Source organism: Zingiber officinale, chromosome 9B (assembly GCF_018446385.1).
Source record: "Zingiber officinale cultivar Zhangliang chromosome 9B, Zo_v1.1, whole genome shotgun sequence".
In the NCBI taxonomy this organism is placed as follows: domain Eukaryota; kingdom Viridiplantae; phylum Streptophyta; class Magnoliopsida; order Zingiberales; family Zingiberaceae; genus Zingiber; species Zingiber officinale.
Window position 1 is genome coordinate 115,748,438 of NC_056003.1, and position 70,821 is coordinate 115,819,258.

The window sequence follows — 70,821 nt, forward strand, 5'->3', positions numbered from 1 at the left end:
CAGGAAAACTAGACTTACTTGGTTGGACAAGCCCATCAAGTGATCTATCTTTCTGGGATATTCCTACTGATCTACTTCTCCCTAAACAATTGCTTTAGACTATCAATACTCATCAGCCAGATATCTACTCTTTCATCTCCCGTCTAGAAAAACTAGAAATCATTGGTGACAACCCAACTAAATATTGGGAGCGAGATAAAATTTATTGTAAATTAGCAATCATTAACCCTGACCTAACTATTAAGGCTCAAGACTTAAGATACACAAACTGGGAAACCGAAGAATGTAAAACACATATTCAACAATTATTACACTTAGGAGTTATTCAAAGATCTACCTCTCGACATAGAAGCCCAGCTTTTATAGTAAATAAAGGAGCTGAGCAAAAACGAGGTCAATCTAGAATGGTATTTAATTACAAACGGTTAAATGATAACTGCCAAGAGGATGGCTACAATATACCAGATAAAGACCAACTTCTGAACAAAATACAACATTCTAAATGGTACTCAAAGTTTGACATGAAATCAGGTTTCTGGCAGGTAAAGATGCACCCAGACTCTATAGAATGGACGACTTTTTCCTGCCCTGAAGGACATTTTGAATGACTTGTTATGACTTTTGGTCTTAAAGTAGCCCCTCAAATATTTCAAAAAAAAAATGGATGATATTTTTAGGAATGTTTCTCACTTCACATGTGTCTATATAGATGACATTTTAGTCTTTTCCAAAACTAAACAAGAATACTATGCTCATTTACATACAATCTTTAATCTCTTTGAAAAACATGGTTTAATTATTTCACGAAAGAAAATAAAACTAGCTGTTACACATGTTGAATTCTTAGGGGCTGAAATAGGTTAAGGACAAATTACTTTACAACCTCATATTTCAGCTAAAATTTTAGCCTTTCCAGACAAAATGGAAGATACTAAGACTTTAAGAGCATTTCTAGGTCTTCTAAATTATGCAAGACTCTATCTAAAAGATATAGGAAAAATTAGTGGACCTTAATATAATAAGACATCCTTGACTGGACAAAAATATTTTAACCAACTAGATATTGCGTTAGTTCAACAAATCAAACAATTGGTTAAAACTATACCTAAGTTAACTTTACCTCTTGACTCTGATTATTTAATTATTGAAACAGATGGCTGTGAGACTGGTTGGGGCGGTATCTTATATCGCAAAACATCCAAATATGAACCTAAATCAACAGAAGCCTTATGCCGTTATGCCTCTGGAAAATACCATGAAAAAGGGCACTTAACATCATTAGATTATAAAATTTTAGCTGTTATTTACTGCTTAGAAGCTTTTAGATTATTTATTTGTAACAAACCAGAAATCATTATTAGGACAGACTGTGAAGCTATAGTCAAATATGGTCAACAAACTCAAACAGTCAGAAAAAGCCTCAGTATAAAGCGTTGGTTAAAATTTACAGATACCATAATCAATAAAGGACTTAAAATACAATGGGAACATATAAAAGGGATTAATAATTCTTTAGCAGATACATTATCAAGATTGCTACATTAACAATACATTTTACTTTTTGAGTCATTACTGGATGGACAGGCCAAGGAAAGTTCGTACTTTTTCCACCAAAATCATGCGTTTTGGTACCCAAGATTTACAACTATTTACACAACCAGAAGATCATTTTCGATTGTTGGCAGAGAAAAACTTGACCACATCCAAAACTGTCTTATAGACAATATTTGGCATATCCCTACTCTTCCAGGAAGCTCTGGACATAAAATTACAGTTATAAATGCTCTTTCCAACTATTTTCTTACTACTATCCAAAAACCAGCAGGAAATAAATTTTCCTGTTACGTGGTCTTTTCAGGACCTCAGGCAGGAGTATATTCTACATGGGAAGAAACTAACTTAGCCATTCAAAACCTGGAACATCCTTACTTTAAAGGCTATTATTCACTTGAAGAGGCTTTTACAGCAGCCAGAGCCCATCTAGGGCCACATTTCTTTGTCAGTACAACTCTGCAAACAACACCAATACAAGCTACTAGCCCGGATACAAATACTTTTACTTATGCTCAAGCTGTACAGCATACTCCTGAGAATAATCTGACAGAGACTTTAACAGAACACACTACTACTCCTATCAGACCAGAATATCTAACTTTGGCCCAACTTAAAGAACAAAATAAGGCTACAACCTTACAAAGAGCATCTGAAATGCGCCTGGCAGGATTCTCAAATACTATTCCTGAGGACATTCATACTTATGTTCGCAGTCTGGCTGAGAAATCTACTTTACAAATATTTATAGAATTATGTGAGGCCTTAAAAGCATTTCACAAAACACCTCCTGAAGGAATGACTATTGTATATGAAGCTGAGTTCAGCCCGAAACTTAAATGCCAAAAGAAAGGACCACCCTGAATAGAATCAGACAAATACAAATGTCAATGCCAGCTTCTCTATGCTTTTAGAAGAGCTAACATGAATTATGAATCCTACATTACTACGGCTTACAAAGGGGGACAAATTACCCCTTTTACTCTCCTTGACTATGGCCTCTTGCATAAATTGTGGGTTTATGACCCAGATTCAGTTAAAGATTTCCCTAAGAAACTGGGAACTGTTATTTCTATTGCCCTAGAAGAAGAAGAGACATTTGTAGTATGCACATTTGACAGTACTCCTCCAGAATGGTTGGACCTCAAAATTGAGTCAGCCCGACATTTAGTTAAAATTGATGTAAATGAAGTCGGTAGTTACCAAGCTGAGCTACATGACTATCCTACAGATCCAGACTATGATTGGGAGGCTCCTCTCTCCTTTTCAGACCAACTCAAACACTGGTGAGTTTCAGTCCAAGGAACTCATTGGGGATGTGACCGCCTTAAAGACCCAGATACTTATCTCCTGGTTGGAGAATCATTTATTGAAAAAATTTACTGGCCAAAAGATATGGGTACCAGGTTTTTCCCTTTTCACTTTACTACACAACATACTACCCTGTTTCAACATTACCAGAAGAAAACAGAAAGAATGAGTAATAAGAGGTTAGCAAGCTACGCCCTTTCAGCTAGAGCCTACAGAGCTGCCTTAGCCATACACAGAGCACCAATCCAAGCTTCCAGCTCACAAGCACCTTCTTTAGACTCAGCCGGAGAGGACAATATTGATAATATGATGGGCAGCTAAGAATGACCACAACCAATAGTACCGCGGACACTACAGTACTCAATAATGTCACTACCGACACTATAGTACTCAATAATGTTACTACTACTCACCAGTACCACCACTAAAGCTAAAACTACTTTCCACCTGTCTCTTTTTCAGATGCCCTCCTTTCACACAAAACAACATCTTCATTCCACCTGTCCTACTTTTCCAAAATGCTTTCCTTCACCCTGAAGCAAATGTTTCCTTCCTCCAGAAGACATCTCTCCTCTCTTGCTTATAAAAAGCCATCATCCTCTTCTTCCCAAGGCATCCTCCACGCATAGCCTTCTCTCACTCTTTGCCTCCTCAAGCTCTTGCAATTTCCCTTTCCAACTCCCTTTCAACGCCCTTCTTTTCTCTCTATAAGTATGTAAAATATTTCAATTTCCGTATGTAAATTTAAGTGGCAGTATGTAAAATATGTAATTAGTACTTTTCAGTTTGTTGATTGTAATCTCCTGTAAAATTTCTTCAGTACATAAATCTATGCTTGTTTTATAATGATGAAATGAGTTTCAACAAAAATATTCTATCTTGATTCTAATCTTGTTTATTTTCCTCAGTCCTTATCTTAGTAGCCAACAGGTGAACAGTAACTGTATCAGGAATAACTAAAATCGTATAAGACATGTGCAGGCTAAGTAAGAAGGGTATATATCCAAAGTCTTACGCATAAGCCGGGGCACTGATTGAAGGTTTGGTCCTGAACAGGTGAGGCTCCCTGGAAAACAATCAAGAAAAGAAAACAGACTAAAAAAAAAAGAGTAAAAATTCCAACATCATTATATTTTCCTGCACTATTACTTTACTGTGGTTATCTAGTTAACTTCTTTTATATATATATACTTAACGAGCATGCTCGTGATTTTTTTAATAAACACGTTCATGAGCCTTTAATGAATATGTTCATGAGCTCATGAACCAAATGTTGTTAAACTCAAATTCGACTGAATAATATTTTTGAGCTCAAAATCATACTCGAACTCGAGTCGTTAATTTAATTGAATGAACTCAAAAGGATTTTTTTTCGAATCGTGACCCAAATAATTCGTCAGTGATTTGACTCGTTTACACCTTTAAATAAAAATAAAAAAAATTATAAGAAAAAATTAAGTAAATAAAAGTCATTTTTATTAAGTTATTCGAATTACTCAAGTTGATCGGATTATTTGAGTCCGCATTATGTTGAGGGTCAATTCAGATATGAATTGGATTTTTTTTTGTAAAATCTTTATTTCAACCCGATATGAACTCATTCAATCGAAATCGAATTCTCTATCCCGAAATTCTCATGTCCTCATATTTCCTCGCCGATCAGACAGGTTAGATCATATCTTAAGGATGCAATGCACATCACGAGACTATCATAACCGTCCGATCGACAAAGGGACATGGGGACACAAGGAATCTTAAGACAGAAGATCGGATCTCCATTCAACCTATCCAAATTGATCCTCCCACTAATTACTAAATGGTCCGCTGACTATGAATATTTCCTAATTTATACTAATAATTGATGATAAATTTTTATAAGATTAATCGAATCATCCTAGAATTAATCAGGATGCTAAGTAAAAAAATATAAAAGATGCATAAAGGTCAATAAGCTTGATTACACACGGAAGAACGCGACTGTGGCATTGCTACGAATAACGAATAGTTGAATTAGTTCCTCGAGTCCACGTCGAATTTTTTTGATAAATTTTTTTTTATGTATTAGTCCTTTCTCGTTTAAATTTTACCTTTTATCGATTTCATCGTAATTGTTTGACGGCTCGATAATATTACCAGACTGAATACCGTCCCTAAATTTTGTTTTCAGAAACAATGCGGGTGTGGAGCTTCAGTGAAAACCTAGTTAACTCAGTGCAGTAGTTCCTTAGTTTGGATGGCGTGAAGGTTGCAGATTTTCTTCATGAGAAAGAGTGTTGCTTCGTAGAATAGATTTCTAGATAAATCTTAAGATATTATTTTATGTTCCCAAATTTTCAGAATGCTATCAAATACCCAGGAACAGGTATCGTAGAAAAAGTAGAAAGGAAAGAGCAAAATTGTTAGACTTAATCGAGAAAAAGAAGAGACAGAGCCATTTTTGGATAAATCGAAATCAAAGAAAGCTGTGAAACATAGAACAATGACGGAGGAGGAAACCAAAGCTTGAAATCTGCTAAGCTTCTACACCACAACGCAAATCTAGGAAACAACAAAGCAAATCTCAGTTACGAGCTGGTGAATTTGGTCACGGCTTTGGTGCCTTCGGAGACAGCGTGCTTGGCGAGCTCCCCGGGGAGGACAAGGCGGACGGAGGTCTGGATCTCGCGGGAGGTGATGGTGGGCTTCTTGTTGTAGCGAGCGAGCCTGGAGGCCTCCTGGGCGAGCTTCTCGAAGATGTCGCTGATGAAGGAGTTCATGATGGACATGGCCTTGCTGGAGACGCCGATGTCGGGGTGCACCTGCTTGAGCACCTTGAAGATGTAGATCTTGTAGGTCTCCGTCCCCTTTTTGACCTTCTTCTTCTTCTTCCTATCACCACCGGCGGCGGCATCCTTGGAGGGGATGCGCTTCTCGGCCTTGGGCTTCTTACCGGCGGGGGTCTTCTCGGCCTTCTTCTCCTTGTCCTCCGCTGGCTTCTCGGCCGCGGGCTTCTTCTCCGCCGGCTTCTTCTCGGCCTTCGGCGCCATCGCAATCCCTAACGAGCGATTTAGAACGACAATCGAAGGGGTAGGTGGGAATTTTGAAACCCGAAGCGATGGACCAAGTAGGGTTCGATGCATTGATATTTATAGGCCAAGGATCTGTGATCTGATTGGTTGTTGATCGGGGGACGGAGATTGATGCGTTGGCAGTATGCTGTACGTCGATTTGCATTTAACTTTAACAGTTGGGATCGATTGAAATCCAAGTAAAACTAGCTATATAACATAATAAAAAATTCATTAAATTTTTTTTAAAAAAAAACTACATCGTCTATATAATGGAATTATTACTTTGTAGATGACAGAAAAATAACTTTATAACAAATTAATTTAAGTATATTTCAATTATACAAAAATCATGAAAATACTTTTTAAAAATAAAATAAAATGCTTTTATTTATATCTAAAGGGAAAAAAACATTACTTTTTTTTAATAAACTCCTTCAGCATTTTAAAATTCCTAAATGTTTCGGAGTTTTAAATTATTATCATTTTACACTTAATTATAATAATATTTTCCTTTGGTGTAGGTTTTACAACTGGCCAAAAATTAAGAAGTCTGTTTTTTTCCCTCTAAATAGTAAAATGCCACCCAGTATAATTTAAAGTGTAAATGAACGAAATCATTCTTGAACTGATCAATTCGATAAAAACTCATTTAATAAAACTCGTTAAAATAAATAAATTAAATTTATATTTCAAAATACTCAACTTATTAGCTCATGAATATATTCATTAAGCTCATAAATCAATTTTTAAATAAAAAAATAATAATTTTGATATTAAATTTATAAATTTTATACTCTACTTATAAAAAATATAGACAAATATATTAAATTTATTTATTAAAATAAATTTATAATTTTAATAAAAATATTATATTTTTCTTTAAATATATAATTTAATTATTAATGAATATTTAAATTTATAATTTATATTTATTAAACTTGTTTAGATTCGATAAAAGTTTGAATAACTTCATGAACCATGAATATATTCGTTAAATAAAGCTCGAACTTAGTTTGATTATCAATGAGCCAAACTCAAAATTCAAAAGTTCGACTCAGCTTGACTCGATTACACCCCTAGCATATTTTTTTTTTATCATAACAGCACTCCAAACATTCCAAGTTGTAAAATAACATAACTATCATTAAATACTCTTCTTATTATTATCCTATCTATATTTTTGACCTAAATCCTTATCCTATCTATATTTTTGACCTAAATCCTAAACAGATCAGGCGTATTGTAGCAGCTACAAAATTATAATGATTCTAGAATTACAAATTACAACTATTATAATTTGAAATTGAAACAACTACGAAATCATAATTAATACAATATGAAATATAATCTTAATAAAAATAACTAAAATTATTTTAAATCTCCGAAAGATTTTAAATGACAATTTTGACTAAAAATAGGATCGTTACATGTTACATCCACATCAGGTGAAAAATGTAGACAAGGAGCTTGGATTTATATTAAAATTAAGTTTACATATAAATTTGCCAAAATTCATTTAGGTTTCAGCGTAAATCAGTCGATACCATTGAATCATAGGAAAGAACTATGGCTAAATACTTCAAAGTTTCCGAGAAAGAATAAATAGGTCATTTGTAAATTCAACTGAGGCATGAGTTTGTACCTCCATCGAATCCGCAGTTGAAACAATCGGGGCTTGAAATTCTTGAATTGACCGGAATCATTCATTCATCCCGTGCATCGCCCGACTTTGGTTTCTTTGGACAAATGAAAATAAAACAAATAGTCGTCATGATTGTATGTTCTCCTTCTTCAGGATAAAATCGACAGCCTCTTCGACAGTATCCACCACCTAGAGTAGCATCAAAGAAAGAAAGAAAGTCCGGCTATCTTGCGTTAGTTTACATTCGTATCAGAACTTGGTAGGCAAACAAATCGATAGCTAATATTAGAGACAGTAATAGCATACAGTTTAGTACGAAACTTAAATCCTCGCTAATGAATGTGCCTTAGCATATCGAAAGTCGAAAGATTTTAAAGTAAGATAAGTAAATTGACCTACCAGGTCTGCTGGAAACTGTTCGTCATTGTCTTTACCCTTGAACACCCCAGTCCTAGTCAGAATAGGAAACCAAGGATGTCCTGCCTGCAATGGAGAATAGTAAAACAAAACAATTAAAGCACATTCAGATAATAAACCATGTCTTAAGAAGATTTTGAATCTTCTCAAGAAGAAACAATGTCAAAGTTCGATAGGAAAGTAAGGAAGTTGCGACGATTATGCCACGGACCTAGCAGTTCCAGCCCTAAACAAATGTTTTCTCAAAACACACTTTTTGTGGGACTTCTTTGAACTGAGTCACAATCAGTTGTTGAGTGACCAAAGTTAAATAGAATACATTTTTCTGAAATGGTAGAGATCATTGGTAAAGAACAGTCAAGGAAGCTCGATTGATATATATACCAAACGGCGGTCGAGTAGTTCAAAGAGAACAGAGGGAGAAACAGATCAGAGCGAGCCTTGTGGATATGCTGACAGTAATCGAGAATTTCATCATGATAATGTCAAGATTGTAAGCAAAGCAGCAAGACATCACAGCCAACATCAGTAAATTTGACCACAAAAAACTAGTCAAATGGTCTACGTTTTGAAAGGGTGAACAACAATCTAAGATTACACATCACTTGATGACAACCTGGAAATGATCCTGTATAAGTTTATTCTGAATTCATAACCACATACCTTCTTGGCACCGTTGACATCGACTTTAGGATTATCTCCAATCATATAGATAATATTGAATGCAAAGTTCTTGCCGACCCTCGTCTCCTTAGCCGGGTAAGTAGCCAGTGCTAGTTTAGTCAGAGTAGATTCAGCATTCTTGAACACAGATGGATTGGGTTTGCCATAAGATGTATACTCCAGTGGGCTGCTATGAATTCTGCATTTGATGTAAAGAGTTTAAGGAATATGTAAAATTACATTACCTTCTAACGAAATTACCAAAGCTAAATCTAGTACCTGTTATATATGCTTTCCAGTGCTATCCTGAAAGCACCCATCCCGAGACGCTCGCAGGGAAATGCAGCCTACTAAGGTTGGAGTATGTCAAAATTTCAGAAAAATGCATAGTCGCAAATTACAATCGGCATTCTCCGTCATCCAAAACTACATGAAAAGTGAACAATAGCCTAAATTTTATCACACCTGGTATTCAAGATCATCCGCTGCAAAATATAAAGGTGGTTGATGTCCATTTCCCTTACCAGGAAGCCCACCATATCTTAAGATATCACACAGCACCTACAATTTAACAACATAAATAATGAAAAAATCATTTATATAACCAAAGGAACAAATGGCCAAACACAACAACAAGAAGACATGAGTCTTAACTAGTTGGGATCTGATACATGAATCTTATGGCGACAATGAACTCTGTACAAAGCATGATCTGAGTTTTTTACGTTATGATGAAACATAAATACAGGGCCTCAGGGATGCAAGAAATAAAAATGATGATACATATTCTCAAGACATCACCATAGGTAAATATTTTGCAAATAAGTTGCACAGGAAGAAAGTGAAGAAAAAGAGTACCTGAATATCCCTTCCCCAATCAATAGGATCACTGACAACAAATGCTCCTTTAACCCTCTCAGAGTGCACATTAAATTTTGATTGGAAACTTAATTTACAATTTTTATCAAATGATTGTTTGAGACTCCAGGTTTTGTACTGAGAAAGGGGATCAATGTCATTAAAGTATGAAGCATAGTCATTGATAGAAAGAACTTTCCTGCACACAAAATAGAAGGCTGCTAGGAATAACACACTTCCAGAAACTGGAGGGGGAAAAACAAAAACAAAGAAAACGAATACTGATGTTTTTTTTCTTACTTGAATCCATACTCTGCCATCACTAGGGAAGGTTCTCCTTTTCCAACTGCAACTATAAGCTCATTCTCAAATCTGCATATTATAAGTAACAAATTTCATTATACAATATTCTGTCCTTGATAATGAATTATGACAACCTGCTTCTATGAGACAATCTTGATTGTTATTGTACACAAACATTGTGTTAAGAACAAAAATGGAACATCTTTAGATAAACCTCCTTGCATATTTCATAAACTACAAACCACATCAATATATTAGGTAAATTCCCTTTTATTATAGTTATTATTTTTTGTTAAAGCTTTAATTTTTTCCAATTTCAGCACCTGCTGACCAATTGTCGGAAAGGTGAATGGCCGAGCACTACCTGCATCACAATCCAATCAGTTGACAGTCTTGAGAGATCATATGCTAAATACCAATTTAGAAAGCTTAAAAAAGATTCAGTTACTAGTCGGAAAAGTGAAACTAAATATTTTAGGTGCATTTCTTTTTCCCTGCAGGAAAGGAACTGTCTGATAACAAGATGGAAGACCTTTAATACTAACATCAGCCTACTGATATAAACACAACAATGTTAAATTCACAATTTTGTTTCAATGACAATTTAAACATAAATATTAAGAAAAAAAATCTTGTGTGTTTTCTTTTACAATCTTCAGTTTTCACATGATTGTCATTTGCAAAGACTACTTAGCATACAAGAAACAAAAACAACAAGTCAGTCCTGACTATTTTTGGTCAGTTATATATAACTTCCCCTCCATTTGTTTGACCATGTCATAAAGAAAGCAAAGGTTGATTGGGTTTCTCTTAATAATTAATATATTTTCCCTCTATGTACTCTTCACATTCTAAATTAAATGACTTAAACTTTTCTACTTATAAAATCTAAAGGTTGTTTTGAATCTTCCTATTATAACTAACCTAACTCATTCTGCTCTTTTTAACACAAACTTGTTAATCCATAAGGGTTTTTTTCAGTATGAAAATGTGGTTACATATGATCCTAAATCAATAGTTAAACTTCGTCGATATGATCCTAAATATGGAGGAATATATGAAGGATATAACTTACCTGTAGAGGTGAAATGGGAACTCCCAAAAGCTCGCTCAACTCCAAAGATCGTTTAGTTTCAGGGACGCCACCTCCTGTACATTTATACAGTTAAAGTTTCAGGTAACTTTTCTTACCATCACTTAGGTAGGTTCCACTTCATATTGAACAAGCATGACAGGCTTAGCGTAAACATAATGAAAATGGTAACAATTAACCTATTCAGTACAGAGGCATCTATCAAGTATAGAGGCTATCTGTCATGTAGACATATGTAACAATGTGTGTGTTGGCAGAAAGAAAATGGCATCAATTAGCCTATTCAGTAAAAAGATTATCTATCATCTACGTATATGGAAACTGTGTGTACTTGTGCATGTGAGAGAGAGAAATGTCATTGAAACCCCCTCAAGTAAAACGGTAAAGGTTCTACTATGTTTGCTAAGTGAAGGATTAAAAGAGACTAAGGAGTGTGTGTTGGAGAGAGAAGAGAGATGTACTAAAATTATCCCTCCAGTAAAGATTTACTGTGTTTGTCAAGTGAATAATATAAGATTAAAAAGACTACAGAGTGACAAACATCAACTATTGTTGCAAAACAAGTAGAGAGAAGATTTAACTGAGTAGTAAAAATTCAATCTAACAAAGTTGAAGTCCGCTTTATTGAAATCGAACACATTGTATCAGATTAAACTAAAACACAACCATAGACAAGGCTCACCGTTTGTTAAGAACAAAAAAGGAACCTTGAGAGTGCCTGCCAAGAAGAAATTTGCGCTCTCATCAGATGCAGAAGCAAGATACACAGCCCAAAACTTAAAAAAAAAAACAAAAATAAAAAGAAAACATGAACTGGAGCAAAAGAAGCTAACTTCCTTACTTCACCAACATGAAGTCATTCTAACAGTTATCTTAATTATGGACGCCAGTATGATACAACGTAAATTCAAAAAACCTCCTAGGAAACCTTCCCTTTTTGTATATTACATTTTTTTTCACACATAAAACTGTAAATTTAATCATATGCTTAAATCAAGTAATAGAACGACTGGATGCGGGGTAGAAGAGTAAAGCCAAAATATGTATGGCGATACCGTCGGCGTGATAGAGCCTCCGAAGGGCGTGAGAGGAACCTCCGATGGTGGTTCGGCCTCGAATAATTACACCGTCAATGTCGAACGCAATCCCGAAGGAAGGTCTGCAGAGCCAAATAAGCCGCCTCAATTAAAGCGGAGGGCATGGGAAAGGAGAGGAGAGGAGAGGAAACCTTTCGGGTTCCGAGTGAAGAAGCTGAGAGAAGGACCGCCGGAAGCGCGGGTCCTCCGGCGACGGCGAGGATCTGAGCCTTGCCCGCGATGCCCGGAGGAGAACCGAACGAAACCCCATGACTGATTTGGATGCGAAACCCTTCGCATCAAAAATATTTATTTGTTTTTATTTATAGCAAATGCTACAATTTTACTTTTATTATGCATACATATTGAGAAAAATAACAATTACAAAAGGCAAAAAAAAAATGCGTTTGCCGGGAGTCGAACCCGGGTCTATTGCTTGGAAGGCAATTATCCTAACCGTTGGACTACAAACGCTTGCTATGTTTTGATTTCTCTAATTTATATAATATTTTAATTTATTTGAACAATGTCCCCACATAGTGGACCATGACTATCTATAAAGAGATAAATTAAAAAACTATAAATGATTTCCATGGGAAGGTATATTCTTAATTTTTAACGGATTTGACCCATACTTAATGCGGCAAATCTATCCCATGATTATTGTTGGTGTGATTAGCACTAACGGTTTAACTCAGGTTTTGATGAATAACAAAATAGATTAAGTTAGTTTTGTTATGATCTAATACTTTTACTGAGTGTGCAGGAAAAATCCAACTAGGTCGACGGACCAACCAAATAGCTGGTGCGAAGCCCAACTAGGTCAATGGGTCGACCGGATAGCTGATGCGAAGCCCAACTAGGTCGAGGGGCCGACCGGATAGCGGGTACGAAGCCCAGCTAGGAGACGGGCTGATCAGATAGCTGGCACGAAATTAAGATAAGTCAACGGGCTAACCGGATATCTAATACGAAATCCAATTAGGTCAACGGGCCGATCGGATAGCTGGCACGAAGTTCAGACTGGTCGACGGGAGTTCGTTATGGATAATGCACACCTTAAAATATTTTAATTTAAACTTTACAAATATAAAAGTACTAATTAATAATGTTAGTTCAATTAATTTAATGAAAAATCCTGTGCATCATTCAAGAACTAAACACATTGAAATTAGATACCACTTTATCAGGGATCATATCACTAAATGTGATATTGAACTCAAATATATTGAGTCAAAGTTTAACTTAGCTGACATATTCACTAAACCCCTCCCCGAATGTGAATTTAGTAACTTACGTAGAAAATTAGGAATGTGCTTAATAGAATAGAACCTTTACTTTCAAAATTGTTTTCAAATTTTTCTAGGATAAAAATTTTTATTTCTCAAAATTCCTTATTTTTAGAATTTTCAAACTCAGTTTTAGCCTTAGTATAGATCAAATCCTTATAAAGCATACTCCTATAGGTATAGAACTTGAGCATCTCACCAATACACTATGACTACCTTGTTTGTGCGTTGCTGAACTTAGAAAGGGGTGAGATGCATAGGCAGATTGTCTGGACTTAAAAATGCTTATATCAGTATATTAATACAAGTTTGAGCGTTAAAAACCAGACTAACATAAATCAGGTTAAGTTTTTCAGCTTAGTCAAACATTAACTAAATAAATTAACTTAACCTGACTAACCAAGTAAAAACTGTTATCTTTTGATCGCCAGTAAGTAACTAATGGTTAGACAGTTAAAAACAATTTATAGTTGTTTTATTTTAAAATACTATCATGTTCAGGGGGAGTATTAATATTTTAAATTTTGCAAACCTTTTGCATTTTTCGTTAAATATTTTGCAAAATTATTTTTGAAAACTACTTCCAACATTAAAGGGTTACTAAACTATTATCTTTAAACTTTTCATTTACTTTTTAACCTTAAAAGTTTTAAAGATAGTTTTTAAAAAATCAATTTGACAAACGTCTAAATTTTTGAAAACGTCTTGACATAATTTTCAAAAGGTTTTTTTACTTAAAATATTATCATATTATTTTTTGACCTTAAATTTTTGAAAAAACATTTATTTAAAAATGGCCCTTATATCTTTTTCAAAATTCAATGCTTTTCAAAATATTTTAAAAGTTATATTAAAATGTTTTCAAAATTCAATTTTCAAAATATTTTTTAATTTTTTTTAAATGTCGTTTCTTTAATCTTCTAACTCTGTTCTAGCATTTTCAAATTTCATATCTTTGGAAATTTAATGAAAAGATAGTATATTTTACAAATTATACATACTTTAAAAATTATTTCAACTTTATTTTTAGAAATGCTGCCATGACGATTAAGACACATTTGAAAAAAAAAAAAATTAACTTCTTTATTGGTTTTTTTTTAACTTTGAAAATTTTGCAAACTTTATTTTATTGTAAGGTTAATTTCCCCCAATAAACTTAAAAATTTCCTATTGTTAAATTTTTTTTTCCTTTACTTAACCACTTTTCCCAAACTTATCTATGCTTATTATTTTTGATAAATGACAAAGGGGGAGGATTAGGTGGATTAAGTTAGTAAAATACTAGAAAAAACACCAAACTCAAACTAAATCAAAATCATCTCATTGATTTAGTTATTTTTGCATATTTTTCACTAACTTAACTCAGGTTGTCTTTGCATCAAAAAAGGAAAGATTGTTGGTGTTGTTAACACTAACAGTTTAACTCAGGTTTTGAAGAATGACAAAGTAGGTTAAGTTAGTTTTGTTGTGATCTGACAATTTGACTTAGTGTGCAGGAGAAATCCAGCTAGGTCGACGGGTCGACCAGATAGTTGGTGCGAAGCCCAGCTAAGTTGACGGGCCGATCGCATAGTTGGCACGAAGTCCAGATAGGTCGACGGACTGACCGGATATCTGGTACGAAGTCTAACTAGGTCAACGGGCCGAACGGATAGTTGGCATAAAGTCCAGACTAGTCGACGGGCTAACCGGATGTCTGACAAACGGTGAGTGAAGATAAGTCACTGGAAGAGAGTGACTGTGAGGACACATCCTAGTTGAGAGACAGTAGGCTTCGGTCCAATCTAAGTCCATTTGAGATTCTTAAACTGAGACCTTGACTAGTTTATGGTCCTGGAAGAACAGGAACTAATTACTCTATTTATTATATTTGTACTAACACTTATTTTGCAGGGTATTTGAACTAACACATTTGTTGCAGGGCAATAAAGCAAGCAAGGAAACAAAGTTGTCTTCGGGTGAACAGTACCCGAGGGCACCCTCAATGGCTATGGAAGGCGTCTCAGTACTGTTCATGGAAGGCACCCTTGACGGATAAAATTTGATCGATTAGTAGATAAGGTGCAACAAAGTTAAGATATATTTTATCCCATTGGAGGCGCCTTCCATGCTTATGGGAGGCCCCCTCCAAGGCTTTTATAAGGTAGTCTCGAGGAGGCATTGAAAGAATAACGACATACGAGTTACTGTGCATCCATTTGAGCTTTCGACTGCTCCAGGCTTATGCTATGACTCTGCTGCAAAGCTACTGCGCTCGAGGATTGTTCCGAGAACTTTCGATCGCGGTCAGTAGACCGACACCGACACACGAACACTTCCGCTTAGATCCTTAAGTGTCAGTAACCTTTTTCTTGTAATTAATTATTAAAAAAGAAGAAGTGCAGTGTGTTGCACTTGTTTAATTTTCTTGTACTCGGCTCTCTCTTCTGAGGGTACTGGAAGAGGTTTTTAGTAGATTGCCCATTGATAAGTCTGCGGGACCTGGGCATTCGAGTAGGAGTCGCCGAATGTGCTGAACCTAGCAAAAATCGCCTGTGTTTTTTTGTGTCTTGGTTCTTGCATTCTTACTTTCCGCTGCGTACTCGAGTTTTAAAAATCGAAAAAAAAATTTCAAAACCATGTGATTCACCTCCCCTCTCACGTGCGTCACAATCCAACAGTTACCATCTCAGCTATGCCTAGAACAACTAGGGTTGAGTATTTGATTAAAACTAAGTTGACTGAACCAAAAACAGAACAAATTATTATTTTTTTAATTCGACCGAATCTTCCTTAAAAATTGAACAAATCAAACCAATTAAATATAGATTAATTCGATTTTCAACCTAATTAACTGAAATTTTAAAACTAAATTAATTACATTTAGATTCATTTAATTAATTACATTTTTTTTTAAATTAATTATACTTTTAAATAAAAAATAATCAAATTAATATTCCTATTTAGTTTATTTATTTTAACTGAATTATGAATTTTAAAACAGAAACTGAATCGAATTAAACTAAATCGAACTGAATTTTATCAAAAATAAAGATACACAATCATCAAAAATTAATCTCTACTCTACTATAATAAATCTATCGTCCTTTAATTAATTGGATACCTGGTGAAGATAATAATAACAACTAAAACAAAGACCTACAAGGTACTTGCTAATTGATTATATTATTCGATAATATTCATATTTGGCTTATACTCATGGGCCCGTGACTTTGCCACTCATTTTATGAATATTCATATTTTGCTTATACGCATGGCCTTTATTTTACCACTCATTTTATGATGTTAAGATGGTTTACATGCCTAACTAAATGGATTAAGATCCACGAATAACTTTTAAAATTTGAGTCGATTCGGTCTAACCTAAATCTATCTCATATTTATCACAAAGTTTCTGTTTTAAACGAGTTAGGTGGTCATTGATATCTATCAATCCCCATTCTCCGACCTTTTTCTTCCCCAAGTGATTACTTTTCAAAGAATGCTACTAGATTTTGTCTAAGTTTATATGCATATTTTTCATTCGGTAATTGATAAAAAAACGTATTTAAAATTATGAAATTCTTAAATGGCGAACCTAACTTTTATATTTCTAAAACAATATACTTATTTTTTATTTTATTCTTTCGCTAACCACTGTATCCGCATTTAATTATCTGTTTGGAAGGAGGTGAGAGAAAGGAAAGGAAGAGGAAATAAAGGGAAGGGAAATTTTAAACCTTCTTTGAGAAGGAGTGAGAAAAGGAAATGAAAGGTAAGGAAGGGTAAGTTTTAACCTTTGTTACTCATGGAAAGAGAGATTTTCTTACACCCCGAATTGGGATGTAAAGATGGGGAAAGGAAATAAAAAAAATTTTATTCTAATTTTATCCTTGTTCTTAATAGTTTAAGAAATGTTCTAATTTCTAATTTTGCTATGTCGCCGAAGTTCAATTCCCTCGCCTTCTTCACAGCTCGCTTACTGCCAGATTATTAGAGGAGGGAATCTGACACGTCTTCCAACTGAATTGAAGAGAGAAATCATTTTTATCGTTAAAATTTAAGAGAATATCTATTATTTTTAAAATTTTCCATCAAAATTTAATAAATTTTTAAAGAATATAAATTTTGTTATCTTTCAAATTTTTTTATTTAAGGTTTCTAAAATCATTATTTTTCATTTAATTACTTAATTATCCACAATTCATTATTTTGTTATGAATAGTATAAAAAATTTAATTTTTATTAAAAAATAACTAATTAAAATGATAATATAAAAAAATAATTTTATTATTAAAAATATCTAATTTATATTTATAAAATAAATATTAATATTATAAAAATTTTCTAATTTAAAAAGTAAGGATATTTTTGTAATTTTATCTATTTAACCTTCATTCCCATTCCTTTCCTTCCAAACAAAGTAACACGTTACGTTAATGAACCTTCCCTCCCTCCCAAACAAAGATAAGTTAAAATTTTTTTTACTTTCCTTCACTTCCCCTTCAGTTAATGAACATTCCCTCACTCCATCCAAATAGAGGGTAAAGAGCAACACCACTTTAAGTGCTGCATTAAAAAATAATAATAATAAATACTAGAGATCAATTATATTCTAGTGTCGCATAAATTTAAATTTTAACACCATAATAATATTATTCTTTGAAATCAAATATCACATCCCTGGAATTATAGTACAGCTGTAGGATATCCAAATATTCATGATTTGATCCTCAATTATAGTATATTTATATAAATCTTTTCTCCAAATGAGACATGTAACCAAATGATGCTAAATTTATGAGTTATCCATCGCGGTTCTCTATTATTCTGATGATTTATGAAAAATTTCTATGACACTATTAAATAAGATTAACTAAATTTATCATTATTTATTTATTTATTTATTTTAAAATAAAATATCATAATAATTTGTCCGGAGGCTGAAAAGGATAATAGTAGATTTTTTAAAAATCAAAAAGTTAAGTATGCCATTTAAAACTTTTACAACTTCAAATTCACCCAAGTCGTTTTCCATTTGCTTTTTCGGCCATTTTAATTACAAATAAACAAATACAAAAGGTCATTATAATAATCATGAACCTTAGAGCATCCTACGGTGGGAGGGAGCTTTCGTTGATTTCAAAAAACTGATTCCCAATTTAAGGAGTCATCTTCACATTTTTATTTTAATAAATAATTTTTAATGTATGTTTAAATAAAAAATATATTAAACAAATTAAGTTAGGCAACATTATTTTATTATGAATTTAAATTTTATAAAAATTTAATTATATATAATTTAAAATATGAAAGACATGAAAAATATATATCAACACCTCAGTCGAGAGGAGTTATTAAAAGATTTTTTTATAATAAAAAAATTATGAGATTTTTTATTTTTAACGTGTAATGAATATAGTAATGGAGGGACTCATGAAGAAATTACATGAAATACATTTAGAAATTTCCTTTTAAAATATATTTTAGCACCAAAATAATAAGATGCTCTTTTTCTTTCTTTCCAAAAGGGCTGAAATGATTGATTCAATGGGTGTCTTTTTCTTGTCATATTGCCCCACCAATAAAAATTAATAAATAAACAGATAAATAATAGTAAACATAAAGCACATTTTGATAAAGCTAACTTTTTCTTTTCTAATAAACACTTTATAAATCTTTCCGCATGCACAGAATTACAAAAGACTCGCTCTTTAAAATTTTAAAATTTATACCGGTGACATTTGATTAAATGATGGAAATAATTATAAGTATAAGTTTGATAGTAAGATATAATAAAAATAAATGAAATTCATTTAATTATATGAATTTGGTTGATTTTCATAAATTTAGAAATTATTTTTAAATTATCATTCCCAAACTCACAATCCAAACATCTTTTATTATCATTCCATTATCTCATTTCCAAACCCATAGTCTAAATTAGGATCTTCTTATCTGACTGATTTCACAATTGTCTGTAAGGAGGACCTTCTTAACTCCCAAATATTTAAGAATCAAATTTTAACATTAATAAATTAATGGATATTTTTTTAATAAAAAATTTATCTAAGAACTGAGTTGATCCGAATGATAAATTTTTTTTTATAAAATCAGAGTGTCACCTTAAAATAAGATTTGAGAGAGATATAGTCTAATTGTGATAATATCAAGATCAGCACATATCACCCTAAAAGGTCTTAGGTGATTACTTTAATATTCTTGTCTGTTAATTTATCTTTAAACTAATACAGAGAAAATAAATTATGAATGACTATTAATCATTGATGTATATAACTAAGATATATCTTATAAGAAAACATAATTGAAATATTTTATTTCATCTAAAATTTGACGAAACATTATTTTCTTTCCTCCCAAGCAAATCCTAATATGTTTGTTGTGAACCCAACAAAAACTAAGCCAAGGTGGGACAATGGCGCCGGCTACTTTTCTCCCAATTTTTTAGTACAAAAGAGATGTAGTGGTATGGAAATGGAGGGTGACCGAGTGTCGAATGAGGGACAACGACAAAGCCTCCCCTTTTAACATAAATATGTATCTTTCGCACTTAATATAAAATTTCGGGCTCTATCTGTCTATGATCCTACTTATGAGCTCGCGGTGACTTATTTGTGAGCTCGAAGACCACCTAACAGAACCTGACCACTGATCTAAACTTATCTCCTCGCCATTTTTAGTAAATTAAAAACATCCCTTTCTTTTGTGAAATTACTTAGCATCTTCCTAAAACATTAGAAAAATGAACATGTCAAATCAAAATCAAAATAAAACCACAATCGGGGAGGGCAAAATTAAAATTATGGAAAATTAAATACTAAAATATAAAAAACATATAAAAGGTATAAAGTGGGAACTAAATTGACACAAATTGGTAAAAATATACGCCGACGTAAGCGCCCACGTCACATCAGTGGACCTCCTGTCCAACTTATAATAATAATAATTATATATATATATTAAAAAAACTTTTTAAAAGTATTTTAACTTTTACTCCAAAGCACCCCTCATGTTTTTTGTGGGGCCACTTGGTGGAGAGACCTTTTGTTTCCCATTCCATAAAAATTGAATAAATATTTATATAAAAAATAAAGTTTCCTGTAGTCTTTTTCGTTTGTAGGGTTTCTATATTTGGGTGGGGTTGGTAACTCTGTATATATAGTTCAAGAAGCATTGATAGGGACTTTCTAATTGGCCAAGAAGTAGTAATAGTAGTAGTCGATTATAAACAATCTCCTCACAAATAAAAAGATTATATTCTTAGATTTAGCCAAAGTAATATAACAAGTTCATATTGCTAGTTCATTGTTTGAAAAAGGATAATCTCTGTACTCTGTTGGATTTGGATTGACTGAAAAGTCAAATTGATTTAGTATTAAATCGGTTAAAGTTTAATAGTATTTCCAATGAGGATATTTAAAAGGGATATTTTATTTTAAAATTTAAAATATTTAAAATAGTAGAATATTAAAAAAAATGATGAGAAGTGGCGATCAAAAATATTTAGAGAAATTCCTACCGTATGTAAAGGATACTTTTTTCCTTGCTGACTTGGCAGTGGAGGCGGCGAGTTGAATAACGCACCGCTATTGCGGACATTGTATCGGATCCGAGAGAGTTGCGTTTGGCAATCTAGCAGCCCGTAGCCCCTATTTATACCTTCTCCTTTCCGTCTTCTCAGCACCTTCCGCTTTTCGATTTCTTCGCGTTTTCCTCGAAAGGCGGAAACCCTACACCTCGGACAAATCGCAGCGAAAATCAACGCAAACCCTACTGGTAATCCTTTTTTTCCTCTTCTATGATTGTGTTCTTCATTTGATGTTGAGGTGATTTGATTTGGACGTTATGTTTCACAGATTTGGGCGGAGGAGAAATGGCGACCGTGTGCAGCTTGCACGTCGCCCGAATCCGTTGCTCCGGGGTTCTCTCCGCGAGCTCCGAACCGGAGGGCGGTGCTTCGAGGCAGAGGGAGATTCGAGCGCGGGGGAATAGTTCCGAGGGATTCGGATTTTATGGTAAGAGGAAGTTTCGAGGGTTTCGTTTCGTGTCCGGAAGAGGGAAGAGTGTGGTTGTTGCCGCGAGCCCTCCGACGGAGGATGCCGTGGTCATAACGGAGCCGCTGACAAAGGACGATCTCGTGAGGTATCTCGCTTCGGGTTGCAAGCCCAAGGAGAAATGGAGGTATATACTCTTCATCTGGCTTTTCTGCTATGCCTGCTAGTCCTTCCTGGGATCGTTGGTGGATAAATATGGATTGCCTCTGATCATGCATTTGATGTACAGAAGTTTATGCAGGATCTCTATTGATGTGATTTTGTTTCTCCTTTCCAATTATTATGTTTTATTTGAATGATTAGTATATGGAATTCTGTAGGAACTAAATATATATCCTGTTAATTATCTCAGTCGAGGAAGACTTGGCTGGTTGTATTGGTTACTGTCCTAGTATCCTTGTGAAGTACAGGAACAAAGAAGATTTTTTTCCTTCGTATTAATATTGCCAATTAATCTTGTCCATTTATTGTACCCTGAATAAACTGCTTTATTTCCTTATTTAAGGCTCCTTGTTTATGGATTTGTTTTTTTTCCATTCATCTCCTTACATAGAGGTCAATGTTGAGAAAAGATCCATGGAGCTGGCCTCTAGGAATCAATAGTTTATCGATGTTGTTTCTTATGAAAATTAATTTCCTTGTACTTGTTGAATTGTTTCATTTTTTCTATTCCATATGGAAGGGATGCCTCTTTGTTTATCTTTGAAGTTTAAAGAGACATTTCACTCTCGTTGGTCATATTGTTATGATGACTTGTATGTTTTTTTGCTGAAACAGAATTGGTACTGAACATGAAAAGTTTGGTTTTGAAGTTGAAACTTTGCGCCCAATGAATTATGAGCAGATTGCAGACTTGCTAAATGGTTTGGCAGAGAGGTTTGATTGGGATAAAGTCATGGAAGAGAATTACATTATTGGTCTCAAACAGGTGATAAAATGTTTCTCTTTTAAGTGTTTAAGATTGCATAGTGAATGAAAATCTGCATACAAAATTTGAAATATCTTGTTGTCTTATACAGGGAGTCTAACTAGCTTATCTGACATTTCAATTTAGTCTTTTGATTTCTTTTCAGCAATCAAATTATTGTTCTAATAGAGCTTGAATCTGTCACGTAATCGGAATATTAAGGTTCATGGCCTTGTATTTTCTCCAACATTTTAAGTAAAATGGCTTGGCTTCCATGCAGGACAAACAAAGTATTTCTTTGGAGCCTGGTGGCCAATTTGAGCTTAGTGGTGCTCCACTTGAAACGCTACATCAAACTTGTGCTGAGGTTAATTCACACCTCTATCAGGTTAGTTTCTTGTATAATTAGTTGCTCTTAGCTAGGAATTTTTGAGTTATTTCTGTACTTAAAAGAGTGTTTAGGTTGAGTGCTTAGTTAATAAAAACTTCCTCTTGTACTTTATCCGCCTGAAGGGTTCTGCATTGTGTAAACTTTCTTAAGGAATCTATCTGTCACAAAAGTTTTTACATATAATACTTGATAAAAGATCAAACATTTTGGGAAAAATTTCAGATTTCTTGTTTTATTTTAGAGTAAATCCATAAAGATCTATCATTTTTTGACATCATTTTTGAATTTCCCTCCACTTTGATTCAACTGTTAAGCTTTGATTTTCTATTGCCTTTCTAAGAACAAGATATTCTCCACCAAACATTTGCTTATGTTATTTGCTTGTGTTTAAGAGTATATTTGCTTATGTTATACCCCATGTTCAAAATTTTGTTCCGTGCGTGGGATGGGCGAAATTTACCGTTCCACCCGTGCACCGAAACCGACACTAGATTAGCGACAATTTCGTCCTGCGTCATCACGCGCATCACGTGATAGAAGGAATCGTGTGCGCTCGTCGTCACGCGACAAAAGGAAGGGGAGGGGCAGCGCCGAAGGCATCCAGCAAGCGATCATCGACAAAGGCATCCAGTGAGGCAGTGAGCAAGGCAGCGACCAAGTGGAGGCGGCTCGGAAGCGTCCAGAGGCGTCGCGAGATGCCTTCGGTGTTGCCGGAAGCCTTGGCATCCTAGAGGCGCTTGTCTAACCACGCTTTGCTGTATGTCCCGAGGCGTTCCAGATGTCTCGCACGCTTTGCAAGCGGTGCTGGAGGAGTCACGGGACTCCTCCGGCATCGCTAGACGGTCCCGAGCGCCTTGTAGGCGTTGTTGGAGGAGTTGCGGGACTCATCCGGTGACGCCGGAGGCATCTTGCGACGCTCCGGCGCCGCTGGACGAGCGTGCCATGAAGACGGTATGTTAAAAATTAAATATTTCAATTTAATTAATTCAAACATTTTCTAATTTAAGTGTGATATTTTGAAGAGACTTTTATAAATTATAATTAAATTATCCTAATAAAATATAAGCATATTTAAAATTTAAAAAAAATAATAAATTTTATTAATTAATATTTTGAAAATTAATTTTACTGTTTTAAATTTTATTTAAAAATTCTAAAAAATTAAAAAAATCTAATAAATCGGATTAATAATTTTTTAATATATTTTTTACTGTTTTAGTATTTAATTAATATTCTCATTTTTTTTTATCATTTTAAATATATATTATTTAAAATAATAATGAATTAAATGAATAAATAATTAATTTATATAGTTATTATACATAACGTAGTATTTTTTATTAATTTATATATATATATATATATATATTATCTTAGAATCAATTTAAAATTTAGATCAATGAATATTAAGATATTTAATTGTTTTTTCTAACTTTATTAAGTTGTCCAATAATTGAGAATTTATATAAAATCAATATACAATTTATTTTTAAATTATACATAGTAAACATATTTATCTAATAATTACTATATATAAATAAAAAAATATCGAAACCGTATTGGTATTGCATGATACGATACCGAAGTCGTATTGTTCTGGTCTGAGACCGAAACCTCGGTATGGGTCGAGATTTTAAACTTGGTTACATCTCAAACTTATTATGCATTAATCGTTCTACATATTAGATGCAAGTTCTATTTGTTTTCATTCTTTGCTCTTAGGCATGTGCCTCCACAAGATAGAAAATTTTGAATGTTGTAGAATGACAAGCATTCAACTATTTTGCACATTACCTACTCTTTATTTAATTATTTAATTATTATTATTATTATTATTATTATAATATTTTTTTTATAGGTGAAAGCAGTGGCTGAGGAAATGGGAATTGGATTTTTAGGAATTGGATTTCAGCCAAAGTGGAGGCTCAGTGACATTCCTATAATGCCCAAGGTACTTGTCTTATATTGGTGTATCTTAAATCTGTTTAATATTGGATGTTCATGCCATTTGGCGTGCCTAATTTATGCTCCAATAATTTATCTATACTACAATACTTTGTGATCACACTCAGTGGATTACTAAGTTGTTCTTATTAAAATGCATGTTGGTTACCTTTGAAATATCGATAATTGCTTCTCTTTACCTCTTTACAGTCCAAACAAGCTTTTCCCATACAGATAATTGCTTATTGATGAAGCATGTTTGGATGTTGGTTAACTTTGAAATATCGATATGACATGATTTTCTATTATATGTGGCATGCCATTACTCTCAGTTGCATTTGAAGAATCATTACTCTCCGTTTTTTCTCATATTTATTTATTTGTAAAGAATAAGATTATAAAATTAAGATATGACAACAGTTTCTCTTGCACAATGCATGGGTCAACTTGTGTTTTTTTACTTGCCTATCAGATCTCTATTGTCAATAACAAGTTTTGTTGCAAGTTGGCTGCCATAATTTGCTTCACACTTGGAATCAACTAATGGATCTTGTACTTATTACTTGTGTATTTTTTATCATATTAATACCCTCAAATAATAGTGAAGCATATGCGAGAATGAATCGTTAAATGCTGATTCTTTGTCCTATGATTTACTAGCAACATCTACGGGTCATTATTTAATAAATTCACAACCATGTTTAAAAGCTTCTTGGGTACTTTTAAATAAGAGTATTATTGAGATAAATCCTTCACAGGGAAGGTATGAGATTATGAGGAACTACATGCCAAAAGTTGGTTCTCTTGGACTTGACATGATGTTCCGGACTTGTACAGTTCAGGTACATTACCTTTATGTCACAGAAATATGTTTGCCATCCTTAGATTATTATACTTTTCAATATTCCAAATTTCTTTATTCCCGGGCTTCACACCACAGTATTCTTGCAGTTTATTCAACTTATATTGCTCTGAACTATGAGATATCTGCATGAATTTTGATACAAACAGGTTAATCTTGACTTCAGTTCTGAATCAGACATGATAAGGAAGTTCCGTGCTGGTCTTGCTTTGCAACCTGTGGGTACTATATTCATTCAACTAAAATAATTGTTATTTTTTACTAATCTTTTCTAACTTGTTATTGAACCAGATTGCAACAGCAATATTTGCTAACTCGCCTTTCATTGAAGGAAAGCCCAATGGTTATTTGAGCATGAGAAGGTTGCTATTAACACCATGCATCCCCACATCATGTTTAATCTTATTTGGCTAATGTGAATTCATTTTGAGTAATCATCATTGTTTGTGTATTGCAGCCAAATATGGACTGACACTGACAATAACCGAACTGGAATGTTGCCTTTTGTTTTTGATGATTCTTTTGGGTAATTTTTTTGTTTGCTTCTGTTCTTTTATAAGTGACAGTGGAAATGGTTGTTTGTTTTTGTTGGTAATTAATAAGGCTGGAGTGTAAATATGGTATTTGATATGAAACTATGAAGATAAGCAGGCATGAGAGATCCATGTACAATAAAGTGATACAAAACAATGAAAAATAGATCTAACAGTGTTTCAATTAGAAATATTCCTCTAGTTGCATGATAATTTTGTGAAATTTGTGTGACATACATTAGAATTTGCCCTCTATAGAGAAACTAAGGCAGTTCTGCTGCAATACTAAAACTCTATGTATCTTATGATTAGCTATTATTTTTGCCTTAATAAATTTATTACGTTGTATTATTTGTAACTCTGTTACCCCTCAGGATATGATTATTTTAGATGTTTTGTTTTTAGGATCTAATATGACAATTATCTATTGTGTATCATGTAAACATATTATTGTCTTGAATTGAATGTGTACTGAACTTTTGTAACTACCTTTATTCTACTTTTCACAGATTTGAACAATATGTTGACTATGCTCTGGATGTTCCTATGTACTTCGTCTACCGGAATAAGAAGTATGTCAATTGTAGTGGGATGTCCTTCAAGGTTCCTATCTTCACTTGATCTACCTTCTTATTTGGTCCTTCATACCTTTATTAGAACTCATTGAAAAGTATGCAGTATGAATTGTAGACTATTTCATTCTGCATATGGGCTTTTTTTAAGAAAATTAGTCATTATAATCTCTCAATCATATATCTGCAGGACTTCATGCAAGGAAAACTTCCTTCACTTCCAGGAGTGCTTCCAACACTGAATGATTGGGAGAATCACCTAACAACTATATTCCCTGAGGTATCTTTGTCTTCATCATCTTATGTAATAATTTTTTTTCCTTTTGATAGAGAATGATCGCTATCCATCCCTGGATTACAGGTCAGATTAAAAAGATACTTGGAAATGAGGGGCGCTGATGGTGGTCCTTGGAGGAGACTATGTGCCTTGCCTGCCTTTTGGGTATTTCTAGAATAAACAAGTATTTCTATGATCAATTTTATTTTTTTGAAGAATTTGGTGATAGATTATCTGGTTGCCCCAAAATTGTCACTTGTGCAGGTAGGCTTGCTGTATGATGAAGTTGCCTTACAAAATGTTTTGGATCTGACCTTTGATTGGACTCAGGAGGAAAGAGAGATGCTACGTAAACAGGTGCAATAGATAATTGGAACATCGTAGCCTTCAATCCACAGTATTCATTACTAGAAGTCTAGAACATGGTTTCTACTTTCTAGTTGTATTTGGTCTTACACATAACTACTAGAAGTTCACATAATATAATGAACAACCGATTTCCGTATGCATAACTACTCTGTGATTCTTAAGGAAATTGTTATTAATTTACTATGATGTTTGCTCGACAGGTTCCTGTGACTGGTTTGAAGACTCCATTCCGAGATGGAACACTAAGACACGTGGCTGAACAAGTTCTGAAGTTGGCTAAGGTCAATCGGTTCACAACTAATTGTATTAAATGCTTGGAAATACATATAATTTTAGAATATGAAGTTCACAAGTGTCTTGTATAAATCTTACAGGATGGACTCCAAAGAAGAGGATATAAAGAAGTTGGCTTTTTAAAAGAAGTCACTGAGATTGTTGGGACAGGTAAACACCTTTTGCATCTCATTTATTGTCATATTCAATGTATTAGTGTAGTTGCGTGGACAATTTGTGTCTCTCTTGTGCGTATCACCATCATCATCGGCATCATCAATCTGTGTTTACACAAAGTATTGGGTTTCAGTTACAAAAATGTTACAACTCCATTGAGCTCTATGCAAGGGTATATCATTAGCTAAATCATTCTTTATGACATTGACTCATATTTCTTTGGCCTCTTATTTTTTACACCTTTCACTTTAGTAGATTTAATCATCCTCTCTGAACATGTTGTCATCTTGATCTATTTTCTCTCTCTTTCATTTATCATCTATCAAGGCTGTAATTGCTAATATATATATCGGAGAATGTTATCCTACTTATCTTATGGTGCACATCCGTGTGCATCAAGTGTAATTGTTATCCTACTGACCTTATGGTGCACATCCATGTGCATCAAGTGTAATTTTTTCAATCGCGCAACGGAGGCGCATACGGCGCAACATATCAAAACTCTCTCTCTCTCTCTCTCTCTCTCTCTCTATATATATATATATAATTGTTATGGTGCTCACTTTTCGTGCGCGACTGAGAGCACGGGGCATTGGAAGTGCATTCAGTTGCATATGAGAGTGAGCAACATAACGAAGTGACATATTTTCATTCCTTCCTAAAAGCTGATCATAAACAATCATCAAATTCCAATCCTTTTAACAAGCACCGCCTCATAATTGTTTTAACAGTTTCCTATGCATTTATACTTCTAATAATCACTTTGTATGAATAATCCTTTGTTTTTTTCAACAGGCATAACTCCAGCCGAGAAGCTTCTCGAGTTATACCATGGAAAATGGGGACGAAGTGTTGATCCAGTTTTTGATGAGTTGCTGTACTAACCAGCAAATCTGATACCAAGTGCATACATGTAACAACAGTGGTTACCTTCCTGATTCAGCCAAAGCACCCGTTCTATGACCTTGTGCATTCTGTCCACTGGCAGAATAAAGGCAATGCTTGAGGTTGATATACAGCTCAACTTCGCTTGCTGCGAACGAACTACAACTGTATCCTTAAGTGATTTCTTTTTAGCGAACTCTGATGGAAGGTGCTATAGTCCTGTGTATTTTATCTTTTGTGGCAAACTTTGAACTTGAAATAAGTGTATCATATACTCGTTTTTTCCCCCTCTTTCCTTCATTGACTCAACTGTATCATGTCAGTTAGCGATCAACTTTCCTCGTCATTAGTTAGCAAGAATACTTTGTCTGGAGCAGTTGAGATTAGGAAGGAGTTGTTTACTTCCTGCTAATGTTCATTTGATATCACATGCAATTAGGGCACAGACTGTGTCAAGGTCAAGCGAGTGAGGGTGGAAAAATCCCATTTGCATTCATGAGCAAAGTATCGCTGATTCTGCTTTGGATGGTTTGCATTCACGAGTAAAGTATTGCCAATTCGGCGTTGGATGATTTTACAGGGATGACTAAAGTATTGCCAATTCGTCGGTGGATGCTTTTACAGGGATGACGAAGACAATGGGGGTTAGTTGTCAATGACTTGTGCTTTTGTAATTTACTAAAATTTCTGTGGACACCTCCCAAGCCAACTCGCCCTAAAGGAGTTACCCAAGACTTAGCCAAATTGCATCCCTCTTCCTCTTGGTCTTACCTCAACCAGACTCCACCATCTTCAGCTTCATCCTATCATATTACATTTAATCTCCTTTGATTCACATATATATTTTTCATAATTTTATCTGATCAAGACACAAATGGAAATGAGATTTTTTTTTTAAATATTTTTTTTTTCCAATTATTAGTTTCTTTAAATTAGTTAGAAAAGGAGGGCTTTCTCCATGGCTCCACCAACCAACCAACCAACGGACCCTTCAATTTGATCAAACACAAACATCAACTACTTGTTTAAATATCACATCACTTTTCCTTATCGTGTGGTCATACATAAAATTTAAATTTCTCACTTTGACGATATACATTGAGATACCTAATCGCTTACTATACAAGATAACAAATTAACAACCGAAAAAATTTTCACTCTCACAAAATATTCTCCAACATCTACCAGGACAATTTATTCAACTTGAAAGATCTTACAAATGAAAGACCGAGCTTAATATGCTGCGCTACTTCGAGCGATCTCATTTATGTTACCTTTTCGAGATTCGACAATCTTGAATCTGCTTTATGCTACACTCAATGCATACATACAACACAACTAGATTCTACCTTTTTCATCGTTTTCCAAATCCATCTTAACTATACCCCACGAAGACTTATGTTCAAAATGGTTATTAAAGTAGTTGGTGCAAGAGCCAAGTCGACATGCCTTTAACTTCACTCCTACTCAATGTCACCAATTACAACTATAAACCCCTAGAGCATCTTCATGCTCCATCACCTCACTCACTCCTCAAGTATGAAGATACCGCCCAAGGGGAAGACTCCTCTCTCCCTCGCCATCATCATCATCGCCGTCATTGCCTTGATGAGTGCAACTTTCACTGAGGACCTTCGTGTGCTCACTGGCACATCCACCTTTAAAGCCAAAGCCGCCTCCTCCTCCTCCTCCTCCTCTACCTCCGTAGAGAGAGATGTTAGTTCACGCGAAACTAGCGAAGCTGTGGTGGATGAGGAAGACAAAATTGAGTTCAAACGAAAGAAGTGCAGCACCACCAAAGGAAAATGGGTGTTCAATAGCTCCAAGGAGATGCCCTACACCGACGAAAGTTGCCCTTATTTAGACAAACAACTAGTGTGCCAGAGGAACGGGAGACCGGATGACAAGTACTTGTATTGGGAGTGGGAGTTGGACGATTGCACATTGCCAAGGTGATGATCGATTCAGGGTTTAACGCAATTCACCAAAACATGTTATTGATTCTTCTCTCTTTTTTATATAGATTTAATGTTGAAAATGTGCTACAAAAGTTGAGAGGGAAAAGGTTGATGTTCGTCGGAGACTCACTTCAAAGAGCTCAATGGCAATCATTTGTGTGCTTGATACAAGCTCACATACCTCCCAAACGGAAGATCATCAAGAGGAATGAAGCTAATTGTTGGTTCAAAGCAAAGGTGTTATTATATCTCTCATGATCCTTTCCTTTGGTTCTCTTCTTCTTGTTTTCTCTTTCAAATTTTTGATACTAAAACCTAGGATTACAACGCGACGATCGAGTTCTATTGGACACCATTTATCGTCGAATCCAACACCGACAAATACATCGTTCCCGACCCTAACAAAAGAATTCTACGAGTGGACTCCATTTCCGCCCATGCTCAAAGTTGGGTAGGGGTGGACATTCTCGTCTTCAGTACCTACACATGGTGGATGAGTGTCGAAAGCATAAAATGCTCGTGAGTCTTTGCTCTTATCATTCACAAACTCTTTCATAGTATTTGCACCGTAACATTTCCGTTGATGGTAGGTGGCATTCATTCGCGAATGGAGAGGAAGGTTACGATGAACTAGATCGTAGGATTGCCTATAGACTTGGTATCAAGACATGGGCTAATTGGATCGATTCCTTCATCAATCCTAACACCACAAGAGTCTTCTTTGCCACAATGTCGCCGTCTCACACAAGGTTTAGTCGTCTCCTTGATCAATTTGAATAGTTTGCCCCTCTAAAATTGTAAGTTTGTAGGAGCTTGGATTGGGGTAGAGAGGATGGAATCCAATGCTACAACGAGACGATGCCCGTGGCACGAAGAGGCTTTTCGGGAAGTGGCACCGACATGCAAATGATGCAAGCGGTGACCGATGTGGTAGAGAGGATGAAGGTGCCGGTGACGGTCCTCAATGTAACACAACTTACGGATCACCGGATCGATGCACATGTCTCGGTGTACACTCAATTGGACGGCAAAGTTTTATCGGATGAGCAAAAGAAGAATCCACATCGATACGCCGATTGCATCCATTGGTGTTTACCCGGAGTCCCTGACATTTGGAACCAACTCTTGTATGCCTATCTATGAAGCATTTCCTTTCTTCCTGATTTGTTTTTAAAATATATGTTTTTAATCATTTTGCTTGGATGGAAATTGAATTTTAATCTCTTTAATTGAAAAGTATTATATAAATATTTTTAGGATTTATTATTATTTATAATAATAATAATAATAATAATAAAAAGAATAAACGAGTTAACTTGGGAACTAAGTATGGACTTATAGAGCCAAAGTCCACGTCAACGATGTTGACTTGCTGACCCATTAGTCATAATTTTGCGCATGGAAGAAATTAATTTGAACCAAGAAAAGTCGACATATCCAACTCCGGTCAAATTGATTTGGACCGACAAATTGGCATTTATGAACCGGTTTATTAAAAAAAAATGTCTTGAGTTAATTAAAATGGAAAGGGTCTATACAAATTAGAAAAAAATTCTCAATCATAATTTTAATTTTACATGTAGTCTTCAATCATAAAAAACTTTATTTCCACTCATGTAAAATTTTATTTGTTTCAACTTTCTCATATAAATATTGTTACCTAATTACCCTTCGGATTTTTTAAGTACAAAAAATCTAAAAATGAGTATAATTTCTCTTAAAGTCATCACTTTACACTAGAATTGAGTATATTTTTCTATTAAATTGAGTATGTTTAAAGAAAATCTAGTATATTTTTCATTTAATTGAGTACTATTTAAAGAAAATCTAGTATACTTTCCATCCAATTCAGGTAGAAAAAAAATCGTGCTTAATTTGATAGAAAATATATTAAAATGAGTATAATTCTTCTTAAAATCAGTACTTTATACTAGAATCGAATATATTTTCTATCAAAATTGCCCCTCATATTTTTTTAGATACAAATAGTTTTAAAATGAATATAATTTGCGCATGGAAGAAATTAATTTGAACCAAGAAAAGTCGACATATCCAACTCCGGTCAAATTGATTTGGACCGACAAATTGGCATTTATGAACCGGTTTATTAAAAAAAAATGTCTTGAGTTAATTAAAATGGAAAGGGTCTATAAAAATTAGAAAAATATTCTCAATCATAATTTTAATTTTACATGTAGTCTTCAATCATAAAAAACTTTATTTCCACTCATGTAAAATTTTATTTGTTTCAACTTTCTCATATAAATATTGTTACCTAATTACCCTTCGGATTTTTTAAGTACAAAAAATCTAAAAATGAGTATAATTTCTCTTAAAGTCATCACTTTACACTAGAATTGAGTATATTTTTCTATTAAATTGAGTATGTTTAAAGAAAATCTAGTATATTTTTCATTTAATTGAGTACCATTTAAAGAAAATCTAGTATACTTTCCATCCAATTCAGGTGGAAAAAAAATCGTGCTTAATTTGATAGAAAATATATTAAAATGAGTATAATTCTTCTTAAAATCAGTACTTTATACTAGAATCGAATATATTTTCTATCAAAATTGCCCCTCATATTTTTTTAGATACAAATAGTTTTAAAATGAATATAATTTGCGCATGGAAGAAATTAATTTGAACCAAGAAAAGTCGACATATCCAACTCCGGTCAAATTGATTTGGACCGACAAATTGGCATTTATGAACCGGTTTATTAAAAAAAAATGTCTTGAGTTAATTAAAATGGAAAGGGTCTATACAAATTAGAAAAAAATTCTCAATCATAATTTTAATTTTACATGTAGTCTTCAATCATAAAAAACTTTATTTCCACTCATGTAAAATTTTATTTGTTTCAACTTTCTCATATAAATATTGTTACCTAATTACCCTTCGGATTTTTTAAGTACAAAAAATCTAAAAATGAGTATAATTTCTCTTAAAGTCATCACTTTACACTAGAATTGAGTATATTTTCCTATTAAATTGAGTATGTTTAAAGAAAATCTAGTATATTTTTCATTTAATTGAGTACCATTTAAAGAAAATCTAGTATACTTTCCATCCAATTCAGGTGGAAAAAAAATCGTGCTTAATTTGATAGAAAATATATTAAAATGAGTATAATTCTTCTTAAAATCAGTACTTTATACTAGAATCGAATATATTTTCTATCAAAATTGCCCCTCATATTTTTTTAGATACAAATAGTTTTAAAATGAATATAATTTGCGCATGGAAGAAATTAATTTGAACCAAGAAAAGTCGACATATCCAACTCCGGTCAAATTGATTTGGACCGACAAATTGGCATTTATGAACCGGTTTATTAAAAAAAAATGTCTTGAGTTAATTAAAATGGAAAGGGTCTATACAAATTAGAAAAAAATTCTCAATCATAATTTTAATTTTACACGTAGTCTTCAATCATAAAAAACTTTATTTCCACTCATGTAAAATTTTATTTGTTTCAACTTTCTCATATAAATATTGTTACCTAATTACCCTTCGGATTTTTTAAGTACAAAAAATCTAAAAATGAGTATAATTTCTCTTAAAGTCATCACTTTACACTAGAATTGAGTATATTTTCCTATTAAATTGAGTATGTTTAAAGAAAATCTAGTATATTTTTCATTTAATTGAGTACCATTTAAAGAAAATCTAGTATACTTTCCATCCAATTCAGGTGGAAAAAAAATCGTGCTTAATTTGATAGAAAATATATTAAAATGAGTATAATTCTTCTTAAAATCAGTACTTTATACTAGAATCGAATATATTTTCTATCAAAATTGCCCCTCATATTTTTTTAGATACAAATAGTTTTAAAATGAATATAATTTGCGCATGGAAGAAATTAATTTGAACCAAGAAAAGTCGACATATCCAACTCCGGTCAAATTGATTTGGACCGACAAATTGGCATTTATGAACCGGTTTATTAAAAAAAAATGTCTTGAGTTAATTAAAATGGAAAGGGTCTATACAAATTAGAAAAAAATTCTCAATCATAATTTTAATTTTACACGTAGTCTTCAATCATAAAAAACTTTATTTCCACTCATGTAAAATTTTATTTGTTTCAACTTTCTCATATAAATATTGTTACCTAATTACCCTTCGGATTTTTTAAGTACAAAAAATCTAAAAATGAGTATAATTTCTCTTAAAGTCATCACTTTACACTAGAATTGAGTATATTTTCCTATTAAATTGAGTATGTTTAAAGAAAATCTAGTATATTTTTCATTTAATTGAGTACCATTTAAAGAAAATCTAGTATACTTTCCATCCAATTCAGGTGGAAAAAAAATCGTGCTTAATTTGATAGAAAATATATTAAAATGAGTATAATTCTTCTTAAAATCAGTACTTTATACTAGAATCGAATATATTTTCTATCAAAATTGCCCCTCATATTTTTTTAGATACAAATAGTTTTAAAATGAATATAATTTGCGCATGGAAGAAATTAATTTGAACCAAGAAAAGTCGACATATCCAACTCCGGTCAAATTGATTTGGACCGACAAATTGGCATTTATGAACCGGTTTATTAAAAAAAAATGTCTTGAGTTAATTAAAATGGAAAGGGTCTATACAAATTAGAAAAAAATTCTCAATCATAATTTTAATTTTACACGTAGTCTTCAATCATAAAAAACTTTATTTTCACTCATGTAAAATTTTATTTGTTTCAACTTTCTCATATAAATATTGTTACCTAATTACCCTTCGGATTTTTTAAGTACAAAAAATCTAAAAATGAGTATAATTTCTCTTAAAGTCATCACTTTACACTAGAATTGAGTATATTTTTCTATTAAATTGAGTATGTTTAAAGAAAATCTAGTATATTTTTCATTTAATTGAGTACCATTTAAAGAAAATCTAGTATACTTTCCATCCAATTCAGGTGGAAAAAAAATCGTGCTTAATTTGATAGAAAATATATTAAAATGAGTATAATTCTTCTTAAAATCAGTACTTTATACTAGAATCGAATATATTTTCTATCAAAATTGCCCCTCATATTTTTTTAGATACAAATAGTTTTAAAATGAATATAATTTGCGCATGGAAGAAATTAATTTGAACCAAGAAAAGTCGACATATCCAACTCCGGTCAAATTGATTTGGACCGACAAATTGGCATTTATGAACCGGTTTATTAAAAAAAAATGTCTTGAGTTAATTAAAATGGAAAGGGTCTATACAAATTAGAAAAAAATTCTCAATCATAATTTTAATTTTACATGTAGTCTTCAATCATAAAAAACTTTATTTCCACTCATGTAAAATTTTATTTGTTTCAACTTTCTCATATAAATATTGTTACCTAATTACCCTTCGGATTTTTTAAGTACAAAAAATCTAAAAATGAGTATAATTTCTCTTAAAGTCATCACTTTACACTAGAATTGAGTATATTTTTCTATTAAATTGAGTATGTTTAAAGAAAATCTAGTATATTTTTCATTTAATTGAGTACCATTTAAAGAAAATCTAGTATACTTTCCATCCAATTCAGGTGGAAAAAAAATCGTGCTTAATTTGATAGAAAATATATTAAAATGAGTATAATTCTTCTTAAAATCAGTACTTTATACTAGAATCGAATATATTTTCTATCAAAATTGCCCCTCATATTTTTTTAGATACAAATAGTTTTAAAATGAATATAATTTGCGCATGGAAGAAATTAATTTGAACCAAGAAAAGTCGACATATCCAACTCCGGTCAAATTGATTTGGACCGACAAATTGGCATTTATGAACCGGTTTATTAAAAAAAAATGTCTTGAGTTAATTAAAATGGAAAGGGTCTATACAAATTAGAAAAAAATTCTCAATCATAATTTTAATTTTACACGTAGTCTTCAATCATAAAAAACTTTATTTCCACTCATGTAAAATTTTATTTGTTTCAACTTTCTCATATAAATATTGTTACCTAATTACCCTTCGGATTTTTTAAGTACAAAAAATCTAAAAATGAGTATAATTTCTCTTAAAGTCATCACTTTACACTAGAATTGAGTATATTTTCCTATTAAATTGAGTATGTTTAAAGAAAATCTAGTATATTTTTCATTTAATTGAGTACCATTTAAAGAAAATCTAGTATACTTTCCATCCAATTCAGGTGGAAAAAAAATCGTGCTTAATTTGATAGAAAATATATTAAAATGAGTATAATTCTTCTTAAAATCAGTACTTTATACTAGAATCGAATATATTTTCTATCAAAATTGCCCCTCATATTTTTTTAGATACAAATAGTTTTAAAATGAATATAATTTGCGCATGGAAGAAATTAATTTGAACCAAGAAAAGTCGACATATCCAACTCCGGTCAAATTGATTTGGACCGACAAATTGGCATTTATGAACCGGTTTATTAAAAAAAAATGTCTTGAGTTAATTAAAATGGAAAGGGTCTATACAAATTAGAAAAAAATTCTCAATCATAATTTTAATTTTACACGTAGTCTTCAATCATAAAAAACTTTATTTCCACTCATGTAAAATTTTATTTGTTTCAACTTTCTCATATAAATATTGTTACCTAATTACCCTTCGGATTTTTTAAGTACAAAAAATCTAAAAATGAGTATAATTTCTCTTAAAGTCATCACTTTACACTAGAATTGAGTATATTTTCCTATTAAATTGAGTATGTTTAAAGAAAATCTAGTATATTTTTCATTTAATTGAGTACCATTTAAAGAAAATCTAGTATACTTTCCATCCAATTCAGGTGGAAAAAAAATCGTGCTTAATTTGATAGAAAATATATTAAAATGAGTATAATTCTTCTTAAAATCAGTACTTTATACTAGAATCGAATATATTTTCTATCAAAATTGCCCCTCATATTTTTTTAGATACAAATAGTTTTAAAATGAATATAATTTGCGCATGGAAGAAATTAATTTGAACCAAGAAAAGTCGACATATCCAACTCCGGTCAAATTGATTTGGACCGACAAATTGGCATTTATGAACCGGTTTATTAAAAAAAAATGTCTTGAGTTAATTAAAATGGAAAGGGTCTATACAAATTAGAAAAAAATTCTCAATCATAATTTTAATTTTACACGTAGTCTTCAATCATAAAAAACTTTATTTCCACTCATGTAAAATTTTATTTGTTTCAACTTTCTCATATAAATATTGTTACCTAATTACCCTTCGGATTTTTTAAGTACAAAAAATCTAAAAATGAGTATAATTTCTCTTAAAGTCATCACTTTACACTAGAATTGAGTATATTTTCCTATTAAATTGAGTATGTTTAAAGAAAATCTAGTATATTTTTCATTTAATTGAGTACCATTTAAAGAAAATCTAGTATACTTTCCATCCAATTCAGGTGGAAAAAAAATCGTGCTTAATTTGATAGAAAATATATTAAAATGAGTATAATTCTTCTTAAAATCAGTACTTTATACTAGAATCGAATATATTTTCTATCAAAATTGCCCCTCATATTTTTTTAGATACAAATAGTTTTAAAATGAATATAATTTGCGCATGGAAGAAATTAATTTGAACCAAGAAAAGTCGACATATCCAACTCCGGTCAAATTGATTTGGACCGACAAATTGGCATTTATGAACCGGTTTATTAAAAAAAAATGTCTTGAGTTAATTAAAATGGAAAGGGTCTATACAAATTAGAAAAAAATTCTCAATCATAATTTTAATTTTACACGTAGTCTTCAATCATAAAAAACTTTATTTCCACTCATGTAAAATTTTATTTGTTTCAACTTTCTCATATAAATATTGTTACCTAATTACCCTTCGGATTTTTTAAGTACAAAAAATCTAAAAATGAGTATAATTTCTCTTAAAGTCATCACTTTACACTAGAATTGAGTATATTTTTCTATTAAATTGAGTATGTTTAAAGAAAATCTAGTATATTTTTCATTTAATTGAGTACCATTTAAAGAAAATCTAGTATACTTTCCATCCAATTCAGGTGGAAAAAAAATCGTGCTTAATTTGATAGAAAATATATTAAAATGAGTATAATTCTTCTTAAAATCAGTACTTTATACTAGAATCGAATATATTTTCTATCAAAATTGCCCCTCATATTTTTTTAGATACAAATAGTTTTAAAATGAATATAATTTGCGCATGGAAGAAATTAATTTGAACCAAGAAAAGTCGACATATCCAACTCCGGTCAAATTGATTTGGACCGACAAATTGGCATTTATGAACCGGTTTATTAAAAAAAAATGTCTTGAGTTAATTAAAATGGAAAGGGTCTATACAAATTAGAAAAAAATTCTCAATCATAATTTTAATTTTACATGTAGTCTTCAATCATAAAAAACTTTATTTCCACTCATGTAAAATTTTATTTGTTTCAACTTTCTCATATAAATATTGTTACCTAATTACCCTTCGGATTTTTTAAGTACAAAAAATCTAAAAATGAGTATAATTTCTCTTAAAGTCATCACTTTACACTAGAATTGAGTATATTTTTCTATTAAATTGAGTATGTTTAAAGAAAATCTAGTATATTTTTCATTTAATTGAGTACCATTTAAAGAAAATCTAGTATACTTTCCATCCAATTCAGGTGGAAAAAAAATCGTGCTTAATTTGATAGAAAATATATTAAAATGAGTATAATTCTTCTTAAAATCAGTACTTTATACTAGAATCGAATATATTTTCTATCAAAATTGCCCCTCATATTTTTTTAGATACAAATAGTTTTAAAATGAATATAATTTGCGCATGGAAGAAATTAATTTGAACCAAGAAAAGTCGACATATCCAACTCCGGTCAAATTGATTTGGACCGACAAATTGGCATTTATGAACCGGTTTATTAAAAAAAAATGTCTTGAGTTAATTAAAATGGAAAGGGTCTATACAAATTAGAAAAAAATTCTCAATCATAATTTTAATTTTACATGTAGTCTTCAATCATAAAAAACTTTATTTCCACTCATGTAAAATTTTATTTGTTTCAACTTTCTCATATAAATATTGTTACCTAATTACCCTTCGGATTTTTTAAGTACAAAAAATCTAAAAATGAGTATAATTTCTCTTAAAGTCATCACTTTACACTAGAATTGAGTATATTTTTCTATTAAATTGAGTATGTTTAAAGAAAATCTAGTATATTTTTCATTTAATTGAGTACCATTTAAAGAAAATCTAGTATACTTTCCATCCAATTCAGGTGGAAAAAAAATCGTGCTTAATTTGATAGAAAATATATTAAAATGAGTATAATTCTTCTTAAAATCAGTACTTTATACTAGAATCGAATATATTTTCTATCAAAATTGCCCCTCATATTTTTTTAGATACAAATAGTTTTAAAATGAATATAATTTGCGCATGGAAGAAATTAATTTGAACCAAGAAAAGTCGACATATCCAACTCCGGTCAAATTGATTTGGACCGACAAATTGGCATTTATGAACCGGTTTATTAAAAAAAAATGTCTTGAGTTAATTAAAATGGAAAGGGTCTATACAAATTAGAAAAAAATTCTCAATCATAATTTTAATTTTACATGTAGTCTTCAATCATAAAAAACTTTATTTCCACTCATGTAAAATTTTATTTGTTTCAACTTTCTCATATAAATATTGTTACCTAATTACCCTTCGGATTTTTTAAGTACAAAAAATCTAAAAATGAGTATAATTTCTCTTAAAGTCATCACTTTACACTAGAATTGAGTATATTTTTCTATTAAATTGAGTATGTTTAAAGAAAATCTAGTATATTTTTCATTTAATTGAGTACCATTTAAAGAAAATCTAGTATACTTTCCATCCAATTCAGGTGGAAAAAAAATCGTGCTTAATTTGATAGAAAATATATTAAAATGAGTATAATTCTTCTTAAAATCAGTACTTTATACTAGAATCGAATATATTTTCTATCAAAATTGCCCCTCATATTTTTTTAGATACAAATAGTTTTAAAATGAATATAATTTGCGCATGGAAGAAATTAATTTGAACCAAGAAAAGTCGACATATCCAACTCCGGTCAAATTGATTTGGACCGACAAATTGGCATTTATGAACCGGTTTATTAAAAAAAAATGTCTTGAGTTAATTAAAATGGAAAGGGTCTATACAAATTAGAAAAAAATTCTCAATCATAATTTTAATTTTACATGTAGTCTTCAATCATAAAAAACTTTATTTCCACTCATGTAAAATTTTATTTGTTTCAACTTTCTCATATAAATATTGATACCTAATTACCCTTCGGATTTTTTAAGTACAAAAAATCTAAAAATGAGTATAATTTCTCTTAAAGTCATCACTTTACACTAGAATTGAGTATATTTTTCTATTAAATTGAGTATGTTTAAAGAAAATCTAGTATATTTTTCATTTAATTGAGTACCATTTAAAGAAAATCTAGTATACTTTCCATCCAATTCAGGTGGAAAAAAAATCGTGCTTAATTTGATAGAAAATATATTAAAATGAGTATAATTCTTCTTAAAATCAGTACTTTATACTAGAATCGAATATATTTTCTATCAAAATTGCCCCTCATATTTTTTTAGATACAAATAGTTTTAAAATGAATATAATTTGCGCATGGAAGAAATTAATTTGAACCAAGAAAAGTCGACATATCCAACTCCGGTCAAATTGATTTGGACCGACAAATTGGCATTTATGAACCGGTTTATTAAAAAAAAATGTCTTGAGTTAATTAAAATGGAAAGGGTCTATACAAATTAGAAAAAAATTCTCAATCATAATTTTAATTTTACATGTAGTCTTCAATCATAAAAAACTTTATTTCCACTCATGTAAAATTTTATTTGTTTCAACTTTCTCATATAAATATTGTTACCTAATTACCCTTCGGATTTTTTAAGTACAAAAAATCTAAAAATGAGTATAATTTCTCTTAAAGTCATCACTTTACACTAGAATTGAGTATATTTTTCTATTAAATTGAGTATGTTTAAAGAAAATCTAGTATATTTTTCATTTAATTGAGTACCATTTAAAGAAAATCTAGTATACTTTCCATCCAATTCAGGTGGAAAAAAAATCGTGCTTAATTTGATAGAAAATATATTAAAATGAGTATAATTCTTCTTAAAATCAGTACTTTATACTAGAATCGAATATATTTTCTATCAAAATTGCCCCTCATATTTTTTTAGATACAAATAGTTTTAAAATGAATATAATTTGCGCATGGAAGAAATTAATTTGAACCAAGAAAAGTCGACATATCCAACTCCGGTCAAATTGATTTGGACCGACAAATTGGCATTTATGAACCGGTTTATTAAAAAAAAATGTCTTGAGTTAATTAAAATGGAAAGGGTCTATACAAATTAGAAAAAAATTCTCAATCATAATTTTAATTTTACACGTAGTCTTCAATCATAAAAAACTTTATTTCCACTCATGTAAAATTTTATTTGTTTCAACTTTCTCATATAAATATTGTTACCTAATTACCCTTCGGATTTTTTAAGTACAAAAAATCTAAAAATGAGTATAATTTCTCTTAAAGTCATCACTTTACACTAGAATTGAGTATATTTTCCTATTAAATTGAGTATGTTTAAAGAAAATCTAGTATATTTTTCATTTAATTGAGTACCATTTAAAGAAAATCTAGTATACTTTCCATCCAATTCAGGTGGAAAAAAAATCGTGCTTAATTTGATAGAAAATATATTAAAATGAGTATAATTATTCTTAAAATCAGTACTTTATACTAGAATCGAATATATTTTCTATCAAAATTGCCCCTCATATTTTTTTAGATACAAATAGTTTTAAAATGAATATAATTTGCGCATGGAAGAAATTAATTTGAACCAAGAAAAGTCGACATATCCAACTCCGGTCAAATTGATTTGGACCGACAAATTGGCATTTATGAACCGGTTTATTAAAAAAAAATGTCTTGAGTTAATTAAAATGGAAAGGGTCTATACAAATTAGAAAAAAATTCTCAATCATAATTTTAATTTTACACGTAGTCTTCAATCATAAAAAACTTTATTTCCACTCATGTAAAATTTTATTTGTTTCAACTTTCTCATATAAATATTGTTACCTAATTACCCTTCGGATTTTTTAAGTACAAAAAATCTAAAAATGAGTATAATTTCTCTTAAAGTCATCACTTTACACTAGAATTGAGTATATTTTTCTATTAAATTGAGTATGTTTAAAGAAAATCTAGTATATTTTTCATTTAATTGAGTACCATTTAAAGAAAATCTAGTATACTTTCCATCCAATTCAGGTGGAAAAAAAATCGTGCTTAATTTGATAGAAAATATATTAAAATGAGTATAATTCTTCTTAAAATCAGTACTTTATACTAGAATCGAATATATTTTCTATCAAAATTGCCCCTCATATTTTTTTAGATACAAATAGTTTTAAAATGAATATAATTTGCGCATGGAAGAAATTAATTTGAACCAAGAAAAGTCGACATATCCAACTCCGGTCAAATTGATTTGGACCGACAAATTGGCATTTATGAACCGGTTTATTAAAAAAAAATGTCTTGAGTTAATTAAAATGGAAAGGGTCTATACAAATTAGAAAAAAATTCTCAATCATAATTTTAATTTTACACGTAGTCTTCAATCATAAAAAACTTTATTTCCACTCATGTAAAATTTTATTTGTTTCAACTTTCTCATATAAATATTGTTACCTAATTACCCTTCGGATTTTTTAAGTACAAAAAATCTAAAAATGAGTATAATTTCTCTTAAAGTCATCACTTTACACTAGAATTGAGTATATTTTTCTATTAAATTGAGTATGTTTAAAGAAAATCTAGTATATTTTTCATTTAATTGAGTACCATTTAAAGAAAATCTAGTATACTTTCCATCCAATTCAGGTGGAAAAAAAATCGTGCTTAATTTGATAGAAAATATATTAAAATGAGTATAATTCTTCTTAAAATCAGTACTTTATACTAGAATCGAATATATTTTCTATCAAAATTGCCCCTCATATTTTTTTAGATACAAATAGTTTTAAAATGAATATAATTTGCGCATGGAAGAAATTAATTTGAACCAAGAAAAGTCGACATATCCAACTCCGGTCAAATTGATTTGGACCGACAAATTGGCATTTATGAACCGGTTTATTAAAAAAAAATGTCTTGAGTTAATTAAAATGGAAAGGGTCTATACAAATTAGAAAAAAATTCTCAATCATAATTTTAATTTTACACGTAGTCTTCAATCATAAAAAACTTTATTTCCACTCATGTAAAATTTTATTTGTTTCAACTTTCTCATATAAATATTGTTACCTAATTACCCTTCGGATTTTTTAAGTACAAAAAATCTAAAAATGAGTATAATTTCTCTTAAAGTCATCACTTTACACTAGAATTGAGTATATTTTCCTATTAAATTGAGTATGTTTAAAGAAAATCTAGTATATTTTTCATTTAATTGAGTACCATTTAAAGAAAATCTAGTATACTTTCCATCCAATTCAGGTGGAAAAAAAATCGTGCTTAATTTGATAGAAAATATATTAAAATGAGTATAATTCTTCTTAAAATCAGTACTTTATACTAGAATCGAATATATTTTCTATCAAAATTGCCCCTCATATTTTTTTAGATACAAATAGTTTTAAAATGAATATAATTTCTGTTAAATTCAGTACTTTAAACTATAATCGAGTATATTTAAAAAAAATCGTGCTCAATTTAATAAAAAATATACTAAATTCTAATTTAATGTACTAAATTTAAACGAAATTATACTCATTTTTAGATTTTTTATACTAAAAAATATCAGGGACAATTAGATAAATATTTTGACTAGAAAGTGGAAACAAAGATTTTTACCATTGGAATTACATGCAAAATTTTATTTGTCAATGGGGACTACATACAAATTCTCCCAAGGATCAATTATGATAATCGAATAATAATAATAATAATAATAATAATAATAATAATAATAATAATAATAATAATAATGTAGTATATTTTCAACACTCATAAAAAATGATTTTAATTTGAATATATAGATTAAAAACAAGGGTAATTTGCCCTAAAAAAATTTACACAAGGATTTTAGGACAATTTATCCTTAAAATTTTTTGTTAAAATAAAGTACTTTATATATATGGCTATTTTGAGTTAACTAAATAATGACGTAATAATTACGTCATCACATCCCTATATAAACCTGTTTCCCGATAAATCGACGGCGAAGCCATGGCGGAGCCCGGCGATCCCGACTTCGACGACTCCTCCACTGCCGACGCCACCGTAGACCAGGCCAGCTACACGTTCCTTCTGGCCGCGATCGTCTTCCTCTTCTTCGTCGTCTCCTTCGTCTTCCTTTTCTACCTCTACGCCAAGCGCCACCTGCGCCGCCCCCACGTCCTCGTCTTCTCCGCCTCCGACCACGGCGCCTCCTCCGCTCTCCCGCGCGGCCTCGAAGCTACCGTCCTCCGATCGATCCCTGTCTCCGTCTACCGCGCCGCGGAGTTCGGGAACGGGATCGAGTGCGCCGTGTGCCTCTGCGAGCTCACCGACGGCGAGGCGGCTCGGATCCTACCCAAGTGCGGCCACGGATTCCACCTCGAGTGCATCGACAGGTGGTTCCGCTCTCACTCCACTTGCCCTCTCTGTCGGAGCTCTGTCGTCGCCGAACCATTCCCAGTCCTAAACCCCAATTACCTCGTCGCCGGATCCGGAATTCCAATCCATGAATCGCCCGCCTTGCCATCGGACCAGCAGCAAACGAGTGAAGCCCCTTCGAGCTCTTCGGTCCGATCGAAGAAGCCAAAAGGGGATCTTGTGATTGAGATACCGAGGAGGGTGGCGGAGGGGTTTCCCTCGCCCGTATCTCCGCTGCTGACGAGCAGGAACGCCGGTGAGGAGATGAGGACGCCGGGTTCGCCGAGGCTTCGGGCGCTGAGGCGGCGCTGGAGCATCGGGAAGCGAACGCCTCCGACCGCCTCTGCGTGTAGTCCCATGGGAAGTGATCTCGAGCAGGAATTTGTCTGGTTTTGCGGAGAGGGAAGCGATCCGCCAGCGAAATCTCCGGCGAACTCCCTACTGGAAATTACCAAACCGCACGAAGTACACGAAGCAGGTGTTTGAGGAAATGCCCCAGTGAAGAACTAGGATTGCATTAGAAGATTAAATTTTGAAAACGTCGTATAAAGTGATTTCTGATCCACATTGCTTGTAGTTTCGCTTGTAAATGAGTTCTACGATTACAATTTGAAGTCAAATCATTATCATCGTGAGGAAATTGCCTAAAAACCCTAGTAAAATCACGGGAAGTTTGATGACAACAACAACAACAACAAAAAAAAAAAATCCAAAGAAAAGCAAGATTGATTGCTGTTGGCGATGAACAGATGATCCGAGAAAGAAGACAGAAATCGCGAAGCAAACATCGAGGTGCGACACTTGAAGTTGCCTTCTTCTGCGCTGAGAACTCCCGCAGAGTTCCTTCTTCCGATTAATCCCACCGGCGAACCGCTGCTCGAATCACGGCTCCTCTTCGCCTGAGGATCGGAGAAGAAGAGTTGGGCGAAGGATTGGAAGATGCTCTACTTCCGCCGCTGGGTCAATGTCCTCAACCCGGTCTTCTAAATCGCCGTTATAAAAACTGAGTCAAAATTAAATTTTGACCCGGTTTGCGTAAACCGAGCTGAGTTTAGGAACCCTAACACCGCGCCCGACTTCGATTAGATTTCTTCTACTTGAGACGGCGAAATCGAAGGCACTGACCCAGCGGCGGCGAATCGGAGGAAGGGAGCTCCGTAGGAATTTTTCAGCGCCGAAGGTAAACTCAAACTTCGCGCTTCCAATTTTTTCGACTCGGTTTCTGTGTTCTTCTCTGGATCGGCTGTTCTTCACCATAGGAATCAAAATCCTTGATCGGCGAGAAGATGTCGGTGTAAGGCATCGTGAGCTTTGCTCGCCGTCGACAAACGAAAAAGCTTTTTTTGTTCATCGTCTAACGATCGTAGAAATCATGAACAAGTTGAACTTCAAGCAAAGTTACATTTTGTTCTTCAAGCTGTAGCTTTGCCTGTGAGAGATCGCGAGGTGTTTGAGATTGATACTACAAAGACTCAAGTATATCTAGATCTTTCAATGTTCATCATGTCAATTGTTAATTCGATTCCACTCTGTTTTATGTCTGTTTCTATCCATATACTGCCTGTTAATTTAACCTTAAGCACTATCATTCTCATTTGTTCACATCTGATAGTAGGTGGAGGCAGAAATGGGGTTGGAGATGGCAAAAGGAGAAGAGATTGCTGCGACAACTGCTTTAGTTGCCGATTCAACCATCAAAAGGATCTTCATTGGTGGATTGAGTGCGACTGTGACGACTTCTGATATGGAGACGACGTTCTCGCCCTTGGGCAAGATTCATAATGTAGAATTTGTGCGCTCAGATGGTCGGAGCTTTGCTTTCATGGACTTCGAGCCGAACTCTGAGAAAAGCTTGGCAAAGCTCTTTGCAGTTGTGAGTTGCCTTGACCCAATTTGTCTTATTCCTTTTTTTTTTTTTTTAAGTGTTTAGGATAAAGGCTTCTATTTCTTATATCATTATGTTCTCCAACATCTAACACTCGATTTCGTCACATACAAGACTTATTCTGTGATTTTTTAGAAATATTCTTGTTGAAGATTCACAGATTTGTTGGATAGAGTAGGAAGACCTTTCAACAGGTTTATTTTCTTAAAATTCATTGAGTAATCCGCTAATGTTCCCCTAACATTATGGATGGAAAGAAGACATTGTAAAATTGTAACTCGATATGAACTTGTTGATAGACCTAAAAGATAGTTAAAGTCCTACATATACTGATGGATACTCAAGATTGTTTCTTCTATAAATTCCTTGTCTAGGATTAGTGTGACAATATTAGATACGATCTAATATTAGTACATGATCTGACTTGACTGAAACATGATTAACAGAGGTAAAATGCAAAAATGATGACGTGATTCAAATATATAAATATGATTTTATATTGATCATTTGTTTGGGATTGTTTTTATAGATTCATGTTTCCATGTGAAAGCCCTTTGCTTCTCAAATAATACTAGTCAATGAGATTTTATTTTGTTTCCCCACCACTGCTGCTTACATAGATGATGAACCACTAGATAATTGTTTAGCCATCGAAGGATTTCTAACTCGATTGCCTGCAGTACAATGGATGCGCTTGGAAAGGAGGGAAGCTGCGACTTGAAAAGGCTAAAGAACATTATCTCACTCGCTTGCAGCGAGAGTGGGCTGAAGATGCAAGCATAAATGTGCTAGATGATCTCAATGCCGAGAAAAGTTCAGATCATCCAAACAAGTTGGAAATCCTGGCACACAAGTCAAAATGCCAAAACTTGGAGAATGCAAAACTCCAAATATATTTTCCAAAGCTGCGAAAGGTGTGCCCTTTTTTGCATATAAGAAAAGAAAATTCTTACCTATGGGAATGATCAGTGAGCCCATGCCAAAATATGGACCAGTGCATTCGTTCTCTTCTATTATTTCGGGTTAATTGATAACCGTTATGTGAAACTTCACGTTTATGATAACATTTAAATTTTTTAAAACAATCACAACATTTAAGTATTAGTTTCAAATATCATCCGTTTGCACTCATCAATTGATGTTATGTTGGTGATGTGGTAATCGGTTATTTAGTCTACAGCATTTACTGACTAAGAACCAGTCATGCCATGTCAACAACTTAAATAGAAAAAGGATATTAAGGACAATGCCGACATTAGTTTCCCATATCTTCCTTATGCACTTGAGTTGATGATGTGGCATGACTAGTACCTAGTCCGCAGATGATGTAGATAGATTTGGCATTTTACCATGTTGTCATCAATCATCAATTTAACAGCGAATGAACAGACAAATGCTAGATTTGAAACTAAAACCGAAAGATCGTGTTAAATTTAAAAGCTTATCTGCCTTATGATATCATTACAAGATCAAAATGAATCCATTTTCAATCACTCTTTATATTTGGTTAGTAATCTTTCCCAGCACTCTATTTGGAAGAAAGAATTTGATTTATAACTGATGTTCTATAGGTAAAGCCGGTGCCCTTTAAAGGAACAGGGAAGCACAAATACAGTTTTCAACGAATCGAAGTTCCTTCTCTACCGATTCATTTTTGTGACTGTGAAGAACACTGTGGCCCATCTGAAATGGCGAACGAAACATACATGTCTGCGCTGAACTCTGCAGCATATAATAAAGAGAGAAGTATAATGACAAGTGTGATGAACAAGTTCCTTGAAAAGGAAGGGAATAAGGTCCCCGAACCTGGGATGGTGAACTTTTCGAAAGAAGGGATAGCTGTTGATACTGCTGGTGGTGATGTTCAATTGAATGAAACAGATGAAGCTCTGGAAGAGGATGCAGACAATCTTGTCACTAACATCGGGGTGGGACAAAGCGACGACATGCTCATGCAGTTACTAGGAAAGAAAACTAATCTTATGGATCAGGTATCTGGTTGATTCTGAAGGTGTCATAAATGAACATTATGTTTTGATAAACAACAATAAACATTTAAACTTAGTTAAGTTATTTTGTGTTAGTAAGATACAGCTAACACTTCATCTTTTACTGTACTATAGGTTCATGAATCGGGAAAAAGTAAGCCTCGGCCATCTACAGATGGCCATCTTCGAGACAAAGCACATTCTTGTAAGAGGCAAATAATTGCATCCGCTGATACTGAAGTTGCACCAAGCCAAGCAGCCCGGTCAATCCCAGTAGAGACTGACGAAAAGTTTGCTTCTGGATTGCCGAAAAGTAAAACAGAGGCCATTTTGGATGAAGATTCCCCTTCCAAAATGCAAACTGAACATGACACGGATAGTCTTGCATTGGCAAAAACCAACACTTGGATACAGAAATCCTCTTGGAGAGATCTTGTTGGGGAGTCCAGTGGCAACACATTCAGCATTTCCACTATATTACCGGCATCGAAGACACTGAAAGCGAATGATTCAGCCACCAAGACTACCGGTGCACCGAAGAAGAGGAAAATGCAATCTGACATGGAGAGTTCGGTGAATGTCGAGGTCAAAAAAGCCATTGTATTTGAGAAAGCTGCAGCATCATCAAGTCTGAGAGGAGACTTAGCCCCCAGCGATCACAATGTTGCAGAGAATCAGAGCAGCCACCAGGGACAGAAGAGAAGTATCCCGAAAATTAACATCGGCGAGGTCTGCACCTTCATGCACAGTGCCCAGTCCGAGAAGGAGTGGTCGAGGGCAAAAGCAGTACTAAGTGGCTACATCAAGAAGAAAGGTGATGGCTCCCACGAAGCTAAAGCTAAGCCACATAGGAGGTGATCAGAAGCTCGATTTGATTTCTTGATGCTTTTCGGCAGGACAAGGTTTATCCTAACTGTCTTAACTGTTATTTGTGAATCAACTTCTATATTTTGAGAAGATTTTAATTCTCTCTCCCACATATTTCGTTACTTGTGGGTCTTGTTTGATAACATAGAATCAAGAAAAGGAAAAGGGAACAGAAATGAGCCATCCAGTGGCTGCTAGAATGATAATTTGGAACAGAGTCTAGCAACTGAACAAAGTCTGTGAATGCTAACCATATGTAATTTATAGGAGAAATGGGTAGCCATGTCACCCGGCTTCAAGAAGATCGCGGTCTAGATAACCCATGCAAAAGGTCCTCCAATAAAATTGTAGTAGTGCATCACATAATTTCATCACAAGTAGAGACTTACATAGCAAGGATCCGTAATACATGCATGATAATTATGCTCACAATAAATTTAATCATATCATTGCGAAAGGCAGGCCTTGAGGGGACAATATCCGAGTGCGATATTCTCCGAGTGCCCATATTGGAAATATGCTTCTATATGCCGAATTGCTGAGTGTGCAGTTTTTACAGAAGACTCCCATAATCTCCTACACAAATAAATAGTGATAGTTTGAATATTATTGTTGATATTGTCTTCTACAGAAATGGAAGGGATAAATTCAGTTTGATGACGAAAGAAGAGCAAGAGAGAGCTAAACAAATATAAGTATTTAAATAATGTAGTAGCAAAAAATTGTTATCAACTAAGAATGCAATAAGAATTACAAAATATATACTAATTGAGATAAACAACTTGATTAGAGAACAGAAAATCACATTTGATGACCAGAGTTTTCTTTTTCAAATGCAACCTATAGCTCTAAATTTGTCAAAATATTCTCAATATTTTCAAACTGCCATCATTTTACTCCTAATCATTAACATCATCAATATAATTGATCTAAGGAAATAATGACATGAAAGGTATGTCATATATGCACTATGCTATTTTTAATAGTCTGGGGATGAAATGACAATAGTTTGGTGTTTGATAGTCTGGGGATGAAATTTGGTGTTTGATATAAAAAAGACAGTCCGATGTACTAAGTTTTCACCATGTGGAGTTCTGAGAAAGGATCGAATTAAAAAAAAAATAGAAGAAATGTCTTACTTGTTGGGGAAACTCTCCATTTTCCATTTGCATATTTATTAATACCTTTGCTGCTCTATGCAGTGGTTTTGTATCTATGTCACCCTATTCGAACACAAAATTGAAAGAAGTAACGTTACTTCATCTATTACATCATTACGTTCAAAAACATTCAATGAACACAGAGAATGGATATAAATTCTTATATGAGTTTTAAATATTTTGAATCTATTAATCAATAGAGATCTATTGATGATGTATCAGTGATGCACTCAAAGAAATCTTATAGATAGTGATTTAGAAATCACAAATAGTTGAGACTTATAGCCCTTTAGCAACCCCAAATAGCCCATGTAAAAAAGAACCTCTTCTCCTAAGGTTAACCTTTTTGAACATGGTAATTTTGAACATTAATTTGAATTATTTCTAGTTCTTTCAAAGATCTTAAGACAAGAAAACACTCGCACCATAATCTTTATTAAATCAACATTATTTCACTCATTTTGCATTAACTTGCACAGGATATTTTCATTCTTTGCTTCCTCCACACCATACTTCCAATCTTTCTTCATTCACTAAATAAAAAAATTGCTTGTGAATTTGTAATCCTAAGAAATCTAAGCCTTCATGAGATTTGTGATTGACAGAAAATTGACCTGTCCAGCATCAATTAGAGCTAGCATTGCCCAGCTTGTATTCACTGCATGAATCTTGTTGCCCTCAAGATTTGTATAAACCTGCCCAAAGAGAACTCGAGAAATATTGAATAATGTGAAAAATAAAGTGGTTAGTAACTTCTAAATCAGTCAAGATGCCAGTTTGCCACAATCATAATTATAGGATACACGAAATAGAATTCGAATAGAGTTTATTAAGTAACTTATGTAGAAATATTCAGAATCAGATGCCAGTATGTTACTTGATTCATAAACATCTTGGCTAATACAAAAACATGAAACAACCTAATGAATCAATCTGGTGATAAAAAAAAATCTTTCTAGCTAAATTTGATATCTCGCTATAACATAAAAAGGAAAAGGACATGTTACTAGCTACTCGTACCACGACCATAAACATTCACTTGCATGTTAAAAACAAAAAGAGAAGAGAATATCATATGAAAAAATGAACTAAAACCCATATAATGGTGCTGATTCATGGAAGAAGCTGGAAAAGACAAATGGGTAATCAGTTAGGAATTAACCTTATCTTGACATGAAAGATAACTTTCTCCCCAGCCACCAGAGGCAAGTTGTTTAGATAACAGAAAGTTGCACGCCTTTCGGATACAAGAGCTGCTCTCGGATGTCCTTCCAGCAGCAATCAATCCGGCTACTCCAAACCATGTGCCATAAGTGAAGCAAACTCCCCAACATCCATACCTATTAGAAGAAGTTAACAGTATGTAACAAAAGTTTAAATGCCTTAATAGCACTTTTATAATAAATGATTGCAAAGATTTTGTTCTTGGCAATACCAAAATAAGACTAGTGACATGATAGTTCAGCAAGATGGATCTTTAGGAATTAGTAACCGCCAATCTAGATTATAACACATTAGCTTGATGAATCATTAAAGAAACAGGATATTTAATTTTACAAATATGATTTTGTAATGCAACACCAAAATTGGCTGGCAAAATAGGAACTTGGACAAAAATGATCAAGAGGATAGTCTTACATTTGTTGTTACTAATTCTTCTGACCGAAAAATACACCCCGAAAGAATCAAAAGAAGAATTTTATAAATTTAAAAACTTATGGATCATATTTCTTTTTTTATATATATATATAAATTGATAATAAAACTCATTTTTTCATAAAATAAAATCTCAGTTTATCCCAATAAAAAATTTAAGATCCTACAAAATGAATTTAAATGAAATGGACAACTATAAGTGCATACCATGAACCATCATCTCCCTGTGTCTTTTCAAGAAAACGTGCTGATTTGTTTATACAATCATCTATCTCATCTCGCCGATGGCCTGGATATAACTTTTTAAATGATGTCAATGCCTGAATAATTGAAGAGGTGCATTTGACATATCTGTAAAAAAACATTTGCAATTCAATTGCAAATAAAAGAATTAAAGTAACTAAATAGAAAATATTATATTAATAAATGGAAGTGATGGAATCTTACGAGTAATCAATAATAATGTCTTCAAATGTTTCAGAAGGATTAATAGTCTGTAAAAAAAAAAACAAATTTAGTAAGTGAAGATTGCCATGACTTTAGTAGAAGAGTGACATATAATTATCTTTCCTAATTTATAGATAAAAATTCTAGATTCTTATCAACCAATCCAATAGACCAATCAAAACTGTCTGCAATATAACTAAGGCATAAGGTTTGTCAACTTATACTTCAGTTTCCACAAAAGATGTTGCCTTAAGAAAGAAGCTAAGTTGATTGTATATTGTTCCAACAAGTAAAGATAGAGCAAGTTCTGTTAAATTGTACATTGTGTTCTCATTCCCCAACTCTGTCCCATACACAACTGGAAAATATTCGTGGATTTAATTCTTTCTTCTAAGGGCATCCGTAGTCATAAATCTCTTAAAGAGGTTTATGCTCTGCCACATCAAAAGTTAAAAGCCTTACTTCTTTTAAAAATCACTCTCTATTATCATAAAACCTCTCTTTTTTAAAAACTCCACTTCTTTTAAAATTCTCTCTTTATCCTCTCTCCACTATTTTTTTTTTTGTAAACATGGTCCCAAGATTTTGATACAGGTTTATAAAAAAAACTATAAACCCCACCTATGTAGTGGGGGAGAGGTTTATATTGAAAGATTTATAGCATAAATTACATGTTATAAACCTCCCACTGCAAATGTCCTAAAAATTAGAAAAAGATACCAGTCCGTTAAGAAATTCACTTTTTTTATTTTGAAATTGAAAAGGAACATATAATAAGATTTTCTAAATATAAACTAGCCACACCAATTTGTATGTTCCAAAATTTATTTCTTTCCTTAATTTTTTGCCGTCTTATTCCTCTTGCGCTTTCCTCAACTATCCAAAGTATGTATGGTTCTGGAATTCACATAAGAATGCCTTGAACTAATGATCTAAGGAATTGGTTAATAATAATAATAATAATAGTAAACAATAATTAATCTCATTTTTACATCTTTAAAATTACATTTCGTAAATGCTCATGTGCTTCATCAACACATGCATGTTGTCTCCTTCCCATTCTTAGGCTAAAAGAACCTTTATGCCTCAATTTAATTACTTGGAAAATTAATAACTTCAAGGATAACCCTTGCTAGTGTTATATAAACAACTCTTGTTTGTCCAAAGTGAATTAATCTATGAGCAAACTCCAGATACATGATTGAGAAACATATGCAGAATGCAACATCAACAAAATGTTCTTGGAGTGCATACCTCCAACCAAGTGTAAGATCTTGTAAGTTCATAAGTACCAAAACCACCGTCCTTGTTCTGCAACAGAAGCACAATTAGAAGTTCATAAGTAGCTACTGTTAAGTATTTGCATCTATTAGTAATACGTTTACCATTAGTGAAAGGATGAAATTAACCGCATCATATAGCTTCCTTGCTTCAATTGGATCACCAACAATCTTTGGAGAAGCCTTAGATAACAAGAGGGCAGCCTACAGAAGAAACATAAGCATAAAAATCAAGAAATTTGGCTTGACAATAGAAGGTAGTTAGTTACCTTAAGTGCTTCTGCTGTGCAATCTGAGACAACCCACCCTTGATCTGCAGTGGTAAAGGTCCATGCACCTTTGGAGATGTGGCGGTACCAAAACTCAAGATCACCAGGGCAATCTTCAAGGATCTTCCAATCAGAAAGAAGAGAAAACTTAATGTACTTACATATTCAATAAAGGGTAAATATTCGGTAGAAGAATACACATACTTTTGAGAACTTTGTTAAAAAATGCAAACCTGTGAGCATTTTAAGAATTCGTGAGCCTTCTTGAGTGTTTCACCAAATTCCTCAGAAAGATCAGTTGACATAATTGCTTGAACAGCAAAAGTTGTGTCCCACACCTGGCTGCCATTACAGCCCTACAAAATTAACAATACAACAACAACTTCTTTTACACATAACAAAACTAATAAGAGTACATGTGTTACATATTCTAGCATACCTGCATTTTCATTCCATCTTCAGCTAACCATAGATAATCATATATTCGTGGAAGATGTAACTTAAATGCCTCTGAATTTGGGTCTTCAATCCAGACGCAAAGCATATTAAGTACCTATAAAGATGAAGTTTTAGAAGAAAACAACATTTCTTGCATAATTGCTGCATAAATTGTTAAACATTTAGAGTGTTGGTCAGAAAGAAAAACTGGCTTGAGTTTTTCATTCACATTCTATTTAACTCGTATACTAAAATGATAAACTCTACATGGAAATATATTGAGCGTCAAGTACTAATGCATCATGATATGTGGAACAGGATGATACTGACAATGAAAAGTAAAAAAAGAAAGGGAAAAAGACATCTCACAAAGAGGAAAAAGGAATTTCTCGTAGAGAAGGCCTCGAAGTTGAATTCCAAGCTCATAAAAGGACAATTATAATTGGGCTGGTATTAAACAAATGCAATTTAAAGTTTAATTTTAAACATAATCCTTTGTTAGATAAATATGAAATATAAGTTAAAATCAAGTTTACATCCAACAACATGAAGTGCTTCCGTGATATAGTGTGTGTGTCTGTATATATATATATAAGATTTAGAGAAAAGAAGGGGAAAAAGCTTCTATAGTATTTTATAGGCATTCATACCATAATATTCGAACACTAAGAATTAGATGGGTTTTTTAAACATACAAAGGAACAAGACATTAAGACTTCTGAAGTTGAGGTAAAGGTTATACTTTAAAGTCAGCATCCTAACTTTTTTATGTAGACATTTGTTCTTCCAGAAATGTGCAAAATTACCTCATAGGTCTAATTGCAATCAGCATTTGTAATTAACTGCATTCATCAGTAAAAATAGCTCGTCTCTTAACATCAAAGAATATCTGGATCATCAAAACCATAGAGTATCCAGAAGGCACATAAAACAGATACGAATACCTCAGAAAGGATGATAGTTTTGATTAAATACTTCTTTATAAGCTGCATGATTTGCATCTCAACTTCTAGAAATAGGTTCTTCTAATGGACAAGCTATATATAGTTCTTGGTTGTTATGCACTTATGATGAATTGCCGATAATGAATCCTATCGTTTGCTATAAAAATTGATAGTAATCAACTTCTTCAAAGAAATCTTTTGGCTTACCTTGTTAACTGCACCCATGCAAATATATCTAGTATTCTCATCTTCATAATGAATATGCTGGATAGCAGTATTAATAGCCTTCTCTCTCAACTTGCTACAAGGCCAATGCATTAAAATAGGTTCAACAATTTTATGAAGGAATGCCCAAAAGATGTCTTGTATAAATGGATGTGGATAGTACAAATCTTCCTGAAACATACATCATCAAGCCAAACAAAAAAAGAGCATTTAGTATATACTAATAATTAAGCATCACAACTTATTATAGTCACCAATTACAAAGTTATTTAATTCATTTTATGATTTTCTAGTAAATGCACTTTGTGCTTAAGAAATTTGTGTATAAAAAGAAAGAAAAGTTTTCAGGAGTATCCCATTGAGGGTAAGGAGTTGACAAGAGCTAGATGATGTTACACGAGGAGGCAATTTTAAAGCCTATGGAGAGAAGAGACAGTAAAATAAATGCTACCACCATTATGAGAGAAGGGCAAGCCTATGAACATTTAAGTCAATGATTCCAAGTTCTTGAGATTTACAATTAGACAAAAAAAACAATTGCTCTTGAAATCAACTGAGAAAAAGAGGATGAGCCAATTTAATAAATCACCCATTTAGCAGCTTTGAAGATGTAGGAAGAAATTATGGAGAACAAAAAGTACAACATTCATGTGGGCAAGGCATCCATCGTTGTTTAAGTGTCTAGCTCTCTAAGGAGTTATCCATGAAACAATTTTATGCTAGGAATCTCAAGGATGCTTGGATAAGAAGTTAGAAGTCAAAGAAACTTTGTTGAGAGGATGCTAAATTACTCCCAAAGAAATCTATAAATATTCCAAGGTAGTTTTGATGTGATCAACCAAGTTAAGTTAGGTCCTGTTGGTGTTTAACTCCTGTGTCTAAGTGTGCAGGAATTTAGGAGCACAGGAAGTCGAGCGAAAGACGCAACTAGTGAGAAGGACAGCATGGGAGAGAGACGACGGGCTTAGTGCGTCGGAGGGACGAGGTGCTGCGGAAGAGTACATTGGCGGACGAGAAGGAGACGTGCACGACATTTCTGAGGGACGAGAAACCAAAGCGGAAGGTTGCTCGAGGAGGCCGGAAAATGGGTTCGGGTGAGCCCTATTTCGGATGGCCGAAATCATCTAAGTGAGTGGAATTGGAGCGGAAGGCTTGGACCAATACGAGCGGAATCGAAGCAGAAGATTGAGATCAAAAGTCAACACAAGGTTGACTTATTTCGTCCAGCCCCCGGACCGATCCATGCGCCTGGACTTGGTCCGGCTACCCTGACCCCCTGGAGAGCCCGAGGGCACCTCGGCTCGGCAATGCTGCGGAGGCGGATTCAACCCGGTTCGGGAGTCCGAAACTGGTCCAAGCACTTGGACTAGAAAGTTTATTGAAACTCAACTTGTCACGAGCTATTGCGATGCGGATAAAATTCTATCCGAGTCCAGGGCTATAAATACAACCCTGATCTCAGTAGTGCAATAGAACACTTGTAATCGATTTGCCTTTTGTTTAGCTTTGCAAATTGAGTGCTTTAACTGTAGGAAGAGGCTTCTCCACCTGAATGAGATTTTAGTGACCTTTAACTTCCTTGGATTAGCAATCCGCTAATTGCAACCAAGTAACTCTTCCTGTTCTTTTAATTCTCTTATGCAAGTGTTTATTTTTATTAAGTTATAAAGTCGAGGAAGATTTGTTGTTTTTATTGTACAGGCTATTCACCCTCCTCTAGCCGCCAAGGGACCAACAAAATCTACCTAGACAATGGGAGGAGTAAGGACATGTTGAGAAGATATTTCTAGTGGAATAAATTTTAAGTCCGTAGATAACTTAGAATGCAGATACAATGAGAGCTTCAGAATCAACTAACAAACATTCTCAACACATATCTTCAAAGAATAATTAGCACTTAGACAATCATACATATGCTAGCTCCATAATATACATGAAGATAATGTATGCTTCAAAATGGAGCATTAAAAAAAAAACCCATCATCCAATAGGAGTTGAGGATGCCATCACACATAAATATCAAGAAATGAAGTTTGGGCCGTGAAAAAGTAAGAAATGTGTTCATATCCTCATACTACAAAATAATGCATAAAAGAGTCTTGGTCTGTATTACAATGCTAGAAGTCAACTTGCACAAGGGACTCATTACAAATCTTATATCCCCATGCTACAAAATAATGCATAAAAGTGACCTCTTCTGTATTACTCACTATGATAGCAACCAACTTGCATAAAGGACTCAATGCAAACCTTAACCTTTGGTTTACTACTAATACAGAGTCTAGTACCTCATTTCTATAAATAGTTATCTAACTCACTGTATCTCTTCCCATCAACATTTATTTGGACTGAATGTACTTATGATTAAGGTTTAAAATCTCGACTCGTGTCGAGATTTCGGTCTCAAACCGGAATGATACAGTTTTGGTATTTTTTTTATTTATATATAGTAATTATCAGATAAATATGTTTATTATGTATAATTTAAAAATAAGCCGTATATTGATTTTATATAAGTTCTCAATTATTGAACAACTTAATATTGTTATACAAAATAATTAAATATAATTTTCTTTAAAGAAAATTGACCTATGAATAACTCGAATTAAAATTGATACATTATAATATGTAACCTTGCTAATACCAAAAGAAGTGGTGTGAACTAGATGGAATCATTGGTTCTCGTAATATTCTATTTAGGTCAACTCTGTAGTTCTCCAAACCCTAGATTAAACAATCATAATTATATAAATTAATACAAAGATGCCATTTTATATATAATAATTATATAAACAAACTATTTCTTCATTTAATTAATTATTACTATAAATAATATATATTTAAAATAGTAAAAAATATCAGAATATTAATTAAACATTAAAATAGTAAAAATATACAAAATAATAAAAAAATTATCAGAATATAAATTTGATTTATTAGAATTTTTTATACTTTTTAGAATTTTAAAATAAAATTTAAAATAGTAAAAGAATTTCAGAATATCAATTAATAAAATTAATAATTTTTTTTAATATTTTAAAAATATTTTATATATATTTTATTGGGATAATTTAATTAAGTTTATGAAAGCTTCTTTGAAATATCACACTTAAGTTGGGAATTGATTCAATTAAATAAATCACAATTTTAATTTTGAACAGTAGCATTGCCCGTGAACGCTTATGGCGGCGCCAGAGGCATACTGCGATGCCTCTGGCGACGTCGAAAGTGTTGTGGGACGCCTTTGACCCACTTATGTCGCGCGACATGCGTGCGTGAAGGACGAATGACACATGCAAAATTGAGGAGCATATTGTGCCAGTTTTGCTCCCCAAGTAAAAACTATCCGTGCCGCCTGACATGGAACGATATTTCAATCATTGCTTATGATAATAATCATACTACCTCATAATTATTAGTTACTCTAAGACACATTTAGATACACTGTAGACACTATAATAAATAGGAAAAAAAATACAATGACATGCATGATAACATTACATCCATTTAGTTAGAACTATAGGAGAATAAGGAGTAGAAGAATTGCACACCTTTGCGCATTCCTTACGAGCCTGATTCCAATCTATGTGGTCATATGGGCAATGGAATAGCTCATTTCTTAATGATAAGATTATTGGGGTAATTGGGCCAATAAATCTTTTCCCGTATATATATGACATGGGCAAGTAAACCATCCTACAAAAGCACCACATCCGTCCTATAAAACAAAAATATTTGATAAAGTTCAGAGCCTTGTGGTACCATTTACAATATATATGACATGGGCATAGTAGAGCAGGTCTATCACTCCATGTAGAGAAGTGAAATTGGCACTTGTTTAACAAAATAGACTGAACGTTCCACTTATTTTTTATTTGGCAAAAAATTGTACAGATGATATTGTGAATGATCAAAACTAGTTAAGCAATACAACTATGTCTAGGTAGAGGTATAAACCGCATGGAATGATGTTCTTCAAAATTCATGTAGGAATGACAACCCTAATAGAGAGATAATGGAGTTCTCAAATATATACTAAAAATTTGCACCATGTATAAAATTAATATCTTATAGTAATGTAATTTCTCCCAGTAAAGTTATTGTCATATGACTTGGAAGTCTTGGATTCGACTCTCAGAAACAGTCTCTTATAGGTAAGACGGTGTATCATAGACTCTTCCTCGGGATCATGCATTGACAGAAGTTTCATACACTAGACTACTTTTTTTATATATAGTAATGCAATTTTCATGCAAAAAAGTTGGAACCATCTCTAATCTCCACTTTAGTAATCATATAGTTCATCTTAAGCCTAGGAAGTATCTAGAAGACATAAATTACTTTTCTTGATAACTAAGCTACACATAACTTTTGAATAGTAGTGAGAATGTTATTTGATCTTCAAATTTTCAAGTCTCATAAAAGTTACTTCTATCCAATAGGTTTTGGGCTGTAACGAAAACTATATATTAGGCGCATTGCCTGCAATCGAAAATTGTACATGACATGTTATCACAAATGCATGAAGAGTTACAAAACTAGTCATGAAAATTGAAAAGGTCTTAGTATTGTTTAAATTGTGCTCAGAATCATAACTGAAGTTTGTCTAATAAGCAAAAGTCCTCATATATGTTGTTCTTTAGTATTACAGGAGCAGAGCAGGTAGTAAGTGATTGTGAGTTGTGACAACATTCTCCATTATACAAAATTTTAATGTTCTAGCGGTTAGCATTCAACTTATCTATGAGATCATTTACATCCTCTTTTTAGTTACAACTGGATATCCTACTCATTGTTCTCTAACAAATGCATACCTGGATGAATAGGTACAAAGTATGGCAATAACCACATTTCTGGTGGTAAAGGGTTGTTACCAGACCAGTCAAACACTCCAAGCACCTGAATGAATTCAGTGCACAAGAATCAAGGTTCTTCTCTTGGAAATGTGATATAAGTAACAAATAGAACAAAAAGTGCTAAAAAATCCTGTAAGGTTTCATTAGTATCACCAAATGTTTCTATGGCAGGAACCCCATTGGAAGCAAAGCATGCGGCTATATAAGTGAGTATAACCGACCCACAAATGCTTAGTTTAGTGAGGTAACTAGCTTTTGGCTTGTGGAATACATGGATATCAAGCTTTAAGACAAAAGAAAGTCACTATTACTTACGGATAACCACATCTTTCCCCATGATGGTGTATGAGTTGCACTTCCATGGTCTAAGATCCATTTTCTCCCTTTTTCCATTGCCTCATCTCCATCATCAGGTCCTTGTCCAAGCAACCTTAAAGAAACATAACACAATGTCGAACAAAACATAGTACTCTCAGCCTCAATATGCAAGCCCCACCCTCCATCTCTATTCTGCAATACATAAGTATACAACTGACAATTTATCAAAGGATTTAGATCAAGTTTATCGATAAAAAAAAAAGAAAGAAAAACGTCAAGAATATGATACCTGATGGTTGTAGAGATAACGACGGATCTCCTTCTGGTGTTCAGGTGTCAGAACAGTATTTAGAGTTCCAGTAACATGTAAAGTTATTATCTGCACAAATCAAAAGGCAAAAATTTAGTAGACACCTGATATGCATGATAAAATTGTGCATCTTTTCGGTGAGACACATCCACTGCCATAATTTAAGTCTTGTATGACAGTAGACTAAGTCATGTTTTTAAAAAAAAATAAAAAATCACATAAGAGCAATCAAGGCACAATGTTGCAGGAAGTTTAATCTAGAGAAGGGGTTAAGCCGTTATAATTTTTCATATTAAAAGATTCAAGCAAATACCAATCCTGGCAAAAAAAACATTGGGCCTGCAAAATCCCCAGGCCAGTGTCCATCATGTGCTTGGTGAGTAGAAAAAACGCTAATGGCCTTTTTTAAGGAAATCACTAGAGCTTCTTCCGTGACATCTTCATCATCTTGAATCCTGATGATAGGATAGTCCATCTCAAGTGGATTCTCCTTTGCAAACTGCAATAAAGTAAAGAAAATAATAACTGCAATAAAGTAAAGAAAATGATAATCGCAATCACTTCCATAAAAGATAAAACACACACATGCGCGCGCAGAAAAGAATTTGCAAGAGTTGTTTTTTGACCCAAATGAAAGTTGCAAGACATTTCTTTTCTCGTCGCTAAATAACATTGTTGTTGTAGTGATGTCGTGTCCTATCTTTTACATAATGGTAAATCCATCTGCTTTTGGAACTAGAATAGTTTTGAACTACAACTCGATCGTACCTGCATCCGCATAAGCAGATCGGCGCTGTTTTTCTTCTCGAACTGGCTCTCCCGGAAAGCTTCTCGTGCCCTCTCCACCTCCTCGATTTCCTCGGGCGTGCCGAGGCTGGGATCGAACTCCCACACCTGTCTGCCGGCGTGATTGTTGATTGTGCGCAGCAAAAGGCTGGCGCCCTCCGCGATCTTGAGCCTCCACATTGTCAGATCGTAAGAACTGCGCGCGGCTTCGAGTTCACGTACGAATCGATCGAGAGGCTTCACTCTTCGCCTCGAGTGACTGACTACAATTTTATAGTTGAATTGTGAGGCTTCATTCTTGGCGGGAGTCCCTAATTTCCATGAAAATTAGACGATGCCAATGTTTATAAAATATATAAAAAGTTTATCCTATTTTTGGTAATAATAATAATAATAATAATAGTTATAATTATAATAATAATAATAATTATTATTATTATTGATCCGTAGATGATGACGGGTCCCACCCAAAGGAGATCAAAGTCTTGAGAATCGGATGACGTGGAGGGCACGATCTAGCGTGTGGACGAGCGGACAACGTCCAACGTGTGGCCCAGTGGACAACAACCAACGTGTGGCCAAACGGACCATGATCTAGTGTATGGCCGAACAAACAAATGAGCCAATATGTGACCAAGTGAATTAACATATAGTGAAGCACAGCATAACCAGAAAGAGCAATGTGCGTTTGAGCGGATTAAGGATAAGCCGAGCAGAGGACGTAAGACCATGCTAGCGTAGGTTAGACCCGCTCGACCCCCATGCGCCCCCTCGCACATCTTTTTGGGAGTTAGAGCCGCTGACAGCAGGATTGCTCCAACCGACAGAAAGACTTTAGAAGCTTCCAACCGTCGTGTCAGAGGATGGTTAGCCCGTTTAAGGAATAATGTTAGGGGCACTTTTTTGAGTTATCTTTTCATAGAACATATGGGAAAATGTGAGCATACATTGATATGCGTGCACAAATACTACATGACTCTTATAAAGGGGGGGGGGGGTGTTCCTTCGGCACGGAGGTACGAACAACATCTTATATTCTCACGCTCCAACTACAACATTTTTACTATTCTCTGCCGGAGACTGACTTGAGCGTCGGAGGGCCAACGCTGCGAACACCTTCTCAGCTCGGCACTGACGTTCCCCTTTGATTTCAGGGAGTGCGCGGAGTCTCCTAGCGGACGACAGATCCACATGGAGTCTTCATCGAGTCAAGCTGTGAGCTTCGTCATCTCCTCATATTTTGGACACAATCAAATTGGTGTCGTCTGTGGGAACATAGTCTGCATCCAAAATATGAAGATAGAGGACGTTAGACGGCTCACAACTGTGACACTCAATCAAGAGGATTTGGAGGCCTTGATACAAACCCGCGCAGCGAAACTACATCAACAGCAACAAGAATTGGCACTCGACGACCGAGCACCCAATGACCCAACATCGGTACTCGATCAGCAGGCCGATCGTGGGTCCTGAACCGACAATCTACCAAATCGGTGGACATTCAACCGACCGACAGGAGGCACCCAACGCGTCGATCCCCTATCATCAGGTATTGTTTCGTACTCCTCAAGAGGAGCAAGGATGTGTCGAATGGGCGCAAGGATCATCTTCGGAAGAGATGGTTGTTCGGGATAGTCGAAAGGGCAAAGCCCCACGGCTCGATGACCCCCCTGAATGGGTCAACCGTCAGTTTTGTAGGGTCATTCATGAGGACGAGTTGTCGTCCAACTTCAGGCCGTTGACGATCAGAAAGTACAATGGGTCAACTGACCCGGAAGACCATTTGCTTGAATTTGACGCTATGTCCACCCTTCACCAATACTCGGATGGAGTCAAATACAGAGTCTTCCCTACCACTCTCTCAGGATCAGCGTAGAGGTGGTTCCGGCGACTGTTGATTGACTCCATACGTGGCTTCAGAGACTTCCGAGCGACATTCGTTCAACACTTTGCCAGCAACCATCGTTACTAAAAGACGGGAAGTAAATCTATTCGCGGTCAAGCAAGGGTCCAAGGAGCCACTAGGGCCCATATTAAGAGGTTCAACCAAGTGGTCATGGAGGTCCTGTCGGCCACCCAAGAAGTTCTGCAGAGCGCCTTCTCCCAAGGACTCGTGGAGGGGGAATTCTTCCGATCGCTCATCATGGAACCACCAAAGAATTTTGACGAGCTGCTTGGGCGAGCAACAAAGTATATCAATGTGGAGGAAGCCTAATCAGCGCGGAAGAAGGAGCCGAACGGCGAGGCTGTAACTGCGCACGAATGTCGGGTAGTGCCCGCCAATACCCCCCCCGGTCGGGCACAATGCAGCAACACTCAGAGCTAAGGGCACACGCAGTTCAACATAGGGGTTGAGCGGAAGAAATTCAAGTAGCCCCGACAGTGGACTCCAATGTTTTGTTCATTTAACAAGACAACGTCCCATAACACCAGGGATTGTTACCACATCAACCCTCCACCGCGCCAACCTGAGCGGCAAGTCACCCGACGCTGATCGTCGACACCCGGGCGCCATCACTGCCACCAAGCGGATAGGCAGCATGGCGAGGGTAGCACGTGAGCAAAAGTACCCCAAAGACGATCGCCATCAAGACGCGGGAACAGGCCGCTTGGGAGCCATCCGAGAGACCATGTATCTCCGTGCGAGAGGAGGAAAATAGAAATAACCTCGCTCAGGGGCGACATCGAGATGATAGCAGGGGGTCCAACCAATGGAGATTCAAACAGGGCTCGAAAATCCCCCGCCCCGGCGTTTGGAAATCCATGCGATCAGGTGTAGCAAGGAGAAGACTCAAGGGTCAGAGATTAGCTTCAATACTCAGGACCTAGAGGGGGGGGGGGTGGAGATCAAGCAGGGATCCTCTGGTCCACTTTTAGAGTCTGCAAAAAACAAGAAAGAAGACAGATAGGATGATGAGACACTTACCTCGGTCGCCCTCTGGGTGAAACTGTCAGCAAATTGACTGGAAGGGAGGGTGGTTGCTCGACCTTTAGCATCCGCCTAAGCTTGAGCCAGGGGACCTTGGATATTAATCTTATGGCTGGGAGAAAAAGGTTCAACGAAGGTCGGGTCCCACCATGTGTCCACCGGCAGCCTTATAATCGCAGTGAGGCCACTATGCACACTTCGATTTGAAGGGGTTGAGATAGCGTTGGCTCTCACCTGGGAACGAGGAAGCGGCTGGATGGTGGACACCGGGCCCTCGTGGCCGCTCGGAGGGAAAGAGGCCAGAGGCTGGGCAGGAATGGCGCTGAGCGGGATCTCAAACAAAGAAGACGTCTGATCTGGAGAGGGACGTGTAGTCCATCGAGTGGAGCGGACAGCAGGAACGATGGAGGAGGTGTTGTCTCCCCGTTTGGATAGAGGCCTCACAGAAGGGTAGAAATCGGTAGAGGAGCGGCCATTGCTTCTAGGCAGGGTCGTTTGCGGTGAGTGACGAGGGGTTGATCGGAGGAGGTGAGCTCGGACGATGGAGCAGCCAACTCAGAGGCCACAATGATTGGCACCATGGACGACCGAGCTGGTGGCTATTGCAATGTTGTTGGTGGCCGCTAGGCTACCCTCAACTTCGCTTGTAACTTCTGAGGGGCCGATCGACAAAATGCCTCGACTCTCTAGCTCAGTCACGACCTTAGCATTTATCTCCTCATACGCAAGGGCACACTTGCCGCGCAACTGTGCTTGGTTCATAATGTTAGTTGCAGAAAAAGGGATGACAATTAGCTAGAATCAAAAGCATGAAGAAAAAGAGCAGTTTACCTAAGGGAGCAAAGGGATGCATTTGGATGGGACTTAGTCCGAACACATATAGGACTCCCTCCTAAAGCAGCCTGTGGATATGGTATCTCTGATCGGCCAGTATTGCGACTGCTTGGAGAAAGTGAGAAGTGGCTCGGTATCGTCCGAGCAGAGGAGGTTTGGGCAGGTCAGTTTGCCAAGCGGTCAGGAAGGCACACAAAAAAGAAATACTCTTTCAAGTGCTTTATAGAGGAAGGCATTCTATCGAATAGCACGAAGCTGATCCAAGCTTGAAATAGATAGGTGTCTGGCTCAGAAAGCTTGGGGTAGAAGAAATAATGAAAGATGTGAAGCAGAAGGGGGATTCCGTACAGACGGAACAAAATTACAACCCCACACAGGATCCTAAAGGAGTTTGGGACTAACTGTTCCAAGAGAATTCAAAAATATCTACAAACGTCCAAGAAAAAAAGGATGGATGGGGAAGTTCAGGTCGGCCATGAGCTGGTCTTTAAAAAAGGTAACCGCGTCATTTGGCGGTGTATGGGGACGGGCGTAAGCAAAGGGGATGCCTATTTGGTGAGAATCAGGGATGCAAAATGACAGCTGCACTTGGTCAAGTTCATCGTCATTGAAATTGGAGGCAGTGGAAGTGTACCAGAGGTCGGTGATGGCCAAAGGAGGTCCAGAGGGTTCCGCCATGAAAGGAGCAACAGAGTAGAAGGAATGAGAAAGGAGAAAGCGATGAGGAAGGAAGTTTACTGAAAGGAGTCACTGGTGAAGTGTGCAAAGAAGAAAATGAAGAAGAAGACACGGAAAGGGGACGAGAGTGAAGGGGTTACTCGAGGAAGGAGATAGTGAGAAATGCCCGGGTTTAAAAACCCTGCGGCACAACGTTCGCAACCATCTAATCAAGGGTTATGGAAAATGAGAACCCTATCCAGCCGTGGAATTTAAAGCACTGGGGTCTCATCAATCAAAGAATTGCGCCAGTCACATCAAACGTGCGGCGGCAGACATGGGACACGTGGCGCGCTGTTACAGGGGACAATTAATGAGGTTTACTGGAGAGGTGTAGGCGGTGTGCTCGGCTTTAATCATCAAAGATTTGCACAATCTTCAAGAAATCAAGATGACGCCAGCAACAACTAAAAGGCGCCCAAAGGCAGAGGATAAGGGAGAAAGTCGCTAAGTGTTGGCTGTGTGCACCCTGAGCGGAGCTTCTTCCTTTCGATAGCCGAACAGGATGTCCAAACTCATAACCTTCGCCTTGACAACCGAATGACAACTATGAGCGTCCGAGTGCTTTCTCATACGATAAGGAGAGGCAGGGAGCCGCTATAAATCAAGTGTCGGATGTAGTTCTCCCAAGCGGATTCAGAGGGTGTCCTGTGGCCGAGCAACATAAACCGGATAGGCTGAGCGGCGGATTCAAGATAGGCGAGGTGGACAGCGGAGGGGACTACTGGTCTAGTCAATCGGACTTGCAACCTCCTTTGACTAGACTTGAGGGGAGACTTGTGATCCGTAGATGATAGCGGGTCCCACCCAAGGGAGGTCAAAGTCATGAGGACTGAATGACGTGGAGGGCACGGTCCAGTGCATAGCTAAGCGAACAATGACCAACGTGTGGCCTAGCGAACAACGTCCAACGTGTGGCCAAGCGGACAATGGCCAGCGTGTGGTCGAGCGGACAACGACCAGCGTGTGGCCAAGTGGACAATGTCCAGCGTATGCCCGAACGAACAACGGTCTAGTGTATGGCCGAGCAAGCAAATGAGCCAACATGTGGGCAAGCGGATTAACATATAGTGAAGCACAACATAGCCAGAAGGAGCAAAGTGCATCCGAGCGGATTGAAAATAAGTCGAGCGAAGGACGTAAGACCGGGCTAGCGCAGGTTAGACACGCTCGACCCCCATGAGTCTCCTCACACATTTTTTGGGGAGTAGAGCTGCTCACAGCCGACAGAAAATACTTTAGAAGCTTCCAACCGTCATGTCAAAGGATAGTTCGCCTGCTTAAGGAATAGTATTAGAGACACTTTTTAGAGTTGTCTTTTCATAGGACATATGGGAAAACATGCTCACACTTTGAGATGTGTGCACAAATGCTACAAGACCCTTATAAGGGGGGCGGGGTTCCTTCGCCGCGGAGGTAGGAGCAACATCTTATATTCTCACGCTCCAGCTACAACATTTTTGCTATTTTCCGCGGGAGAGTGACTTGAACGTCGGAGGGCCAATACTAGGAACCCCTTCCCGGCTCGGCACTGACATTCCCCTTTGATTTCATGGAGCGCGATGAGTCTCCTAGTGGACGACAAATCCTCATGGAGTCTTCATCGAGTCAAGCTATGATCTTCATTATCAGGTCGTCATCTCCTCATATTTTGGACATGATAAATAATAATAATAGTTTTATTAATTTTATAAATTTTAATTAAATCATTCTAATATTAACCTAAATTAATTCTAACTTAATTTTTAAAATTTAATTAAAATTATTTAAATTTTTAGAACTTCAACATTATTTGATAATCTAATCATAATTTTATGTTTACAACTATATAGTTTGTAGTTTCCAATTTTATCCATAAATTCATTTTCTTAAAAAAATAATCTTAACGCCAAAAAGAAAAATTACCTCATTGATGTGAAATGAAATTGATGAAAATTCTAGGAGCACAATGACATTTTTATAATAGAAACCAAAGTTAAATATTATTGTTTTAATCAAGTTCTTATTTTTTATTTCACACAAAAATAGAGATTAAATATTTATAATTTAAAATGAGATAGAAAAGTAGGAGAAATTTAAAATGGAGCTGCCAAAAGTGTTTTATTATGAAAAAAATAACTGTATTTTAATATTATAAATTTTAATTAAATTAAATGACTTTAATTAAATTAATAAAATTTTAAATAGTAACACTCTCTCCCCTCAATAAATTGTGCTAGGCCAATATCAATATCCCCTAAATAAATTGGATTAGTGACTTGGCCCATATCAATAGTTCTTATAAGTGTGAGATGTCCTTGGGTTTGACATCTTGAGCACCGAGCTTTCATCATACTCGACATCTCAACCACCCATAATAATTCAAATTTTAAAATTATGCAAAGGTAAAATTTGTGCGACTCCTCTGTTGATTATCCCACACCACTAAAGGAAGTAAATCACAAAATTAAAATTAATCATCATATGAAATGGTAATTTCTCGATGTTTGTTGGGATTTGATGCGGGCTAATTGTCCAAGAGCATCTCTAATGTAAGTTTTGTAAAAGATTTATAAAATTAAAAAAAAATTATCAAAAAAACTTTTATGATTGTGTAAGTGAGGTTTAGGGTTTTTAATTAAGAGCATGTTTGAGTTTTCAAACCTTTTTTTCTCTTGAAAGTGAAGTTGGTAATTAATGTGCATGATTGACCATTTCTAAATAATCAAAAATAAATTATTTGATGTAACATTTAGTTATAATGTTTTAATTCATAAATAGTTAATAATAATTAAAGTGATATTTTTTTATTTTGAAAATAAATATATTTGAGATAAGTTAAAAAAACATAGAAATGATTATAATTAAATTAAAATCATAAATTAATTAATTTATTAATTTAACATTATAAATTTAATTAAATTAAAATCATAAATTTATTAATTAAAAATTATAAATAAATTAAATCAAAATCATAAATTAATTAAAATATTAAATAAAAATTATATAAATATATTAAATGAAAAATTGATAAATAAAAATATATGATTTATAATGTAGGGCACACAAAAAAATTGTATGGAGGTTTTTTCAGTATGGACATAATAGTATGTGTTTATATTTGTGATGTGGCATGATGTGACATATTGAAAATTATAAAAAAAAATTTAATTGAGAGGTTTAACCATTGGAGATGTCTTAAAAACTTTTTATACTTATGATGTGGCATTGTTGCGGTAAATTGGAAACTGCAAAAAAATTTAATAAAAAATTTAACCATTGGAGATGCCTTAAAAAATTATACATCAGCGCCCATAATAATTTCCTAACTACTTACCTTCCTAGCACCCAACTCAATTTTCGTAATGCCCAACATCCCAAGCACCTACCTCGATTTCGAAAGTGCTTGGCATCTTGAGAACTCGCATTGGCTTCCCAAAGTGCACGGATTCCCTGAGGTACTTCGACTCGAGGTTACGATCAAGCTCCATAAAATCCATCCCTCCATGCGACTTTACCTTTCAAGATAGATTTGGGACCTCTCTTATCGTTAGAGTTTTAAATGGTTTTTTATTTTTTTTAGTTTTAAATATTCCACATGAAAGACATTAAAACTTATTACTCTCTTCGTTATAAAAAAATCTCTCTATAAATCTCAAACCTCATTATTAATTAATTACTAACCCCACTCATATGTAGAACTATTAGACAAGTCGACTCGTGACCATTTGGTGGGGTGGAGTGGGCTGATCCGTCATCTTGATGGATTTAAAATCCCTAATTTAACCCTATTTAAAGTGG

The 70,821-nt window shown here is 34.2% G+C and overlaps 7 protein-coding genes and 1 non-coding gene across 12 annotated transcripts; 4 read left to right on the forward strand and 4 right to left on the reverse strand.

Moving 5' to 3' along the window:
• Positions 1-5,274: 5,274 nt before the first annotated feature.
• LOC122023765 (histone H2B.11-like) lies at positions 5,275-6,033 on the reverse strand. The gene has a single exon (XM_042582061.1). The coding sequence runs from the start codon at positions 5,979-5,981 to the stop codon at positions 5,427-5,429; it is 555 nt and encodes a 184-aa protein (XP_042437995.1). The 5' UTR covers positions 5,982-6,033; the 3' UTR covers positions 5,275-5,426.
• LOC122023764 (uncharacterized protein YKR070W-like) lies at positions 5,730-12,265 on the reverse strand. 2 transcript variants are annotated; one of them, XR_006123227.1, is made up of 13 exons: positions 12,117-12,265; positions 11,944-12,047; positions 11,571-11,606; positions 10,871-10,944; positions 10,119-10,159; positions 9,793-9,864; positions 9,493-9,691; positions 9,100-9,195; positions 8,914-8,981; positions 8,635-8,833; positions 7,954-8,037; positions 7,555-7,743; positions 5,730-6,057 (listed from the first exon to the last, which is right to left on the reverse strand). XR_006123227.1 is itself a non-coding variant. In XM_042582060.1 (12 exons), the coding sequence occupies exons 1-12, from the start codon at positions 12,233-12,235 to the stop codon at positions 7,681-7,683; spliced, it is 1,155 nt and encodes a 384-aa protein (XP_042437994.1). In that variant the 5' UTR covers positions 12,236-12,265; the 3' UTR covers positions 7,354-7,680. The 2 variants fall into 2 exon arrangements, 1 of the variants encoding a protein (XP_042437994.1); XM_042582060.1 differs by lacking the exon at positions 5,730-6,057 and having other exon boundaries at positions 7,354-7,743.
• A 101-nt stretch (positions 12,266-12,366) lies between these two features.
• TRNAG-UCC lies at positions 12,367-12,438 on the reverse strand. Its single transcript has one exon. It is a non-coding gene; the product is annotated as a tRNA-Gly (tRNA).
• An 8,470-nt stretch (positions 12,439-20,908) lies between these two features.
• LOC122023656 (glutamate--cysteine ligase A, chloroplastic-like) lies at positions 20,909-28,831 on the forward strand. Its single transcript, XM_042581897.1, has 16 exons — positions 20,909-21,029; positions 21,110-21,434; positions 22,085-22,235; positions 22,495-22,602; positions 24,464-24,556; positions 25,308-25,391; positions 25,561-25,629; positions 25,703-25,773; positions 25,869-25,937; positions 26,454-26,547; positions 26,707-26,796; positions 26,878-26,958; positions 27,058-27,150; positions 27,363-27,443; positions 27,537-27,606; positions 28,408-28,831. Exons 2-16 carry the CDS (start codon positions 21,127-21,129, stop codon positions 28,494-28,496), a joined length of 1,551 nt encoding a protein of 516 aa, XP_042437831.1. The 5' UTR covers positions 20,909-21,029; positions 21,110-21,126; the 3' UTR covers positions 28,497-28,831.
• A 1,191-nt stretch (positions 28,832-30,022) lies between these two features.
• Positions 30,023-31,684, forward strand: LOC122024457 (protein trichome birefringence-like 3). Its single transcript, XM_042583091.1, has 5 exons — positions 30,023-30,449; positions 30,521-30,692; positions 30,775-30,974; positions 31,046-31,204; positions 31,265-31,684. Exons 1-5 carry the CDS (start codon positions 30,037-30,039, stop codon positions 31,596-31,598), a joined length of 1,278 nt encoding a protein of 425 aa, XP_042439025.1. The 5' UTR covers positions 30,023-30,036; the 3' UTR covers positions 31,599-31,684.
• A 13,012-nt stretch (positions 31,685-44,696) lies between these two features.
• On the forward strand, positions 44,697-45,882 carry LOC122024184 (RING-H2 finger protein ATL64-like). Its single transcript, XM_042582746.1, has one exon. The coding sequence runs from the start codon at positions 44,725-44,727 to the stop codon at positions 45,616-45,618; it is 894 nt and encodes a 297-aa protein (XP_042438680.1). The 5' UTR covers positions 44,697-44,724; the 3' UTR covers positions 45,619-45,882.
• Positions 45,883-45,984: 102 nt separating this feature from the next.
• On the forward strand, positions 45,985-49,982 carry LOC122024183 (protein REPRESSOR OF SILENCING 3-like). Of its 4 annotated transcripts, none has more exons than XM_042582744.1 (6): positions 45,985-46,312; positions 46,392-46,608; positions 46,745-47,005; positions 47,698-47,931; positions 48,589-49,008; positions 49,141-49,982. In XM_042582744.1, the coding sequence occupies exons 3-6, from the start codon at positions 46,760-46,762 to the stop codon at positions 49,861-49,863; spliced, it is 1,623 nt and encodes a 540-aa protein (XP_042438678.1). In that variant the 5' UTR covers positions 45,985-46,312; positions 46,392-46,608; positions 46,745-46,759; the 3' UTR covers positions 49,864-49,982. The 4 variants fall into 4 exon arrangements, with proteins under 4 accessions (XP_042438678.1, XP_042438679.1, XP_042438676.1 ...); XM_042582745.1 differs by having other exon boundaries at positions 46,748-47,005; XM_042582742.1 differs by lacking the exon at positions 46,392-46,608.
• A 283-nt stretch (positions 49,983-50,265) lies between these two features.
• On the reverse strand, positions 50,266-62,741 carry LOC122024003 (cycloartenol synthase-like). The gene is made up of 18 exons (XM_042582485.1): positions 62,544-62,741; positions 62,089-62,274; positions 61,755-61,844; positions 61,463-61,657; positions 61,106-61,190; positions 59,843-60,009; positions 56,274-56,462; positions 55,124-55,237; positions 54,918-55,040; positions 54,685-54,807; positions 54,521-54,619; positions 54,390-54,446; positions 53,136-53,182; positions 52,896-53,039; positions 52,195-52,372; positions 51,647-51,727; positions 51,012-51,095; positions 50,266-50,448 (listed from the first exon to the last, which is right to left on the reverse strand). Exons 1-18 carry the CDS (start codon positions 62,739-62,741, stop codon positions 50,314-50,316), a joined length of 2,295 nt encoding a protein of 764 aa, XP_042438419.1. The 3' UTR covers positions 50,266-50,313.
• Positions 62,742-70,821: the final 8,080 nt, after the last annotated feature.

Coding starts and splice junctions, on each gene's coding strand:
- LOC122023765 (XM_042582061.1), bottom strand. CDS start 5,981: ATGCATCGAACCCTACTTGGTCCATCGCTTCGGGTTTCAAAATTCCCA.
- LOC122023764 (XM_042582060.1), bottom strand. CDS start 12,235: ATGGGGTTTCGTTCGGTTCTCCTCCGGGCATCGCGGGCAAGGCTCAGA. Junction 9,196..9,492: donor ATTGGGGAAGGGATATTCAG/GTACTCTTTTTC, acceptor GTTAAATTGTAG/GTGCTGTGTGATATCTTAAG. Junction 8,038..8,634: donor ATGTCAACGGTGCCAAGAAG/GTATGTGGTTAT, acceptor TCTCCATTGCAG/GCAGGACATCCTTGGTTTCC.
- LOC122023656 (XM_042581897.1), top strand. CDS start 21,127: ATGGCGACCGTGTGCAGCTTGCACGTCGCCCGAATCCGTTGCTCCGGG. Junction 21,435..22,084: donor AAGCCCAAGGAGAAATGGAG/GTATATACTCTT, acceptor TTGCTGAAACAG/AATTGGTACTGAACATGAAA. Junction 25,392..25,560: donor TCCGGACTTGTACAGTTCAG/GTACATTACCTT, acceptor TGATACAAACAG/GTTAATCTTGACTTCAGTTC.
- LOC122024457 (XM_042583091.1), top strand. CDS start 30,037: ATGAAGATACCGCCCAAGGGGAAGACTCCTCTCTCCCTCGCCATCATC. Junction 30,450..30,520: donor GACGATTGCACATTGCCAAG/GTGATGATCGAT, acceptor TTTTTTATATAG/ATTTAATGTTGAAAATGTGC. Junction 31,205..31,264: donor ATGTCGCCGTCTCACACAAG/GTTTAGTCGTCT, acceptor GTAAGTTTGTAG/GAGCTTGGATTGGGGTAGAG.
- LOC122024184 (XM_042582746.1), top strand. CDS start 44,725: ATGGCGGAGCCCGGCGATCCCGACTTCGACGACTCCTCCACTGCCGAC.
- LOC122024183 (XM_042582744.1), top strand. CDS start 46,760: ATGGGGTTGGAGATGGCAAAAGGAGAAGAGATTGCTGCGACAACTGCT. Junction 47,932..48,588: donor ATTTTCCAAAGCTGCGAAAG/GTGTGCCCTTTT, acceptor GATGTTCTATAG/GTAAAGCCGGTGCCCTTTAA. Junction 49,009..49,140: donor AAACTAATCTTATGGATCAG/GTATCTGGTTGA, acceptor ACTGTACTATAG/GTTCATGAATCGGGAAAAAG.
- LOC122024003 (XM_042582485.1), bottom strand. CDS start 62,741: ATGTGGAGGCTCAAGATCGCGGAGGGCGCCAGCCTTTTGCTGCGCACA. Junction 60,010..61,105: donor CTTTGTACCTATTCATCCAG/GTATGCATTTGT, acceptor TTTGTTTTATAG/GACGGATGTGGTGCTTTTGT. Junction 54,447..54,520: donor ATTTCATCCTTTCACTAATG/GTAAACGTATTA, acceptor CTTCTGTTGCAG/AACAAGGACGGTGGTTTTGG.